Source organism: Ammodytes marinus, assembly GCF_949987685.1.
Source record: "Ammodytes marinus genome assembly, chromosome: 18".
NCBI lineage: Eukaryota > Metazoa > Chordata > Actinopteri > Uranoscopiformes > Ammodytidae > Ammodytes > Ammodytes marinus.
The window spans coordinates 21751431-21823519 of record NC_137222.1 but is presented as its reverse complement, the minus strand read 5'-3'; the positions used below and the strand labels follow the sequence as shown (position 1 = coordinate 21823519).

Here is a 72089-nt window from a genome sequence, read left to right as displayed (position 1 = left end):
CAGAGCGAAACGGAGACCTGCGGAGACCGTCTCGTTTAACAACGCTCGTTGGCCTTGGAATCGGCCTTCGAATCGGCCTTCACAGGCTATGGCCTTCATAGACCGCGAGACCGCGTCCTTCCATGGATGCGGTCTCTGTAATGGGATACAGCTGTATAGTAGGCTACTCCACATTAAAGTCCTGATATCGTTCATCTCTCCAATAAAAGGTCTAAAAAAAAGATAAATAGATAATAAATAATAGCATTATTTACGCTATCCAAAACAATATTTTGATTAAAGGTGTTAAAAAAAGAAGTGGATATCACATTTAACCCATGTTCACACAAACATAACGTTGGATATTTATGATCAAAGATTTCAAATAGGCTACTTAAAATAAATGCATTCAATCATGATTTTTGTGCACACGTTTCAAAGTATTTGGATCCTTATATAGCCTAGCTATTCAGAAATGATAGGCCGGTCCTAAATGGTTGTTTTTATTTGAGTAGCCTATTTTAGATAGGCCTGTTCAATTCAATCTCATGACTGTCAAGTTGTGTTTTATACGGAATAACAAATAGGCTACGGTATGAAAACTCAAACTAAGTCTAAGTCATCCCTATTTGATATTTAAAAAATAAATAACCAAATGTTACATCATCCCAACGTCATCATTGGTTTTATTTTGAATTTGCAAACCGGAAGTATTCACCGTATCATTCACAAACTTGACAGAGGTCTGCATACCCAGCCAGCCGGTTGTGAGCTATGGTAGTGAGTCGGTAGCTGAAGGAATCTGGTTGACACATTGCATTGGCCGAGTGACTGGGAATACTCGTGGACCCGGCGGCAGAGAGCACAAGTATCCAGCCTTCGTTTCAACAGGAATATAGACTTTTTTTCGACAGAGAGAAGAGGAAGTTACCATGATGGCAGTGATGGGCAGCGCTGGTCGCTTGATTCAATGTAAGTGTGACAGTGTAGCTATATTAGCTAGTTCAAAAAGCCGGTCACGTTCACCATTACGTTTCATAATTTGGCTCAGATTTACATTTCACAGAGTGAACTGTGCACCTCTGTTTATTCGGTGCAGTTTAAATAAATATCCCAGTGATAGAGGGCGTTGTGTGAACTCAACAACACGCTGACATTCTCACCGTTTCGTACACGAACATAAAGTTGGCGAGAATACAAGAGTATGTTCCTGTTAGGGCTTTTAACAACTTAACACTCGTTGTAATTTTAACGCAAAATATCGTGTACTATTAAGTTTTACAGCATTAGCATCATTTAATAGTTACTTTATCGACTCCGGTCGTGTTTCCTGACCATATTTGCCAAATAATTCATTGAAAATCCTTACATGTGCTGGAAGGTGACCGTCGAGTTTCTTTTATTTTGCCGACAAATGGCAGTGTTTCCGTAGCTAGCCGGTAACTTACTCCCGCTGGCTTGATACCATAGCCCAGCATGACCGTTGATTACTATACCCTATAAGTTTAAACGTTACATAATGGATTATCCCGTTCTTGACCCAGAGATATAACAGGTGCCCGTTGGCGGCTGGTGTTTCCACTGAGTTACAGAGAACTTAGGATACTACTGTTACACAATTCCAACGTTGTCAACTTGCATAATGGCAGCGGCCTCCTGGCGGCTTTTCAGGGCATTGCATCTTGTGTTATGAAAGTAAAGAAAATATATATTTTGTGTTATACCACATTTATTAGACTGTGTTTACGAGAATCAGAAGATGTTTTTTGTGTGTGTCCTCTGCAGCTTATACCATAGGTGTTATTCATTTCACAAGCTGTTTATGATCTCAGTTGCGCTTTTATTAAATGGTTCCTAGACACTCAGTGTGACCTCAAGTAAGGGGTCATTATAGAGCTAGGACTATTGTACTAGAACTATTTACTAGCCAAACATTGGTCAAAATTAAATAAGATTCTGGTGGAGATCCCAAAGATAACAAATGTATAAGGCTAAATTACACCTGGAATATTTGAAAGAGAAAAGTTTTATTAAAAAAAGTCAATGAAACACTCGGAATATGCTGCTGATGTACAAGACTGTCCCACAATGCAGTGCACAAAGGAAATGAAGTAGGCTATAGCTGCTCATGGCGGGAAAAAGTCAAGTCAATGTTGGATGGTGCATGACAGCTCCAGTAGCCTATAGACAGGCAGTTGATCATGAGGAGATATTCACTGATTTAGACTATAACTGATATTGAAGCCTTCTCCAGAATCACAGACTTCACCTTTTAATGTGTGGCTAAGAGAGTAAAAAATTTGAACCTGTTTGGTTCTATGATGAATACCGTATGAATGTGATGGAGGAAAACAATGTGTATGGACATTAAACTTCTCTGTCAGTGACAGATGCACTGTGTTAACCTGTTTTCTTCTCTGCTATAGTTGCCAGGAGCAGCATCAGTCTAAGTGTGAGGAGACAGTCAGCCGCCGCTGCTGCTTTAGCCCAGACTACCCCTCCAGAAACACAGGACAACAGGTGACACACACACACACACATACACACACACACACACACACACACACACACAGATATAATTGACACAGTTTCTGCCAGGGAAATTGCAGCTTCAGAGAACCCTTACGCAACAAGACAGCAGTTGGTCGTCAGCCATCGTTGAGCATCTGTGTCTGACAGTCTCCTGTTCCGTAGCCTTATAGTGTCCACTGGGCGGTTCAGTTCGGTTCGGTACGGCAATCAATTATTTGCTTGTTCACTGTGTTGCGTTGAGTCTATCGTGGGCTACACTGTGTCCCACTACTATGATGTCATGATAGTTTGACCAGCGGCTATTGCTGTCCGGCATATCCCGTCTACCAAGGTCTAGGGTTACCATTCCTTACCAAACCATGCCGTACCAAACCAAACTGTACTGCTCAGTGGAAACCAGGCATTTCTCTGGCCTTACCCTCCAATTGGCACTGAAAGAGCAACCTGACTCAAAAGTCAATTGAGTTTTAGGTCACTCTTTAACAAAGCCAAATCAGCATCTAATTCAGACAGAGGATAGCCAGCTGCTGAATCGTCAGTTGATGAGTAGGATGACAGAAGATGACACATTACCACCAAAATAAGACAAGATAAAGAGGAGCAAGCAGGTGGTTTTTTAACCTTACTGTGTTGTTTCAAATCAGGAGCATTCTGAAGATAAGGGTAGTGGTGTGAAGGTGGGGGGGTTGGACAGCAGTTGGTCTGCACAACAGAATGACACAATGATGTTCAGACAAGAATACAGTACAGCCTGTGTCTTCTCGTACAGTCGGCAATGTACGGCAATTTTTATACAAGCTCATTTTTCAATACATTTCCAAGTTCTAACAAAAGTCCATCAGCAGTTTCAACATCCTATTCCCAAGTCTTCAAATGCATTTTCATCTGGCAGTTATGTGGAACTGAAAACTTCAAACAGTTATATTCCTCCCTTGATATAGGACTGACAGTAGCCAATTGTCAAAATAGTATTAATTGGTGATGACACTTTTCTTTCAATGAATTTAAAAATCTTTTAAGTCCACACATAGCAGTGTTTATATAAAATGATCTGAAGACTGAACAGTATGTGGAGGACCCACGATAGAGCAGGTGGTGGACAGACTCCATTTTGTCCTGATGTAACCTTTTGCTTTTCCATTAAAATTGTTATGGTGGATCCTTTCAGGCCATCTGTTGGTGACTTGTTCTTTCTTTGTCTGACGGATCTTTCAATGTCAGGCTTTATTGGCTCTTATCTGTCCTTTTGAAGATGCCAACCAAACAATATTGTGAATGACGCGGCCTTCAGGGCGCACACACAGTGTAAGAAGAAGAAGCAGAAGCAGAAGCCACAGCTTTTCATCTTTTAATATTTACAATGATAATGACTGTTACTGTGGTGGTGATGTACTGTTACAAAGCATTGTAGCACCCACAACAACTTACAGACAAGCTAATATTAGCTAGTTCTGCCAAAATTAGCTTTACAAAGCTGACTTGACATGCTTACATTTGCTGCTTGAGGTAATAATGTTATAGACTGATATTATAAGCTAACATTAGCTGTTGAGGGAATATTCCTTTCACAAGATGACACAAAAAGTGGACGTTAGCTACTTGAAGTAACACTATTTTCGAAGACAATAAAAGCCAACATTAGTATACTAACAGGGTTTTCATAAACTGACATGACAAGCTAACATTTGCTGCTGGAGCTAGCAATAATTTAACCAGCTGACATGATAAGAAATGTAATCTTAGATTTCTGTATCATTTCTCTTTTATAGAAGTATTTTTACACTTTTTTCAACATGTGTTTTATACTTTTTTCATGAAGTATTCACTGATTTCAAAATAGGGTTGTTCAACCCTTATTAGGAAGGTGTAGGTCTAACTAAAACATACTGGCAATGGCAACAGTTTTTAACCTAGACCCACTGCTGGTATTTTGCCTCATAATAACATATATGCTAACGTAGTAGCTTGAGCTAATGATAATTTTGCAGGCTGACGGGACAAGTTAACTTTAGCTTCTTCCAGTCTGACCACATTTTTTAAGTAAAGCTTTAAACATCATGTCCTTTTAAAACTGGCTAACGGATGACTTAATCCATTAATAAACCATTGTTAATATATGTATATTGCGGGGAGTTGAGTTAATGATATGAATAGTTAATTATGAATATTGTGTGTCTGCAGGAAACCTAAGACAGGCATCTTGATGCTGAACATGGGAGGACCAGAGAAACTGGAAGATGTTCACGACTTCCTGCTGCGGCTCTTCTCCGACACAGACCTGATGAAACTCCCTGTACAGAGGTATGCAACGTGGAGACACACACACACACACACACACACATACACATACACATACACATACACACATTCATGGCTGAAGATGTGACGTGATGACATACAAACCAGAGGAAACCAATTTGGGAAGGTTGTTGGGTCACGCTGCTATTACATAATAACTGACAGTGAACGTACAAAGTGCTTCAAGTTACTTTTGTGAAGAAAAAAAAAACAAGTTCTACTTTAGTTATCTCTGATTTGATTAAAACATGTTGCTGAATTGTTCAGTGCTCCAGAAAAGAAGAGGAGGGAGAAATGCCTTTTCTTTTGTAATGTTTATGTGTTAATAATACATTTTTCTACTATTTTGAATGACCTTGAAACATCTGAACATGCCCACTGTAGCGTCACTTCACACCCCAACCTTGACTGAACTTAAGAATTGTGAGCCAGAACAAGGATTTCACTCATCTGTTTATCTACTCACCCATGTGCACAATCTACAGTTAAATAAAAAAATAATCAAGTATTTTGATATTGATGAAACTGGGGAAAGACGCACTCAGTGTTTTGTTATCAGCCTCTCAAAATGAAATCATCACGCTCGTGTTACATGTATTTATGAATGTACTGTAGTTAAAATTATGCCCTAACAAGTTATACAGTATGTAATGGTGTAGTGTGGTAACTCTTTTTTCAATGTGTCCTTTGCTCTGCAGTACGCTCGGGCCGCTCATCGCCAGGCGCCGCACGCCAAAGATCCAGGAGCAGTACAGCAGGATCGGAGGAGGCTCGCCCATCAAACACTGGACCACCATGCAGGGAGAGGGCATGATCAAGCTGCTGGACGAGATGAGTCCCGAGACAGGTGAGGTGTTCCTTCATGGCTAACATGACCGCATTCACACTAGCAGGGCCCAAGCACACTGGACTCCTAAAGTCTAGTTCATTTGGCCAGTGTGGGTGCTCCATTACTGTACCCAAGCATGGTACACTTTCTTGGCCCTGGTCCGGTTGTAAGAGGTGAGCTTCGGCACGGTACGGAATGCTCATGTACTGTAAGCACGCGCATATGCATAATAGACAGCGGTCATGTTGTCAGTGTATATGCAACTATTCCTGTAAAGGGACATTCAGCTGTGTGTGTGTGTGTGTTAAGTTTAGATAGTGAAACAGTGAAGGAGTGTCTGCACACACCTCCCTGATAACAACACAAACAGTTAGCAGCAGCGGCCTGCAATCCGATCCTAATCTAGTGTTACACAAACCCTTAATGCCTTCCCTTTATTCCCAGACTGTTTTCATTAGATTATTTACTAATCTAAAATGAATAAAGGCCAGATATGTGTTTTTATTCATTGCAAGTGTTACTCTCTCTCTCTCTCTGTCTGCAGCTCCCCACAAGTTCTACATTGGTTTCCGGTACGTTCATCCGCTGACGGAGGAATCCATCGAGGAGATGGAGAAAGACGGAGTGGAGAGAGCGGTGGCCTTCACACAGTATCCACAGTACAGCTGCTCTACCACAGGTGACAGACAGACAGACAGACAGACAGACAGACAGACAGACAGACAGACAGACAGACAGACAGGCAATGTAATAAATGAATACATAAAGAACACATGCACTGGATTCATTGCAAAAACAAAAGATAAAGAAGATGTTTGTGGCCGTTGTGGCAGTGTCACCACACCCAGAGTGTTGTCCACTCTGCTACCGTCTGATAAATACACACACACACACACACACACACACACACACACACACACATACATATGCAAATGTCTAAAGTTGGGAACAATAAATTAGCTTCTTCCCATAATGATTCCATCTCTAACAGTCCTGCACTAGACCTCAATGTGCTCAGTGGTGGCCAGAGGACTGTGGTTGTTGTGTAGTGTGGATCACACTGTTAACATGTATATGTACACACTGTTAACATGTATATGTGTTTGTGTAGTGTGGATCACACTGTTAACATGTATATGTGTTTGTTTGTTACTTAAACAGGCAGCAGTCTGAACGCAATCTACCGTTACTACAGCAACAGAGGCGACAAGCCCAAAATGAGCTGGAGCGTCATCGACCGGTGGCCCACACACCCTCTGCTGGTGGAGGTGAGAAACACACACACTCACACTCACACTCACACTCACACTCACACTCACACTCACACACACACACACACACACACACACACACACACACACACACACACACACACACACACACACACACACACACTCACACTCACACTCACACTCACACTCTCTCTCACACACACACACACACACAACATTGGCTAATAAATTGGCTAGGACAAGAATTCACCATAGCAACTAATGAGCTAAAAGGGGCCACGGTTGGCTATCATAGCAATGATCAAGCGTGACCGTATCACCTATAGACCTCAATGTGTTGTGTTCGTAGTGGGAAGCAGTGCTAAGTCAGGATGTTGTTTTGATCAGTTGAGTCAAAATGATAGATTGGGGCAGTACAAATCGGGAATTTAAACAAGTGTGTTTGTGTGTGTGTGTGTGTGTGTGTGTGCTCAGTGTTTTGCAGAGCACGTCAGTAACGAGCTGCTGAAGTTTCCAGAGGACAAGAGAGACGACGTGGTCATTCTGTTCTCTGCACACTCCCTCCCCATGGCTGTGAGTACCATGACGTGATGACACTAATGCTAACGGCTTCTCCTGCTCATAGAACTGTTGATACACTAATAGAGCTAAGTCAACCTCCACTTGCACCAGCCTTCTGCAAATGTTCAAATGAGTGTGGAGCACTTTCTTGGATTGCAGTCTGATGTGATGTGGTGTAATGCACCTTTACTGATACCGCTAATACTATAACTGCTACTTTTAGTAGTGTTAACAGTGACACTACTACTATTACTACTCGTACCACTTGTGGAACTGCTGACAATGACACTGACTACCCTTCACACACACAGCACATTCTGATTAAGGTTCATATCCTGGTTAAGACAATATTCCAAATAAGTTGTTTCCATGTGCAGCAGCCATGGGAATATTGTCAATCAGCATATTATGAAAAAGTATAGCTTGTTCTTTTCAGACAGTAACTACCGTCCCTCCAGGGGAAATGAACACTCCTTATGTCATTATGGCTTATTCCGACCATGACCCCGTTCTGATAAAGCTGAGCAGAAACAGCACTTACTTGGCGATGTCTTAATATTGGAATACTGCTGTGCATGTTAACATAGTCACTGTTATTGTGCGTATCAGAAAGATTTATCAATATCTTTTTTTTTTATCAATACTTAATATTGGTTCCTTTGGATTTTATTGCAGACCATTTTAATTTTGCTTTTGGTACCGCTATTACAACCACTAATTCTGACGATGAATTTATGGATTTTGCTGTTGCTTCTAATGAGCTAATCCTAGGCTAGCACTACCAATGCTATAAGAAATGCTAATACAATGTATAACTTTAGAGTGTAACTACTACCGCTACTTCTTCTGCTGCTTATTTGCATTACTTGTACTTGCTAAACTACCTCTGATCCAGATACTATAGCTAGAGTTAGTAGTGTTACTGACGGCCTCAATGCTGTGTGTCCATGTGCAGGTGGTAAACAGAGGGGACCCCTATCCTCAGGAGGTGGGAGCCACAGTTCAGAGGGTCATGGAGAAACTGGGACACTGTAACCCTTACAGACTAGTGTGGCAGTCCAGGGTGAGCACACACACACACACACACACACACATGCACGTACACAACACCAACTGTGGACTGTCATGTCAGTGTTATTAATAAACCAGTGCTTCCATCTAGTGGTTGTTTGCTGGAAGTGAACAGAACAGGAGTGAATCAGTCAACCAGCTACTGTATAACAACTGTAACAGTCAGTAGGGATGGCAGTGAACTAACATGAAAGTGTCACATTGTCATTGGATACATTATTATAATAGAAGGTTCTATCAATTGTAACCTGTTAAAGTACCAGTAGGAACAGGTGAGAATTTTGTGTTGCTATCTGCTGGTTAATACACCAATATTACATTGTAAATATGGATGTATTATATATAAGGCCATGCCCACACGTTCTATAGGAAAGGTATTTTTGTAAGCAGGTTTTTCCTTCATCATTTGCAAGAATATTTTTGTCCTCAAGAACATGCCAAACCCTGACGCTAGAGCCATGTTGGCCAATTAGAAGCCAACATAAAAACAATGTATATATAAGTTGCAGGGTGTGTGTGTGTGTCATGGGAGAATTGGAGCATGCAGCAGCGAACTCTGCAGCGCATCCCGGCACTTCTTGCCCTCAATATGACGGAGGAGTAACTGAACATTTATGTGTCAACATGTTAAAAAGTCCAGTCAACAAGCTGGAACCGGCAGGATTTTGGACACGTCCGCCATTGTTGGAGCTTCATGTAACCATAGTAACGTTTTAAATTAAATTGACGTTGCATGACAAAATCTGAGTTTTCCAAAAACCTTTCCATCTGAGCAGAGGTTTTAGAGCCAGGTTGCAATGTTTAAAAGCTATAGTTACGAAAATATGTGGATATGTCAAGTGTTATCCTTTATATTTATGTTATCCTTTTACAAAGGTACATTAAAATATATATATTCATATTCATATTGAACTTAATATTTACAAACTCACTCATCACCTTTTAACTATCGGTAATACAGCTGTTGTATTTATTATTATCTACCCCCCCCCCCCCCTCCCCCAGTACCATTTTTTTCTAACATGAACTCCTGTTAGTTAGTGCTGCTATTATAAAACATTAAATTGTTCTTGGTCGCCACAAGATGGAGCCACTCGTCTGTCCAATACTGCAGCTACATTACAGCCTCAAGCTCTTAGCCCTCTGATCACTGTGGCTGATAGCTCACACATAAACACATCACCTCAACTGTTCTGGCAGCCAATCAGCCGTTCACCATAGAGGAGGACTTGGAAGTACTGCTGGCTACCACACCGGTTTGTAAACGCTGCCATACTGAGAAATACAGAGTGAGTTCTGTGAAGCTGATAGGCTTTATCATCTTTGTGTCGACTCGTTTGGCGATGGCTTGAACGTAACATTTATTTCATATGAAAAAAGTTACGCACTGCAGCTTTAAAATCAAAGCCGTTATTATGGAGATGGAACAGTAGCAGATTGGGCTCTGTCATCAAAAGGTTGGACCAGGTGTATAGTATGAACTGATTTATTCTGTGGACAGCCGTCACTCCCCTCCAGCCCTGTCATTGACCTGTGGTGATGGCTGTGTTCGAAAAGCCCTACTAACGTCCTACTCATACTCATTTTGACATCAATTTGAGTAAGTTGTGGTTGTGTATGCGAGTTTGTGTAGGCGAAAAAATGCCCGGATGAGAACTGATTTGCAGATTGTGTGTATGGATCGAAGGACGTTTAAAAAAAAAAATCTTTATTGCTTCTGTATACTTCAGTGTAAACGGTCCGACCAACCTCGCATACACAATCGATCGTTAAGTAGACAGTATGGTGTATATACATGTTGAGTATGTAGGAGGGAGGACGTTGGTAGGGCTTTTTGAACACAGCTGATGTCTTTTTTTTTGGCTCTTCAGGTGGGGCCAATGTCGTGGCTCGGCCCCCAGACGGATGACGTCATCAAAGGCCTGTGTGAGCGGGGCAAGAAGAACATCCTGCTGGTGCCCATTGCCTTCACCTCCGACCACATAGAGACTCTGCATGAGCTGGACATAGAGTATGGACAGGTGCTGGGAGAGGAGGTAAGCAAGGCTATACTTCCCAGTTAGTTTTAGAATGCTAGAAATAAAGATTCAGGCTATCCCAATTGATGTGGTCAAATGCAGCATGCTTTATAGATACCCCGCATGCCCTACTACATCCGGGGGGGGGGGTGTGTGTGTGTGTGTGTGTGTGTGTGTGTGTGTGTGTGTGTGTGTGTGTGTGTGTGTGTGTGTGTGTGTGTGTGTGTGTGTGTGTGTGTGTGTGTGTGTGTGTGTGTGTGTGTGTGTGTGTGTGTGTGTGTGTGTGTGTGTGTGTGTGTGTGTGTGTGTGTGTGTGTGTGTGTGTGTGTTGCAGCCATGTGTCCTCTGTGTAAAGGCACCAGCGAGGTGACCACCAATCAATGCGACTGGTGCCACAAAGACACACACACACACACACAGCTGTTTACACTTCTATACTTGTGAGAACCCTGACACAATTCAAAGTTGTCCTCACTTCGCGTTTTTAAAATGTACAATTTTTTTCTGCAATGTCCTCCCACTTACGAAAGTCTTCCTCACTTTCCATACATGTCTTTACAATTCTAAAAACCTCCTCTTGTTTGCTAACACAGTGTGGTTGACTGTCCAGAAAATGCCCTAGAGCCTAGATCGTCATGATAATGTCCTCACTACAATGTGTTCCTACCTACCCTTAAGGGTTTAAAACTCCCTCACACAAAGATTAAAGTTTGAGAGCACAGACAGACAGACAGACAGACAGACACGGTCTAGACACCACTTCAATGTATCCACAGTCATTAGGAGTTTTCAACTGGAACAAGATGTCGTGTCAGTCCTCCACTGATGAAATAAAAACAACTTTTCCACATCACTATCTTGAATGTTGAACTTTTATTTAATGGTTATTTTCCCCAGAATGGTTGTAAACTGTCTCCGAGGGGCTTTTATCACCTAAACTGTTTGACAATCTCTCTCTCTCTCTCTCTCTGTCTGTCCTTTCTCTCCTCAGTGTGGGGTGGAGAACATCAGGAGAGCAGAGTCGTTGAACGGGAACCCTCTGTTTATGCAGGTACGCTTCATACACGCGCACGCACACACACACACACACACACACACACACACACACACACACACACACACACACACACACACACACACACACACACACACACACACACACACACACACACACACACACACACACACACACACACACACACAGTGTATCTTGATTGGGAACCAAATTATTGCAAATAGTTACTTTATGAACTTGACTTTCTGATTATTTCAAATCAAAACAGAGTGCAACAAGCCTGAGTTAACACAATGTTCTACTTCAAAAATATGGCTATAGCCTTAAACAGAAAATAAATGCTACAATAACAATGTAGTAAAATAAAGAAAAAAAAACATTGCTATGCTCCGGCTTAAATGAATGGTGGTTGAATGGTAGTTAATGTTAAAGATATAGCATGATACATGAAAAAATAAATATCAGTGTAAAGGCGAGATGGTCTAAGACACACAAAAGAAAAGCAGATGATGAAATATCTTGCTATAGGAAGGCAGGAAGGGCTCTAATAATAGAAGAGGAGACGGCAGCAGCAGAAGGTTCTGTCAAGTAAGTGAACTGCAGGCAGGAGATGGTGGTCAATACATGGACTCCTTCCTTCCTTCCTTATCCCATCCCACCTCCCTCCTTCCCTTCATCCTCAACCTTCCAACCTTTCTCACAACAGGCAGCTCCTCCAGCTTTATCAGCTCTGTGTGAGTGTGTGAGTGTGTAAGTGTGTGTGTGTGTGTGTGTGTGTGTGTGTGTGTGTGTGTGTGTGTGTGTGCAGGGTTTATTAAAGGAAGGGGGCAGATCAATGGGAACCTTTAGAGCTGACTACAGTAGAACTGAACCGCCCGGCTGGCTGGCTGGTCAAACCCGCCGCGCTCAAGAGACCCCTCGCCAGGTCTTTCTTTCTCTCTCTCTCTCTGTGTGTGTGTGTGTGTGTGTGTGTGTGTGTGTGTGTGTGTGTGTGTGTGTGTGTGTGTGTGTGTGTGTGTGTGTGTGTGTGTGTGTGTGTGTGTGTGTGTGTGTGTGTGTGTGTGTGTGTGTGTGTGTGTGTGTGTGTGTGTGTGTGTGTGTGTGTGTGTGTGTGTGTGTGTGTGTGTGTGTGTGAGAGAATCAATATCCCGAGGATGATTAGTTGGTAGTTACTGAAGGATGGCTTCCTGGGTGTAGTTTTAGTTTCTCACTGAGCTGCATCAGTCTGCTGCCGTCTGCAAGCACAAAGAGAAAAATACATTCATCCCAATCTCTACTGCAGAGTGTCTGGGCTTCGTTTCTCCATAAATCCTCATCTCTCTCTCCCTTCAATTACTACTATTGTATCCGGCAGATTATACATTTTTTCCTTTTTCTCCTCTCTAAAATATCTGGTTTTTATACACAGCCTAGGCTCTGTAAACCGGTAGGGTTAGGCTTACGCGTATATCGATAACGTTTTGTTTTTACATAGGCCTACCTACCTTAGACAGGTAGCGAATGGTGAGGAGATATTCACTGGTTTTGACAAAGTGATTTTTGGCAACAATAATTTTCCAGAATGGCTGACTCCACCTTTAAGCGAAGTGTCTCATGGTTGTAGATGAGCGTGCCTATGTTCCCACAGCCCGATGGTCCCACATTTCTAAGTAATCTAACTATATAATGGAGAAAAGTATGTCTGTGTGTGTCGGTATCACTCCTATTCTAACCTCTCCCTGTCTCTGTCTCTGTCCCCTCACCCTAACCCTAACCACCCAGCTGTGATGCCTGAACCTAATCGCCATTTTTTCAGGAACATAGGGCTGTAGGACCATCGAGCTGTGGGAACATAGGGCCTGATTTTTCAAAATATTCAGTGAAAAAAATCAAATGCTTTTTCTTTTCCTCATAAAACACTTAGAAAGCCAATTTTAGAATGTTGAAAGCTGCAGAGCTGTTAGTTTAACCTCCTTGGTTCTGTTGTTGCAGGCTCTGGCAGACCTGGTCCAGACCCACCTCAAGTCCAATCAGCCCTGCTCCCGCCAGCTCACCCTGCGCTGCCCGCTATGCACCAACCCCACCTGTGGAGAGACCAAGGCTTTCTTTGCCAGCCAGAAACTCTCGTAGACACACACACACACACACACACACACACACACACACACACACACACACACACACACACACACACACACACACACATACACACACACACCTACCTGCAGCAGAAGTGTCAGTAACACAGTCAATGTAATGCGCACAACAGACCACATGCTTTCTGCCAAATATATTTAGACGTTTGTCTGGATTTTGGATGAGGAGTTCAACCAATGGTAGCACTTAACTTTATAGAGGGAAAATGATGTATTTTGTAAATCACTCTTTAATAATTGGTGGAAAAGGTTATATTAGGCTATGGATACACAGGATTAACAATAACCTCAGTTTCCTGAATCTAGTTGATTTGGTAAACGCCTCCCAACCGGCCCAACACAAGGGTTAAAACATATTTGCAGATAGCATGTGGTGAAAGTTTGACCTGTGAAAGGACTGACACTCTCTACACTTCTTACATCACATCAAAGCTACAGGGGGGAAAAAGCCTTGCACTATTTTTTTGTTTTTTTCTGTTTGTATTTTTTTACATCACTGCTCCCTTGCTTACATTCCTTTCCCCTTAGCCCCTGCAAACCCCCATCAGAGACCCTGTTTCTCTTTTTTCTGGTGCTAAATGAAATACAGTCGGCTACGATGAAAGCGACGTTTTCACACACAAGGGATCTATAGTTGGTTAGCTGTTACTCCTCCCCCTGCCTGACCTGTCGACTCACGCTATTGGTCTGCCACCCAGTTAGTCCCGCCCATCCTGCTGCCATCCTTGCAATGTGAGTGGAGGAGGTTGGTGCTCCGCGCAACCGCAGCTGCCTGATTACCAGAAAGTTTAACAAAGGGGTAAAAAAGGGATTTAAAAGGAATTACACATGGACTTTAAGGATTCAAGACATTCTGCTGTACATCACAGGAACTTTAAAGTTATAAAAAATGTGTTTCCGCTTTTGTATCAATCCGGGGTCTATGACATTCTGGTGCTGTGTGGGGGTGCAGCTGTAGTCCAGCTAAGATAAAGAGCTGCAGTGTCCATGGACATCTCTGGGTGTCATAACATCATTTTCGGGGGAATTGCAAGCCATGAGTTTTTACTAGTCATTTGTTAACATAATTATTTCTCTTTGTTGCTTTTTTCCCTGCTTTAGGGCCTCAAACTGATAACCAATCAAAAACTCAACATTTAAAATGTGAACTGTTCACCCAAACAGGAGTTCATTTTGGGAGATTTGACCTTTTGTTCATTTTTTGTGGAAATTGGAATTTTCACCAGACCATTTTAGGGTGAAGCACATGGGTAAAATTGCTATTGGTTTTGAAATCCAGATCTTGACCCATTTTGGTCATTTTCCGTCACCATATCTGGACCATAGACCTGTATATGATCTAGAGACCCATGTAAGGACGGCTAACGCTAGCTAATGCTAGAAGAACAAAGCACCAGACACAACCGTTTCCACTTTCAATCCCCCTTTAATCCTGAAATAAATCACTGAAAAGTCATGTTGAGCATCTCAGTTAATTATGTGCAGATACTACTTTTTATTTCCAATGCTGATCAAATAACTTTAATTTATAAATAATAAATATATAAATCTTTTTATTTTGTAACATAATTCAAGCGGAGGCCTTCTCTGTTCCATAATGGTGAGCACACTGTGTACAGTTTCAGTTCAAGGGAGTGTATTTCATTGATCTAAAATCACATCCTTGCAGCTGTTATAAAAGCAGAAATGAATTCACTTTTGAGGGACTGCTTTTAAACAAACTACAGAGCCTAAGACTTCAGTACCGCTGGGACTGTCCTCCAATAGCAAGCAACAGAAGTGTGTGTGTGTTTTTTTTTTAAATGGCTTGTGCAGAGAAGTAGCTCAGATGTGTCACAAATGATATTGAGTCTAGCACTAGAGTTGACTTGTAATGCCAGCTTATTTAGACTTTTAGCTGCCTTCACTTTCAATGAAGGTTATTCTTTCTGGTTTGGTCAACCATACATTTGTAATGGGTAGTAACTCTTGAGCCTATTCCCCCACTCCTGTTGCTGTCCTGTTATGCCATGATGATAATGTGCCTTTATACACTGGCTAACTAGAAAATACTGGACATGTGCTTTATGTTAATTGAACGTGTGCTTAACCAAAGTGTGAATTTCGCATTTGCCTTGCTGTGACCTGGGCTATCCACAGCTCTCTCCCCATGTTTGAATCTAGTTAAAAAAAAATCAAAAAAAAGATACCATATGGCTGACATTTTAGCTTGCCACCTAATCCGCCAACAGCATGCTAGACCGAGAGCTAGCATGCTAAATGACACCATTGGCTACTAAGTGTACAACTCTTTTTTTAGGTACATTGAATGTACATTGATTGACAGCAAGAATGAGCTAAGCTAATTGAGCTAAGCTAATCTTGCTGTTGTGCTAAATCTTCAAAACTTCATAACGGTATCGGTTTAGACAAAAGTAGTGCGTCTTCACAGGTCACAGCAGGAAGACATGCTAAAGTATGTGGTGGGCGTCTTTTTCCTCCAACATCATGTTTTCTGATTTATTCTCAGTTACTATCTCTGTTACTATTGACACCAATGTCTGAGTAAGAATTTGACTCTGTGTGTGTACGTGTGCGTTAAGCTTATATATTTTTTTTGTCGTACTTTTTATTTTTGGATTTATTTATTCATTCAGTGTTCTGTTTTTTTTTTCTTTTCTTTTGTGTGTGTATTATTTCCAGTCCACACTAACCAATCCGTCTCTACTGTTTGAACTTGTTCTGATACAGTCTGTATATTTATGAGAGAGAGAGAGAGATGGTTTCAAAAGTGCTATAACACATAAAACGGCGAGTCTTCCTTACAAAAATGAATTACAATAAAAACAATACCTGGCAACTGGTGTATGTTTGGTTTGTTTACGTAAGGCCCTTGTGCATTTTGTCATTTGGGGATTTCTTAAAGTTTCAGTAAGTGATATGGTCCGTTTAGCTAACTTCCTGTCTGCAGTTAGTATTCCCCTCCCTCCTCCCTACATCACCACCATATGAACACACAGCCGTCTTCGTCAAATAGTGCCGCGATGGAGAGCAGCGAGTCATCGTTCGCGGCTCTCTTTATAGCTATCTGTCTCCTGATTGGATCAAATCGAACGGGATACTCGAAATATTATCTGGCAATTACTGCAAAGCTGAATGACCAGGAGACCTGTGTTATGAACTGCACATACTGTTTAAGTGATAGCTGTATGAATAGAGAGAGATTTAACACGTATAAAACGTACCAAAAAAATATCACTTCCTTCTTCTTTAAAGACAGCTTATGATTTGTATTGGAAATATTTGGCCACAGATCTAAAAGGATGAATAAATGGCAGTGTGGGGAACACCATCCATGGATGACGAACAAGATGGAGAAGATGGCTCCATCCAAAATCAAAAATGTCGGACCAAAAATCTCATAATGCGACTCTTGCTATGTGGATCCATGTACTAAAAACCAACCAATGCATATACAACACAGAAAGCAACCTTTAAATAAAAAGGTTACAACCTATGTTTAAATGTCAACCCTTTTGCCTGATAAGACCTTGATATTCGACATACACTATGTTCTATTACAATACCTCTTTCTTCCTGCATTGGTCGTGCACATACTGAGAAATACAGAGAGAGTTTTGTGGAGCTGATAGGCTTAATCAACTTTGTGTCAACTCATTTGGCGATGGCATGAATGTGACTGACACTTTAGCATTGAGTCATCAAATACATAAATGTACAGTAACCCCCATAAGCACCTGCTTTTTGTCCAATGGGCAGAATTGCTGTGGATACTACTGCTACTTCTTCTCCATTATTCCATCACCTATTCTCTTCCTTTTGTCCCATCATTTTCCCCTCCTCTTCCTCTTTACCTCCTCTTTCTCCTCACCCTTTTTCTCCATCTTATCTTCCCCAATCTGCTGTCCTGTGCCATTCCTCCTCTCTCTCTCTCTCTCTCTCTCTCTCTCTTGCTGTCCTCAGCCCCATTCTCTCCTCCTCTTCCAATCTTTTCCTCATCTTCCATGGACGCCCCTCTCTCCCCCTCTCCCCTATACTTCCCATTCATTCCTATCTCGTTCTCTCCCTCCCTCCCTCCATATTTTTTTCCCAGCATTCCCCCTGCGGTGTTGCAATCACCTCTGCTGCTGTTGATTAAGCTGAGAGAGATTGGCTGTCCGCGACCCAATAACCCCTGAGGGCTCCCGGGCCTGGGCACCCCCCCCCTCCACCCACACACACTGCATCTGAGCCAAGCTATACAATCTCTCCTTTCCTTTTATTTTTTCTCTTTTTTTCTCTCTCTTCCCTGCTGTCATCTTCTCTTTCCTGGTGTCCACCTCCCTGACCTCCTTTTTTCTCTCCTTTCATCTCTTCCCTTTCTCCACTTGTGTTCTTCCTCTCGTTCGCCCCTTGTTTTCTCTCAACCTCTCTCAATCTATCAATCAATCCATCAATCAAAATCTATCTCAGCCCAATTTCACACAGAAAAATTGCCTCCAACACGACCAAAATACACATTTCATAACCCGACATATTATAAACAGAGACTTCATATCAAATGTCATTATGAACAATAGATATGACATAGATAGTGCCATAGTATGAAATACATGTGTAAGTGCATGTAAAGCCAACCACTAATCATCACATGGGTTGTTCTCCCTGTACTTCATTGACAGTAAAATGTTACACAAAGTCAAATAGTCAGTGTGTAAACGGGGCAGATATCATCTCTAGGGGGGTTTGAGTCCAGCGGTCACTCCTGAGTATGTGGACTGGTAGGTGGAGAGGGGTCCTTTGAGCAAGGCACCATAGCTGCTAAGGACAGGCAGCCCACTCATTCTGATGTCTCTACATATATTGCGTGTGTATACTGTAGGTGTTGTTAGTGCATGTGTGTATTAAGCCTGTGTGTGTAAAAAGAAAAATGGACATTCTTGTTCTTTGGTAATTTTTCATTTTCATCTGTACCAGCGGTGGTGGAGCTTACCTGGAAATGCACACTGGGACAGTTCTTCTTGTCCTCCTCTTATTCCTCCTGTTTTGTCTCCTTCGCTTCTATCTCTCTTTTAAACTGCCAAAGTGTTCTTTAATTTTGAAATCTTTTCCATTTACTCTCTCTGTCTGGTGGCCCGTCAGCTCAGGGGTGTGTGTGTGTGTGTGTGTGTGTGTGTGTGTGTGTGTGTGTGTGTGTGTGTGTGTGTGTGTGCGCGTTGTGGTGACTGCAGGCTGCTAGTAATTGAAAAGCGGGGACGCCAGCGCCTGCAACCCCCGTGACCTCCTATTGAGAGAACGGCCATTGATTTCTACAGAGAAAGAGAGAGAGAGGGAGGAATAAAGCCAAAGTGAAATTAGAAAAAAAAATTGAGAGAATAGAGAGGAAGAAAAATGACAGAAAGAGAGGGAGAGCTAGATAATAAAATCACAGACAGGAAAGCGATAGAGGTAAAGTGGGGAAAGAAGAAAGGAGACAAAGGGAGGAATGGAGGAAGCAGACAAACGGAGAGGTGGAGAGGCACAAAAGAAATGACAAGTGAGGAATTACAAAAGAAGAGACAGAGTAAAGAGGTATGAAAAATTAGGAGAGAGACAGAGAATGATGAAGGGAAATAGTCAAACAACAGCTGAAAAGAGAAGGTGAAATCAAGTTCTAAATTGAGTGGATGATAGAGAGAAAGAGAGAGAGAGAGAGAAGAATGGAGTAGAGCTCAGGGATAGGGTGAAATGCTCCTATACATGCTGCTAACTCAGCAATAAAAACAGATGGGAGGGAGGTGAGAGAGGGGTGAGGGGGCAGGACAGGAGGGGGGAGCAATCAGGAAGTGTTTTGGGATGAGGCTACTTTAAAAATGGGGGTGATATTGTAAAAGACTAAGGCCAAATGTAATAAAAATAATAATAATAATAATAATAATAATAATAATAATAATAATAATAATAATAATAATAATAATACATACCTTTTTAATGTTTGCCTTTTGATGATACTTTTTTCATACTTTGAAAACGAAACACTCAAGTCTCGTCAGGTCGAAAATCAAGCTGTTCCACTTTTGCGCGCCCATTGTCGAATTTCTGTCGCCACACCTCTCTTCTCTCTCTCTCTCCATGCAAATATTTAGGAATTTGCCACCATACTGAAAAGGTTGCTTGTTTTTCACAGCGTTGCAGTTCCACAAATGAACTTTTTTTTCAGATTTTCCTCTATTTAGTTTGAATTTTATTTCACATATCCTGTAGTTTAGCAGAGTACAAAACATTTTTATGCTCATGTTTTGACTAGGTAATCAAATGAGTGTGTTTTGCTGTTGCCATGTTCCCCACATTGTGAAAGTGGCTGACATGCTGTTGAGTCTTTGAGTAGTGATGGGCAGAGGCAGTCAAGGTTGACTTCACACAGGCTGCTATCCTGTGGCGTCTCCAGCGTTTGGACAAATGTGACAGACGACAGCAGCATCAGCCTCCCAAATGACCACAGGCTTGAATCCACTCCTGTCAGATGCTGTCAACAACAAAAAAACTCAACATTATGAGCTTCACAAAGACAGGAGGAGTCTGTACTGGTTAAGCTTGTTTAGATCCCTGCAGTTTGTATGTGTGAGACTCAGAGGCCTCATGCCCATATTATTTGTAATATCTGTAATTATAAAAAAAAGTTGTGTGTAGAAGTGAGTCAAGTGTTATTTTCAATAACCGTAACAGAAAAAAATATCACAAAGGTTAGAAACAATTCATTTAAATATGTCAAATTGCATAGTTATAGTTTTTATTGTTCTATAGATCCCTAGTATTTTGGCCTTCATGACGCTCCTAGTTAAAATGATATTAGTTTACGCCAGCCAACATGTATATCCCCTAGAGGCTGTTCTGTCACTGCATGAATTCACGTGTTAATGAACCCTAAACATTTTTAAAAAGGGAGTCACAGGTTTTGCTTTTCCCACCCTTTGTCCTCCTTATCTTCCAATCTGACCCACAGGTAATAGAAAGACAATGTCACCAGATTAACGGCTGCAGAATGGACTGCTGCTGTTTCCCTGGCAACAGAGAAAAGGGAAGAGGAGACAGAGGAGGATGGGATGGGGATGGAGTGATTAAAAGGGGAGAATGGGGGGAGGAGGAGGAGGAGTTTAAAAAGGGAGAGAAGTGAGGAGATGGATGCTGGGATGATTACAGCCAGAAAGAGGAGAGTGACACGCGGATGGAAGAAAGAGACAGTGCAGGAGATAGAGTCATTACAGACAGACACACACAAAACAAAATGGATAGATGGATGGATGGATGGAGGGGGCAGACGTAACTTAGGAAATATTGGGACAGATGAAACTTTTCAGGATGTGTGTAGGGAAATTAGTTTGCAGGACGGAAAAAAATGCAGAGATTAAACAAAACATATTTTCCTGAAAAATATTTTTTTTTCATCCTCTATAAAGGCGAGACACTGCAGGCAAGGGTTTTTTTCAAGCAATGTTGGTCAATTTAGAGATTGTTGGCTATTATGCTTCCATAACATGTCTTCTTTCACACTAGTATTAATCAATCGTCCAAAATTTACATTAAGGTGTTTATTTGACTAAACCTTGTCTGTTTGCGTCGGTATATTTCTCCTATACAACCATCTTTAACGGCCATTATTTCAACATTAGTTTTTGCAATACTCTCAACTTCTTAAGCACTAACATCAACTAAACTTAATTATTATTATCATTCTTATCACTATTCTGAAGGTCATTACATATTGTTCATACATTGTTAATTGTCTGATTTATGATTCATTTTCTTAAAAAAACATGACAAAAATATATTTGTTTAAGACCTGTGCATAGTATTTTTTGATTTATAAAATAAAAAAAGACTGTATCCAAATCTGATCAGTAAAAGCGTTGGACTCTAACATGTTGTGAAAATAAAATAAAAAGAAAACCTCTGATATTATCAGGCATCTAGTTTTTTGGAAAGATGCATGAATTGCACATAATTAATTATATATTGCCAAATTTGCATATTTTTTTCAACATTTCAGAAAAAAATCTAATACAAAAAAACAAGTGTTTTAATGGCACTAATACACTGGCAAAGTTTTATGATGATATCCATAAGTTAAACATTTGACCCCTATTCACCTGCAGTGTTTCGGCTTTAAATCCCCAAATATGAAATCTAAGCACATGAACCCGACACTGTGTATCCCTTCAGCAGATTTTCCTTCGAGAAAGAATAACAGGAGGATAGGTTGTACATGGATAAGACCATTGTGATTTCTTTATTGATTTTTTTCTTCTTTTATACATAGAGTGGAACAACATTAATTCTTCAAATATCTCCTTCACGTTTTTGATCATCGTTTTATTCCACACCACAAGTTTTTCAGTCACTTCTCTTTTTCTGTCCCAACCAAATGTAGAAAATTCAACAACAAAAAAAAGAAATTAAAAGAAAAATGCATCATTTGATTTTTTTCGATTACCTTATGACAATCGTTGAAAGCAAGTGGCAAAAGAGAAAAAGAAACAAATAAACAAGGGGGAAAAAAGGGTCAGTGAACAGAAAAGGTATGACGCGTTGTTTTTTGGTAAAGGTGAGGTATTATGCGGGAGAGCACGTGATTGGATGGTTTGGGTCAAATGTTATGTATGGGTAACAGGAAACTGCTTAGCTCAGGAGGAGTAGCCTGTTGTGAAGCCTTCAGATTCCAACGCTAACTTATAAAGTGGACTGATTGTGATTTTGAGCAATAACTAACGTCAGGGATCTAGCACTTTGACCTTTGACCCCTCACTGTCGTTGCTGATGTCGAAATCAAATGCTTTTTGACTTGTTATTTAAAAAAAAACATCCTTTTAGCGAATAGGGGATTCCTCTAATTTAAAAGCATGTTTAGGCATGACTGCGGATTATCTAACTTACACATTTAGACATTAAGATACAATACTTTGTCTGCTTCAACTGTGATTGGGGCGTCCAAAAGCTTAATCCTTTAAAAATATCAGTTTGCAGCAGGTTTACAAAAGAAAACAACGTCATTTTCAAAATACATTCTAATTAGAAAAGAAAACAGGCCTAGATGTCATAAATGCCCTGACGGTTATGGAAGACAAGTAGGGCCAAAAGTACTTACTTTGGTTTTCCCTTAGCTAACAGACTTTAATACAAACACAAAACACTGAGGGGTTTATCTTGGTTCAAGCTTGTTCATATTTAAGATGAGCAAATATCTACAGTTTTATATTCCTGCCTCTTTGAAACACTGAAATAACTTAAGCATCGTTTTCATCCAGTGAATTAAAAGAGTGAAAATGTTGTTATCTTTTGGATGGACGATGAATGTTTTCTTTCGTCTTTACTGAACATTTTGTTCGTTGGCCCATTTGTTCTCTGTCTCTTTGTGTTTTTTGATTGCATACTGAATAAACCCAGAAAGTATAATTATCTATCCAATTCAGAAATATTCTTTTTTAAATCCCTCAACGCTTTTCGATTTGTGATTTTCAGGTTTGGCAACTGGTGTGTCTAGGAGTTGAACCTTGCTAAAGCATTGACAGCGCACCTGTATTCACTGCCACTTGTCTACCTCATATTTTATCATCCCAGGAACGGCTGGTGTCCAAATTAGCTAACAAATATACCCGTAAAGTCTAATGGAAAACCTCATGATCCCTTCTCAGTGTAGGCGCTAAGGCTTCACCATATGAAATTAGTTTCAATGGAGTTTTAAACGTTTTATATCAGCAGGTCAATGGTCACACTAACGCGAGATGCAATGCAAAGTTCTGTCTGTATGGCATACTGTACGGGGCAATGAAATGAGAGGATGATAATTATAAGGTTAATAATAAGAATCACAATGCATTACAAGGCTAGCTAATCGTAAATATACTCATGCATTAAATCTGGGCTATAGCACGGCTGAATGGATAATGTAACTGTGACGCTATAGCTTTATAACAGAAGTTTAAAAAAATGATGCAGAAAATTGAACTGAATCGTGGCTTGATTTAAAAGTGAAACCGATGGTATTAGTATGGGCGGAAACAAGTCAATTCTGGCATCGTTCCAAACAACGTTCCCAATCCCCCAAAAATATCCACATGAGGGGGACAGTGACCCCTATAAAAGTGAAAGAAAAAAAAAGAAAAAATTCGATTTTAAATTATAAATCCCTCAATCCTCGGCAGATGGGACAAAGACAAAAACAGTAATACATCAACAAGAAAAAGAGAGCATAGAAGAAGACAAGCATTTCTCATTTTTGGTTTAAGCGCACCTTTTTTTTTTAGCTATTACAAAAGAAATCACAACTTAAAAAATGTGTAAAGCTTTTTTCCGTTCGTTTAAAGTTACCCAAAAAGAAAAAGAGGAAGAAGAGCAAGTGAATAATTTATGACATACGCTATTATAACATCATCCTAACACTAGTGTCTATGAGGTATATCTGCAACAGTTTGGTAAAGAGAGCACGGTCTGCGCACAACCCTCGCTACACTTTGTCTCCGTGTTTTTCATCATTTAAAGCTTTACAACCATTTGAAGGAAGAGAAGAAAAGAAGAATGTGAAAGGGAACGAGCTGCATTTCCATCAACGCTGGGTTTAGATTTTGATTTCATTTTTATTGTTTGGTCTCTTTGGCCTTCCATATATTAGAAAAACCAAATACTCAAAACATTTTTACATTTGTTGACTCCTGCTAATCTGCTACTGAGAACAGTTTGAAACAAACATACGATCATTTTAAAATTACACTTTACAGTGTTTAGTACTTTTTTTCTGATATTTCCTAAGAAAACCCTAAATGAGTAAAGAGAAAGACAAGAGGTCGTATCGAAAGAGAAGATCTAAAAAGAACAGAAAGCCTTTGGTATTCACACGTTGATTGCATTGAGGGGGAACTCAGGCACTGGAGCTGAGCATGCCAGCGCTGAGGTATTTTTTTATTCACAGGAATAGAAAGTTTATAGCACAACTGAGAGGCGTAGACTTCGCTTTTGGTTCAAGCAAGGCACTCATTCCAAGGTTATCGTATACTTTACAACAAAAGCGCTCTCTACGTTTATTTTTTTTTCGGTTCAGGAAAGCTAGCAAAGATAGCATGAGTCGGAAAACTGGCTCAACCCTTAGCTCAACGCTAACCAGAACAAACCATGTAGCCTCTGTGTTGCCATTTGGCTTCCCTCGTTGATTATTAAGCCAAGTGCTTGTACGGAGGGAAGCTAAATAGCACAACTGGACGTGTACATGTGTGTGTGTACATATATAATACTTGCATATTGATACTGAAAAAATACTGTTTTGTTAAGTTTGTAATGCAACTCTTTGACACGTGGGCGTTTTGTAAATATGATGTGATTCTTTAGCCTTCATTTTCCACAAATCAAAATGCGGAAATTCCACAACATCTCAGATTTGCTTTCATGAGGTTTTGTTTTTTTGGTGTTCAGCATCGGCATTTTAGCAACTGCAGTACATTAGCATTTAGCTGTGCCGAAAACCAGGACCTCCGCAAGCTGTAGGAGTTCTAGTTGTGTCGAGATCTTGTGGGACTCAATAATAAATGGTTCCTCTTTCAATTTGACAGACTCTACAGATAATTCTAAGGACAATAACTGGTTCATTTGGCGTCCTATGCTCAAACAGAAAAGGGCTGAAGCAGCGCTGCGTCATTGTCGTTGCTACGCAGCACACAGTTGGTAACAATCAGCCATCTAATTCCCATTAGCAGGATAAGGTAAAGTAGAAAAGGGGGGAAATAGCTCATAGGCCGCTTGCTGTTCGTAAGGCAATCAGGATATAAGGGTATCTGAGCCATACCTCAACTTTCAGAGAATCTTTTTGAAGAACTGCCTGTTTTCCTGGGGTCAGGACTAAATATTTCCTCATTGAGGCTTCTTGAATCTGCAGCTTTTTGGGGATTTTTGCCTTTTAATTGTAATGGAGTACTTTAACATTGAAGTATTGCTGATTTTACTTGAGTAAGGGATATTAGTACTTCTTCCACCAAGCACATCGAAGTCTAAAGGCCTTATTATACTTCACACAAAGTGCTAGTAAGACAGTTTGAACGACATCTGAAACCCCATGGAATGGTGGGTATGATGACCCCGTATAAGTACAACAATTATACACACTTGTGTTGCCTTTTTTGTGCTACTTAGTTTGTTTCACTGAGGCCTTCAAATTGAAGTCTTTTTCATTAGCAGTGGAAGAGTCGGGGCAAAAAAGGCCAAAGCAGTTCCAATTTGGCCCATATTTGAAATATAAGTTTTACTAACAATTTAAATAAGTTTGGGGTTCTTCTTTTCAGTCTGTAGAATATATCTTTTGTTTGCCATTTATTTGAATTTAGCATTCCAATTTACTCTAACTGTAGAATTGTGTATTTCTGCCTGCACTCCCTGATAATTAGCATCCAACCCGCTACAACTGCATCATTCCCCTTCACACTTAATTCTCTTAATTGTCTGGACACGACAATGTGAGGACATTAGAGAGGGAGGGAAAAGAGAGAAAGAGGAAAAGAGAGAGGGAGTAGAAAGTAGAAAAAGAGGACAAAATGTGGCATCGTCCTTAAGAAGACAAAGAGCACAGAAGCCCAGAGCTGGGCGCAGACCGCACCGAATAGGACAAAAATCTTTGGTTTTCTTTGGTTTCATCAACACGATTAAAAGGACAAATGGAAAGTCAGTGAGGTAGCCTCTCTGGTTCTCACTATTGAAATAGAAAGTTTTTTTTTCCTTTTTACATACACAACAAAGTCAGTCTTGGAAGCAGCTAGCTTTAAGGGACTCCTCAGTTTTCCTTTCCTAACGAGTGAAACAAGTTTGTGCGTTTGCATTCACGCAGTCTCGCACTCCGATACTCTGGTAACACGCAACAAACCAAATGGTAGATTGAACATACCCCCGCTTACAAAGGGGAAATATGCATCCAAATCCTGACACACCCTGACAAAAACACTGGATTTTCTCAGGGAAAAAGAAAGTAGTAAATATGTAGTGTAACAACTCAAAGGGGTTGTAATCACAAAGTAAATATGTTCCTTCGTGCATTCATTAATCTAAAAAAAATGCAACAAATAATCTAATGGCCTGAAGAGAAAAGAAAAACCTGTATAATTGTATAAAGTAAACGTACCAATGAGACTTTTACCAGCGTACGAGCTGCGTGGATGCAAACACACATTGTATATTGGCCTCTCAAGGCTGCCAGTTATCTTTGGTGAGTCGGTTTATATCAACGTGTGGCCCTCACTTCACCTGACCAAGTGTCACTGGAACATCAGTCTGAAATTCATTGCTTGTTCAACAATGGTCAGCAGGATGCAAACAAATAAAAAAAACGAAGCAACCAATAAATTAGCCATAAAAATCACAAGGAGGAAAAGAAAAACAGATGCAGTGCTCATCATTTGGTAGACTATTATTTGTCATTAAGAGATTGTTTTCATTTTCGAAAAAAGAAAAATAGAAATCAGTACCAGGACAAAAAACTAGATTGGCTAAAGAGTGAGAGCAAGTGTTGACATTCAGAAGTATGCGAGTCTAATCGGACATTCCTACATTGTTCTGTCATTTAGTCTAAACATTCATAAAACAACATTTCATTTGCTTTTTAAAGTAAAGCTAACTAAGAATAAATTAACAGGCCTGGCATAAGCACTGCATCTTTGATGCAACTAACATTCTTAAATACTCATAAATATTCATCAAAAACAATTACACCTAATTAAATAACATTAAATTATTATTAAGTACAAAACTATTGTGTTCTAAAACACCTCATAAATAAATACAGCATTAAACAGAAAGTAAAGGAAACGTACAATGTAAACTTTGGCAAAGCTAATCGTCATCAAGGGTAAAAGGGTTCAGAGGGAGATTTGGCAACAAAATTTGTTCGCTTAAATTAATTCACAATTAAAAAGGAAAACATAAATTACTTTCAATTTAAAAAAAAATCACATATTGCAAAACCTAAGAAGGAACATAGTAGTAAAAGTAGACACATAAGTATTGGCAAATCATTCTTAAGTACTCAAAAACAAACAAGCAATGAAAACCTCTTTGGAACAGTTTTTTGGTTTCATACCCATTTTTTTTTCTTTTTCTCTTTTTGGTTTGGCAGGTTTAGCCTGTGTTACATCCAGACAGAACTGCAAGTGGGAATGGAAAATGGCCGCCGCCCCCTGAGCCCTAAACCACGCCCCTCCATTGGGCGTGGTCAGCAGGATTGGGAGGGTCAGGTGGGCGGAGGATTTCTTTGGACTAGAAGCTTTACATACAGAAAAAGAGAGAGAAAACTAAGGATAAAGCTATTTGACCGATATTTCAGCAGTTTCTCTCAGCGGATGGTATTTTTTGGTTTTGTTTAATTTATTGTCGTTGTATATATGGAGCAGCAGCGCAGGTCCTCCCCCCTAAAGAACAAGCTAACAAGGGTTCGTTAGCTACGGACAGTTATCGTGTCCAATCATCCCTCTGTGACGCTCGTCTTCCAGCATGGCAGTGTGGGCTATTACTAGCTAATGTGATGTGATGTAATGATAGATATTTATGTTTTTCCACCCAATCAAATGCTTGTATTCAGCCAAAAAAGCCAAAATTCAACTACACAGACTTTTGTTTCCTGGATTGTCTCCAGTCCATTTATTTCTTGGTCACATTTCTGATTTAGAATTTAACATGCGTAATTCTTTTGGTTGTTTTTCTATTTCAAATATCAAATATTAAATCTCACGCTTGGATATATCACACAATAAAAGTGACAAAGCCTGTTTTGTATTCCGTAGCCAATGAATCACTGCAGGATCAGCTGGTTTCAGCTTGGGTGGAAAAAGTAAAAATTTGGAGACCATGAGTAACACAATGCTACACAATCAAGTGACTGAATTTAAAAAATACGTGATCAAAGTAAGTCTTAAAGGGGTATGGAGGAAATAAAATGTGTCAGTGTGCTACTGTTTGTGTACAGCAAAAAATCTTTGGTATGCACTGTACGTTTCACATAGCAATAATACATTGTCACTCTCTCCGCAGTAGCTAGTGTGCCAGACAACAGCCAGCCGTACATGAAAAAGTGGCATGTTTGAGTCCAGACTGGGTGGAAGCAAAGATAGAAGCGTTTGAGTCGGTCAACAACCAGTTGGGGTTTTTGCTGCTTTCAGCTTGAATGTGTCGAGCTGTACAGAAGTTAAACAGGGACAAAAAATAAACCTTCCCTGTACTGTTGTCTGGCACCTTTTGTAACCGCTGCTGGAGATTGTCAGAGGTAGACTTTGTCCTGTAGAGCAGGTAATGATTTGTGAAGGGACACAAAAAAACACACAAACAGCAACAGCAGCCATCTTTCTTTTTTCTTTTTGAGAGTCAGAAGTTTGTGAAAACATGGCCGGGGCAAAGTGTATGGCTGTGAAGGATTTGTATTACTATGATGGCTGGATGTGTTTGATGCCATGCTGGAACGACCAAATTCCTAATACCAGATACAAACTGTACATTTGAGCTTTTAGCTTAGAAAGACACAATACTGTAGGCTACAGACCTGTATCAGTCGGGAAATTAGCTTGATAGGCTATAATAATACAATAGATAATACCGCATATGCTGAATAAAAATTGTTATCCAACATCCTGGCTAAGTTTGTAAAGTTTAATAAGGATATAATGATTAAGGAAATGCTACTAGCTTGATAAGCCTACATGCTAACTTTTTGTGTACAGATTTAGTAGAGTAACAATTACAGAAACTGATTTGAAAAAATAAATAAACAGCACACCACTCCCAGCATGGATGCACACCATGCTTTGGGTGTATGCTGGTTTGTGAAAGCAGAGCGTTTCTTTTTTTGGGGGGGAGGAGAACTGCTGCCGGAGTTAACGGTGAATCTTTGGTTTGTTAGCTGCTGAGGTTTCTGTTGTTCTTTTAACCATTTTTTTACTTTGAAAAACTGCATAGGCACACGTTAAAGACACTCTTCAACCGTGAGAGACACATTAATGTTCTGCCTTTTCTGGGGGGTCAGAGGGAAGAAAAACGGACGTCCTCCATTGGTTCCTTCCCTCCTTCCCGTGTGGTTTTACCCTTTTCAGTCCCCAACTTGCTTCCCCCTTAAAGATGGCCTGACGCAACATCAGTCAGAACAAAGCTACTTCTCCTCTTCCGTGGTGTCATCCGTCTTTCTATCCTTCGTTCTCCTCGTCGTCATCATCCTCCTTCCTCGACATTGTCGCCACCACTCTTTTTTTGTGTTTTTTTTTTGTTTTGTCTTTTTTTGGTAATAATTCTCTTCCATCTTCAGTTCGTTTTTTTTCCATTTTTTGGAACAGTTAGGTGCAGAAAAAGGTTTTCTTTGGTTTCGATTTGTCAATAAATAGAAAAAGTCTCAAGTGTCCATTTTGTTTTGTTTAAATCGTTCGTAAAGCCTTTGGCTCGCCTCTAACCAGGCTGGGACTCAGCCTGGGGGTTTCTAAGGAGCAGGGGCTGCTGACTGACGCCTTTCCTTTGGTTTGGTTCTTTTTTTTTGGTTTCGATAGCTTGAGTTAGAGATGATTGATGAGGTGATTGTGGATGAGAAAGGCTGTTAAAAGGTGGTGGTGGCGCTTGAGGTTTTTTGGGTGCGTTAGTATTTACATCAGGCTGTACAGTGTGACAATATCCAACTAAAATCAATGGCCATTGTGGGATTTGGTTGTGATGGATGCTTGGTGAAGTTTGTATGGACACAAAGATTGTCAGGGAACCAGACAGAGAAATCTTGCCTCCATGTCTGAGTCAATCTTTCTGTCTGCAATCTTTTAACCAAGCATCCGACTCTACAAAGCTGCAAACAAATATTTGCCTGAATATACAGTATTACTAACATAATAATTTGTTTGCAGCGTTGATACCGGTCTTCTGTCTTCCATCCCGCTGACCCTCTGGAAAAGACGAACCTGCCAGGCATCGTCTTAAGATTGTCCTCTTTAACTATTACAAAGGCCCTGATTCGCCTGGCCAGTTCGTCTTCCACGGGTTCACACGGATCACTGGTTCTACTGTTGTGTCTGTCACTAGAGTTTTTGGTTTGTTTTTTGGGGGGGTATATATATCTGTGATAGCTTGAGGTTTCCAAAAAGCATCTTAGTACTACAGCTTGATCTACACCAATGGGTTACATCTCCGAGCAGAGGCCTTAGGTGTCAAACTAGCTCTTTTGTGCTGCAGTTTTGTATCTGGAAGAGAGCTGTAGCTGTAAAGAAGGTGCATGTTTGAGTTTTTGCATTTCAAATCTCATGTTTACCTCTAATTCACCAAATTGTTTGCGCATACATTCTGCTGCAATTGATAACAATGTCAGCTATCGGCGACATACAGCACTAGCTTTGAGTTGTGTTAGTTATTATTTGTTCTGATTGAAAACAAAGGTTTTGCTAATGCTAAGATGCTTAGTGGAAACCACTGCCCTGATGGATGAGTTGGTATGATGGGTGGGTGAAGCCAGGGTAAAATGGAGCTTAGCTTTGGTTCAGCTGACAATGCTTTTCGGTCAGGGTTGGGGGTTCCGGGGAACGTTGGGGAATGATTCTTTCAAGTTGAGTATGTGTGTGTGTGTTGCTGTAAAGCAGGTGTATTTGCTTGTCTACGTGTGTGGGTGTGCATTCGTACATTGTAGTGTGTAACGACGGCTGCCGAATGGATTTCAACCACTGTTTAGAAAAAAATGGTATCCTGAGTTTTTCTAAGATGTGAAAACCACTCGGCTTGGCAGAGAGCCCCGGTTCTATTGCAAAGAAAATGTGCTTCAAGATTGTGCTCACATAAGTTGTATATTCACATATAATCCACTGACACTCTTGGGAAAGCTTGTGACTCTACATGTCGGCTCAAATAATGAGGAAAGCTGCATGTGCCTTGGTGAATGTTTGTGTGTTTGTCGGTTTGTTTGTGCTTGAGGTCAACTTTAGTTATACATTTCCATTTTAGAATGGACACGGAACATTTCGGAAGCCAACTCAACTTCAATTTTGGTCTTAGGGGGGGAAACAGACTTTGGTTTTAACTTTTAGTGTTGAAATCGGAGACTGCACAGCCAAATTACCACGGGACTGTTTTTCTTCCATTACCCGGGTACATTTATAAACTGACCAGTTTCTTGAGCAAAATCGTGAATCGTGAACCTACTGATTTAGATAAAAGAAAAATAATATATTTTCTTAACATATGGTCCCCTAGCTTTTCCTGTGATCATACTGAGCACACTCTGTCCAAGCTAGTAAATGGGCCCAATGCTGAGATCATATTGTCAAATTACTATTTCCAAGGTCAAGAATGAATGCCTCCTCATGTGTCTTTGGTTTGGTTAAAAAAATAGATTGAATGTACAGTCCAGCTTCACCCTTTGCTGCACAAACTAAACTAACTTTGGCTGTGCAATCTTCAAAAACCCTACTTCTGAATGTGAACGTCCTCAACTCAATTTCCACAGAGAACTGTGAGAAAAACTTCTAGCACATTCTGCAGTCATAAAGCTTTCATTGGTTATCTCGTTTGGTTTGGTTGGTTCCTAGCTTATATTGCATAATAGAAAACACCCATTGTCTTCTAGTCTTTGGTATTTTTGGGCTAGTGTGTCAGCCTATTTGTCCTAAAGGAGACATCAGCAGATGTTTTTCTGGTTGATGGATGAGTTTACCCCTTCAGCTTCTCTTTATGGATGTATGGATGGAATTTGGAAAAAGGCGGTTCAGCTACAAGCAAGTGGTCGCGCAGTGAGCAGCCCCTCTCTCTTTCGGGTTTGTCGCGCATCGACAAACGCAACAAACAAAAAAAAAACAGACCAACAAAAATGTAAAAAGTCTGGTTTCAACCTCGACCCGCGTCCCTTTTAACCCCGCCCTCCCCTTCAACTCCTCCCTCCCTGTGGCTCTCCTTCAGCTATCATCTATTTATCACGCTTTGGTACAAGTGCTGGACGCCGAGGAATGGCCGCCGGGGCTGCCTCCGTCGTCTGCCCATTTGTCCAGGCTCCGGCGGCGGGCGTTCATGAAGAAGTTGCTGACGGTGGTGAGCTCCAGGCCCAGCTGCTGGGAGATGGTCATCTGCATCTCCTTGGACGGCCGCTTGTTCTCCTTGAAGATGGCCAGCAGGGTGCGCCGCTGCAGGTCGGTGAAGACCAGCCGCGACTTCTTTGGCGTACTGTTGCGGTCCTTGGCCGTGTCCTGCTCCTTCCGTTTGCAAGCTGCGAGGGAAAAAGAGGAGGGTGAGGGTAGGGTCAGGGAGGAGAGCAGGATAGCAGAGGAGACATAGAAAGTATTAGTGTTTGTTTCTTGTGATGGTTGGACAACAGTTCAATATTGGAGGAGGATTCTAGACTGGTGAGATGATGGTGATCTCGCAAGCTTCACATTTGTTTCTCTCTCCCGCGGATCAAGTCTGGCCTTTTTGAAATCTCCGGGGGAAGGCAGCTCCCTGATTGGTTCACATAGTCGTCAATCTAGCCTCCTGAGACCAGCCGTCAACGAATGCAAGATCCATTCAGGGGGCTGCCTTCCACGGACGGATGGAAAGTGGAGAGACAGATAGCCTCCAGTCAGACCGGGGTCTGACTGGAGGCTATATTGACGACTACACAAACCAATCAGGGGCAGCCTTCCACGAACGAAGGAACGTTAGGTCGGAAAGCCGGTTCTAATTGGCCCGGCCATTTTTTTAATAAATCTTGGCAAGTATGCCCATTATGGTCTGCTGTAAGTACCCCAATGTTGCTTTTAATGTGCTGTTTTTGGTCTAATAATAGATTACATTGAATGACTTGTACACGATATTCAAAAGTATAAACAAGGCACACGAAAAGATAATTTAGCTTTAGGCCAGATTTGACTTCACATAGTTTTTTCCGCATTACATTGATGTCTGTTAGAATGTGGAATTATTTGGGAATTCTTGGACTTATTTAGGACCATGAGCTGGAGGAAAAACTAAACAAAACAAAACAGTATTAATAGTAATAAGAGTCGCTCTAATGACTTTGCTGTCGTACAGTATATCAGACAGTCACGAGGAGGGAGAGGAAGAGGTCTGGGTGTGATTTGATTAACTCTCCGAATTAAGTATGCAGGAGTCAGAGCCCGGCTGATCACTACCAATCAGGTTAAGGACTCAATTCAGTCACAAAACTATTATGTTTCTACTTTAACTACTGTATCTGTGCTGTAGACACACACACACACACACACACACACACACACACACACACACACACACACACACACGTGCACAAACAGCCCTCCTTCTGTCTCACAACGTTTAGCGGTTGATGACGGTTGTGAATAATGAAAGCGGACTCTTCTTGCTTCTCTTCTGCTGTCTGGTGCACTGTGACTTTTGGTGTGTCAGTGAAGTGAACATTGTCTAAGGTATATTCTCAAAACTTAGTAAACAAACTTTCCTCACAGGAAAATTGGATCTCTGAAACACTGTTAAAAGTGACAAAGCTTCCTGAGTTTTTACTGTTACTAAGTTAATGTTTCTCTGTTGTTGTTTACAGCAGCAGGGCCCACAGTTTTGTTTACGAAAATAATCTAGTCTTACGTTTGATTCCAGGAGTCGCTGAATAATTTGGTTTTGATTCATGGTTACATAATAGTTCAATACTAAAAATGACATGTATAGTAAATATGTATTGTAAACTAACTGCAGGCTTTGCAAATGTAAAAAAAAAAAAAGTCCCCCTCTGCTGAAACTACATATTGCACCTTTTAAGCACTCCTGATGGAAGCACACTTCTGATTTAAGTAACCCGTTTAAACCAGAGACACCATGTTTCCCCCAAATACATATTTGTAAACCTTGGGATGTGTATGTTATTTCCACAACTCAGTGTTCTACTAATGTGAAAATGTAATACCTAGCATAGTTGATTGTTGCTGGGTGCAATGACTTAAATGTAAATGCCCTGCTGTACTTGTGGACTCTGTTCTCCGGTTACATATACTGCAGGTGAAATGTGGTACAATGAGTTATTCCTCTTCCACACTGTCAATCTGTTGTAGTTGTTATACGGTCTGTCACTGACAGGTGGCACTATTGATCTATGCATATGAAGAATGCAGAGCCACTAACACACCGGGTTTAAAAAAATATGCCCAGATGAGAGAGAGAGACACACACACACACACACACACACACACACACACACACACACACACACACACACACACACAGACAGAGCGAAATATACACGTCTGCTTTGAATAATCACATATTCAAACACGACAAATTGTAAATAAAAGACAAACAAAATTAAACAATACTGGAATGATTACTTGTACTAATAATGAAATTAATAATTTAAATCATTTTCATGAAAGCCGCTTTAAATGGACATAACATCACTCATTTTAAATTAACTACTTTCATATCTGCAGCTTATTATTTGGCTTTTTCTTTTATCTCAACCCTAACCCATTGTTCCCAAATTCTCAAAAGTGCTGGATTGTTATCTTCATTATTTTAGCTGGATTTGGATTAAGGTGCTGCTCAAGGTATTATATATATATATATATATATATATATATATATATATATATATATATATATATATATATATATTTATATGTGTAGGCTCATATATAGACAGGACATATTACACGGTATATAGAAGAACATCAACAGATGTGTCACAGTTTTGTTCGTGTTAACTCAAAGTCTTTGGACATTAGACCCGACTATTTGCAGGGCGATCTTTGTGATAAAACATCTGACTGTCAGCTAAAATGTAAATGACTGTTGTTGACAGCCTTTTCCGTGGTCCATCTCTTTATGCTGCTACAACTGCTAACACTATTTGTTCTACTACCCTGGCTTCTTCTAATAACAGCTGTGGAGAGGGGTTTTTCCTTTAAGGTGATTTTTAAGACTTTTAATGGCTGATAAATATTGTCTGTTTTTGAAATTTCGTCTTGGTACAATATCCTGTCTTCCTAATATTAATAATATAAGAATAACATAATTTATATATTATAATCTAAACCACTAACATAATAATTATATAATAATAATGATATCAAATCTAAATGTGAATGCAAATAGAAGAAAAGAATGAATCAATAAAACAAAAATTTAATATATAAAAATATAATATGTCTTGAAGTGAATTTGTAACAATAATAATAATAGGCAAACTTTTATAACAGGGAGTTTCTTGCACACATACACATATAATGCATATTAACATTCATAACTGTGTATATATGAACAATATTCTTTCTGTCATGTATTTGTGCACCTTTGCACACCACTTGTGTTGATCATAGTAGCTCTGACAGAAGAGAGACTGCAGCTCTTTGTGTTCAATATAAAATCTATACAGATGCAACCCCTGCTTCCCTGGCATGGTTAACTATCGATGCCATTCATTCATTCTTAAGAATCAAAGCCGCCGTTATTTTGTCGTGAGGGGCCAGTGGTCGTTTTCAATTGGATTTACACATTTTCATTTTGCATTGTTAACACTGGCCAGGGCACCCGAGAATTCTCTTTGGTGGTCCTGATTCAAATGTACAGCTCTCTTCCTCCTGTTAGCTGCTTACTGGTGTACGATGACAAGCAGCTCAGCGGCAGCTCACCCCAGACAATGTTTTTTTTTTTTTAAGTGCAGACACATTTACGCGTAAAAAGGGAGCAATCAAAAAACTCCCACCCACACAAACGCAGACCTGCCTTCAATGGAGAAGAGCACGCCTGAGTGATCCAATCAGCCTCTCTCCCCCCCTGGTCCAGGTTACAGTAAGGATCAAACACGCAATTATATTATTCAAAAGGGGTTTACCGGTTTGAGGAAGGGGGGGCGGGAGTGAGGAGGGGGGAGGGGTGGCTTTTCTTTAAAGGTAAGGCTTGAATCAATAGGATCAATAAAGCAGGGTTCCTCTGTCTTTCATCAGCTCTACCCGTCTCTCTCTCTCTCTCTCTCTCTCTCTCTCTCTCTCTCTCTCTCTCTTGCAGACATCACATCAGTGTGTTGCTAAATGCGTCTCTAACTGCAAACCTGATCAGCAGAAAAATGTGCGGAACTGCTCATCTTGTGTTTCTATTTTTTTCCTGTGTGTGTGTGTGTGTGTGTGTGTGTGTGTGTGTGTGTGTGTGAATCAGCTGTCTGGTTGCTCTGTCACAGTAAACCTCCATATTCTATTGTGTTGATACCCTTTCATAGGAATTAACACTAAAATCATAGTCGTCAAAATTATTGTTTCATCTGAACACCCAATTTGACGTCACCGTATGATGCAAAATTCTCATTAATGCATCTCCAGCACAATATTTATCTTGATTTATTTTTTTATTTAAGTTATCATTATCGTGGCATAGCCATCTTTATTATGGCTGGGAATCAGACTGGAATACCCAGACAAAATGTGTCTGTCGCAGTGATCCAAAAATGGTAAAGAATTGAATGTTGGTCACACTTGTGTGCTCAGATTCTTCAGATGATTTCAATCATAATTTTGACAGTTTTATACTTTTTTGGAGAAAAAATAAAAATATATTTCTAATAACACAAAGTATGATTTTAATATTGGTTCGTGGGTATTGTATCAGTACTGTTGTCAAAAATGTCAAATCATACCCTGCCAAGATATTATTCAGCCATAGCCAAAAAAAACAACCATTAACAAAATCAAAACTCGAGTGCCAAGGCTGTGTTTTAATGCTGAATTTCTTTCCAGGGCACACACGGTATGGACAGGTAGCAGATCATGAGGAGATATTCACTGATTTTGACAAAAAGTGATTTTGACTACAAGTGTTCTCCAGAATTGCCAGATTCACCTTTAACTATTTTTTATTCTTTTATGACTATTTCAAAACCTTCATGAGCAACATTTATTTTTGTGCTCTTGATCCGGAACTATCGCAATCAAAATCAATACTATTGTAATAATACTAAACACTTATCCAACATATTCCTCACCACAGTCACATAACAATGATGTCACAATAACACTCCATGCATCACGTTCATTTTCACCATGGAAACTATGCTCAGTGAGATCACCATCATATTTATGATCAATATTACAGACAGTCATCTATTCATAATCATGTTCCTCGCTATCATTTCAATGTCATTACGTAAAGGCATCATCCAAGGCTTCATTCAAAATGTCCTAATCTGTCTGGTTCAAACACATCTTGGCAATGCCACTACCGGAAAGATTCCTGCCTTTATAAACACACAAGTATTCACCCTGGCTGACTATTCAATGCAACTGTTTTAAGACGAACAATAGGTACTATAGAATACATAACTAATTACATCTTCACCTCATCACTTGATAGTGTGAAAAGACTTGAGGCAGTAGTGGATGATGGTCATCTTTCGTAAAAGGGTTCTCAACTCTCACGCAATGAGAGTGAGACACACACATTTCAGTGGCGCATTTCGTGGCGCCGGCCGCTCACTTCACAGAATCCGGGGATGTAAAGTTTTTGAATGTGGGATGTTCGGTTTGGGAGTTATAGAGCAAAAAGCAAAAAAATCGCGGAGAAATTGTGGGAGCTGAAATGGAAAGTCCATTTTGCAGTTGCAATTTTGCTAATAATCTTTAACGGCTTAAATGGACGTGGCCAATGCTAAATTGTGCAGCATAATTCAGTGAATCTATGGATATACTGTAAAGGTTTTTGAATTTGGGATGTTTGGTTGGGGAGTTATGAGCAAAAAGAGAATGTCAGCCTCTCCACTGTAAAAAAGTGGACAGCGAGCATCAGTAATATCCAGTATCCATATTTGCTGAACTGAACTAAGAGTTTTACCCCCCCCCCCCCCCCCCCCCCAAACAACTACCCTAGGCCTACACCCATCTCACTAGTCTGGCATTTGGTATTAAACCAGTTATACTTTCATCATAAAATTACTACAATAGGCTATATTTTAACTAAAACAAAGAAATTATACTGAACTGAACTTCTGTTAAAAACCATTATTATGCTTTAAATTAATAAATAAACACAAAAAAAAAATGTTGCATGGGAAATCCGCTTCTGTCTCACTCTAAACTATTTACAAAAGTTGAGAACCCTGTTAGTAGGTAGCTTCTTGTCCTTGAGAGCCAACATAGCTTCTGTAAATTCTTCCAATGGGAGAGAGCTAAATGGAGCCGCTAAAATACTCATATATAACACACTGTGCCTATACAATGTCAGCCGACTTAATGTTAATGCTAGTTTAATTATCTAGCATAATGATGAAGTCTGCCAGCAACTATTGTTCTTTCATCAGGAAGAGCTGACCTGCGTCCCTCTGAAATCAAGGGCCCCTTCTTTCCAAACAACTGCTACAGTTATCACAATGAAAGGCTTGGCTGGCGTTCCTAAACTAAAAGCCAATTACAACTTCAAAGTTCACGTGAGCAGCATTTATCAGTCTGAAACTAATTAAAGTGACTCCAACATGACATGAATCCAGCCTTCTGCCATTCCAAAGACTATCACCGTGACATTTTGAAATTAATTACTAGAGTGGGACCAGGCTAAATTAGTGCTAAAATGATGCTCAGACACGCATACTAACACATCTGTTGTACACACCTATTGAGAAACACAAGACTTACAGTTTGAAACACAATCAGGTGTCTACACCCACTGCTGACCAAGGGGTCAAGTCTTCCAATATTACATTTTTTTTCTATTCACTTGAATAGGGTTGAGTCAAGTGCTGAGCCTCAAGAGCTACTGGTTACTCTCTCACAGCAAACACATCAATGCATTATGTGGATGTTTTAAGAGTCGAGTGTGTTTTTGAAGCAGCCATTTCAAGTGAATACATTGACATGGAGAGAACAGACAGACAGAGAGCTTATGTGGGAGAGCGGAGATGGAGAGTAGAAGATAAATGGCAGAAGAGAAAAAGAAGAAAAAGCAGAGATGTGACAACTCCAGACTTTTGTAAGGATACAATCTTTTGAAAAGTTCATATACCTTCTTGTTGGCGCTCTGAGCCCGTTTGTGACAGTCGCCAATTGATTTTCTATCAATCAGCTGATCAATGAATGGAGTAATTATTCAGAACTAGTTGTAATAAATCCTAAAGAAAACAAAGCCATCCAGAGTACTTCTTCATGTGTTGATGATTAATTGTGGCCATGGGCGACCACCTGCAGTAGATTTAAAACATGGTGTCCCTCAGGGCTCTATGCTAGGCCCAATTCTTTTCATCCTGAGGGCCCCTGGTTATTGGAAAACATAACATGTATTCCCATAGCTAGATAAATAATAACCAGCTATCAATATGTGTCCTATGCCTCTTATCAACAACTCTATTGTGATATTAACCTGTTCTTGACAACTTCTCTTGAATAAATCAAAATACGATTATTTATCTTATTGGAGTAAAGTCTGAAAAAGGGAAACTGCAGGTTGCCTAAATATAAAAGACACATTGAACATGTAAGGAATAATCAACGAGTAAGTGTACCTTCTACAGAGTCGTGCCTCACAACCGGATAACAACAATAAGTTGATTATCCAGTCTATAGCATGGTCAGGTGGTCGAGGTGATTAAACCTGAGCCCACCTACATGTGTGTCACACGGTTATAACACACACCTGCCAGCCAATCAGCAAATGTTTCTCAACTTTGCTTTTTTCTTGTTTTCACGCCATCATTTGTATCAATTCCATAAACAATTGTGACTATCAGAATTATTAGAGTTTATATTTCGATCATGCACTTTTACGTTTAGCATTTGTGTTAATAAAAAATAGGTTTATTAAAAGTAAAAGCAAAAGTTTGACAGAGAGGAAGTGAGTGAGCCAGTAAGCTTTGGTTTCATTTTACAGACAGACAGACAGACAGACAGACAGACAGACAGACAGACAGACAGACAGAGAGAGGAGAAAGAGGAGCTCAGCAGTCATTAGACACTGTTTCCCTTCTCGCCACAAAGATATATCACAGCCCGGCAGCTTCACCATGGCAGCCTCAGTCTCACAGTCAAATGTGCATGAACTGTCGCTGCCGTCGCTAATGGACACTATTTCCCACTAAATGCTATATGTAATGGAAAATGTGGAACTGCTCACAAATCTGATCCTCGATCAGCTATCACCAAGTCACACACTGAATAGGAAGTACCCATCCCTCACCTTATTCTAATCCAGCACTCAGTACAGGTTTCAGGATGCTAATAGCTAATTATGCACACTGAGCTAACAGGGAGGTTTCCTTCTTGCAATATTGAGCATTTCCGTCTTTTAGCATTTTCAGGCATAACTCTGTCTGTTTCTACTGTATGATAGCTAGACACAGAGACAACGGTTAAAGAGAGTCAACGTGGTGGTTATTGAGATGTCAAATCAGGTCCACATTCTGACCTAACATGTGTCCCTTAACGGAGAACAGCCCCTGATTGGTCCATGTAGTCGTCAATGAAGCCTTGTGAGACCAGCTACTGTATATCTCACAAGCTTCACACTCATCGGTCCATGTTGACGTCAACGATTACAAGAACCAATCAGGGGCTACCGTTCACTAACGGACAGAAAGTGGGAGGGTCCAGTCGGACTGGAGGCTAAATTGGTGACTAAATTAGCCAATCAGGACGGAAAAGCAGTCTGAAAGTGGGCTCTGATTGGCCCGGTCTTTATTTGACCAGCTCCTCCCCACGGAGATTGGAGGAAATCCAGACTGATCTGCGGGAGATTTTGAAGCACACAAGATCCGGCTGGTCTGGCCAGGCTAGAGTCTGAGGATGTTTGCAGCTGAATATGAAGCCACAGCCGGTGTCAGGACACTACATACACAGACAGACAGGCTGTCTCTTATTCTTTCTCTCTTCGGCTCAGGACTTTCTCCCCGTGTCATTTAGTATTTTCACTGTCTCCTCTATCCCTTTCCTCCCTCTCTCTCTCCTTTGTCTTTTTCTTCTTTTACAGCTCTCACCTGTCCCATCTCCCTTTAGCATCTAATGGTTTTGTCTTTCCTCCTCTCCATTATTATCTCTCATTGTCTTCCCTTTCTCTCCTTTCCTCCCTCTCTCTCTCTTTTCTTGTCTTCCTTCCTGTCTCCTTTCCTCCGTGTCTCCTCCATCTTTCCCCTTCCTCTCCATGTCTCAATGCTATTCCTTCTCTCTGTGTATTTTTTTTATTGCACCATTACCACTTAAGCCCTGGTATCCATTACACAGAGGGCATATAAGTGCAGGGTAAGTAGTAAAGTCGCCCTTCATACATACACTCCAGCGCTTGCGTGTGGCGCCACATTTCGACACTGTGACGAGCCGGCAGGGCTGAGCAATGTTTTGATGAAATCATAAATAAGCTGTGACGTCAGAGGCAGTGCATGTTATTTAGTCGGTTTTAAAGGGCTTTTGACCCAGACTCGCCGCTAGCACATTTCAATTTGCTCTGCAGCTTACTCTGGGCTCAAACCATTGGAGCTCATTATTAACTATGTCAGGAAGATTCAGAGTCACCAATCAAATGGTACTATCTTATAGTGACGGGCGCAACCAGATGACGACAATGCTGCATCGTCAAAGTCTTGATAGTAAACATTAAACAACAATGATGGCTGCAGATACACTGTTTGAAAAGGCTTTGGCCTCGACACTTTACGATTTTGACTCAGTTTTTTCTCTAAAAAAATGAAGACAGCACTTAAGTCTTTCAATAGCAAGAAAGATGTATTTGCTGTTTTGCTGATTGGATATGTCAAAAGTTTAATGACCAGTTAGCCCCGCTGGCTGCCAAACGGCATAATATTTTCCATTGCTCTGATTGGTCGTAGTCAGTTGGGAAGGTCTATTGTCCAGACCCTACATTGTTCTAGATGTGGGCCTGCATTTCCAGGCTAGTTAACAGTCAAAGATCAAATAGCCCAAGAATTGGTATCATTACTTCCTTTACATGAGGTCCCTCTGTTAGGTCGGACATGACGCATTGAGGCCTCAGCCATCGCCTCATGCCAACCGTTAAACGCTGTGCAATCAACACCGAAAAAACGCATTTAACACAAAAAAACAACAAATGAATCCGAAATTGAGCAAAAATACAGGACACACAGTACCACCACTCACACACAAGCCCACGTGCACACCACAAACACACATGCTTGAATCAGTGCACACTGAAGATACCATTCCAGCTAGTGACAAAGTGATGCAATAATCACCCATAGAGCACATTTTGATCCAGAGAGACTGCAATACATTTACAATTACGGGCTCACACTCACCACGGCTGTGTCGACCGACTGGTGTTGCTGGTCACTGCAAGTCTCTACTGCTTCTACCTCTGGCCTTTGTACGTTTTATTTCTGTAAAGGGTTAAACATTTTTTCAGAAGTTGCCATTGGTATTTTAAAGTGGTTGTGAGACTGTGTTAATTTTGCTACAGCCTTGGTTAGTTGTGTGTTACAACAACGCATAGCAATGATGCTGGTGAGCGATTCACAAGTGATAACTGCTATGAAAAGCACCAATGCAAATAAACTGAAGGTTCTTACTAGTAGACTCTAGCATGGCTGCCTGGCAAACACACACACACTTCATATCCCAGCACTTAAACTCACACGCACGCATGTACACAGACACAAAGCATTTAGCAATCAGCACACTGCTTTAAGAAGATTGTGTGTGTTTGTTTGTGTGTTTGTGTGTGTTTGTGTGTGTGTGTGTGTGTGTGTGTGTGTGTGTGTGTGTGTGTGTGTGTGTGTGTGTGTGTGTGTGTGTGTGTGTGCAAGTGCATGTTTAATGCACCACAATGTTTTCCTCCCTACGTTTTGAGAGGATAACCGGAAATGGAACAACAGACTGAAGACACTCTGTCTCTGTTTCTCTCTCGCTCTCTCCATCTCTCTCTCTCTCTCTCTCTCACACACACACACACACACACACACACACACACACACACACACACACACACACACACACACACACACTCACACTCACACTCACACACACACACACACACACACACACACACACACACACACACACACACACACACACACACACACACACACACACTGAATGAATTAAAGGATATTTTCCTTTTATAATACAGTATTGGAATGTATGTCTATCAGCTGAGGAACGCTTTATCTTCTTAACGATTAAGTGTTGTTCTTCTAACTTACCATTGAATTATTTGGCCTGTGAAATGTTACAACAGAGTAGCAAATGCCACTCACCTCCATTTCCACATCCTAAAGTTTCACCTTCACTTTATGTTTTCCTTCATAATTCAGCAAATGAGCATTGAAAAGCTTTAGCTAAGATGTTAACAGATTCTGTACATACAGTTTATTTAATGCATTCATGGTTCCATTACTATGGAATGGATTACAATGTAATAACTTACAGTTTTTGCCTAATGCTTACACACTAATAGTGGTTGCTAGGCCCAAAGCATCACAACCTCTAACTTTGGTGACCATGCCCTAAACACAAGCACCAACCCTACAAACACAATAAGTGCACTGTGTTTGAAATTCTCCAACACACTTCTTGCAAAACACTACACACTGTTTTTTACATAAGACACATTGTTCATAAATGAAATCTCCTGCAATCATTGGGAAAACACATCTATTTAAAATACAAAACACAACTAAAATTGGAAAAGCACACAGACTCACACACATGAAAAATAAAAAAGTAAAGCTAATTGAATACCAATCAGTGTGAGCTTTAGCATTACAAATACACTTCAGGTGAGCTCAGCTCCTTTGTGAGACAGTAAGAGTCAGGGGAAAAGGAAGAGAGAGCGGCAGGAGGATGATGACAAAGGAGACAACAGACGGAGACAGGGTCACTATAGTGGACCATGTTATAGATCATGGCCTAACCATATAGGAGCCTGGGCAGAGAGTCCAGCCCAACTGCACAGTAGCTCCATAATTACTGTAAGACATTTAGACTGGATATCAGGAATATTTTCGCTGTTGCTTCTCTGACATTGCATGTGATGTCGATGAGGCGATGTGGCCAGACGCAAACATGAGGCGGTATCCATAAAAGGATACATAATCCACCCTCCCCATTCCTTACAACACTAATCTTTTTTACTGTAATTGTTTCAGAGTTCATAGAGACACACTGAATTGCTTGTTGAGCTGCGATCCTACCTATTTGTTGTGTTTTTTTCTTTTTTTGGCCAAAACCATGAAATTGCAATACAAACTTTTTTTCAGAAGCTTTTCTATATTTTTTCATGTGTCTAAATGAAAATATAGTGGATCAATCTTTCCCAAAAATTCTGCAAGAGGTTGGCTACGGCATGCAAGGCGATATTTCCCCCGTTTCTTGGCAAGGGAGGACATTGCCTGTGACGTGGATGAGGTGATGTGGCCAGATGCCAACAGGAGACAGGATCCATAGCCTAAATGTCTTCCAATCATTCCCCTACAACACTATGTTTTGTAGAACACACAGTGTTTTACATAAGACACATTGGTCAAAAAGGAAATCACCTGCAATCCTTTGGAAAACACATCTATTTAAAATACAAAACACAACTAAAATTGGAAAAGCACACAGACTCACACACATGAAAAATAAAAAATAAAGCATGTCTGTACAGAAGTACTTACTATTCTCACATAGTGACTTGAAGTGGTCAATTCATTGATTATCAAAATGTCTGTAATTAACTTTATGTTGATTGGTTAATCACATAATCAATATGTGTCTGCACTCAGCTCTGCAGATAAAGGAATGTAATGAATGCACAACATATACGTATGGAGCACACTGAAGAATAAGTGTCATTATATCCACTGCAACAGCTTTAAATGCCTCAATCACAGTGTGTGTGTGTGTGTGTGTGTGTGTGTGTGTGTGTGTGTAGCCTGTTATGTCTTCTTCCTCATGGCCACAGAGCTCCATTGTTGTCTAGAAAATGTATTACAGTTTTTGTCTAATGCTTAAACACTAATAGTGGTTGCTAGGCCCAAAGCATCACAACCTCTAACTTTGGTGACCATGCCCTAAACACAAGCACCAACCCCACAAACACAAAATATGCTTTGCACTGTGTTTGAAATTCTCCAACACACTTCTTGCAAAACACTACACACTGTTTTTTACATAAGACACATTGTTCAAAAATGAAATCTCCTGCAATCATTGGGAAAACACATCTATGTGAAATACTAAACACATCCAAACTTGGAAAAGCACACAGACTCACACACATGAAATGTACAAAATAAAGCTAATTGAATACCAATCAGTGTGAGCTTTAGCATTACAAATAGACTTCAGGTGAGCTCAGCTTCTTTGTGAGACAGTAAGAGTCAGGGGAAGAGGACAAGAGAGAGCGGCAGGAGGACGAGGACAAAGAAGGCAACAGACGGAGGCAGGGTCACTAGTGGACCATGTTATAGATCATGGCCTATCAATGTAGGAGCCTGGGCAGAGAGTCCAGCCCAACTACACAATAGCTCCATAATTAGTTCATTTAGACTGGATATCAGGAATATTTTTCGCTGTTGCTTCTCAAAGGATGACATTGCATGTGATGTCGATGAGGCGATGTGGCAAGACACAAACGGGAGGCGGTATCCAAAGGGTTCATAATCCACCTGCCCCATTCCATACAACACTGGTTTTTTTTTCATTTTCTCGTAATTGTTTCAGAGTTTACAGTATAGTAGTGATACACTGAATTGCTTCTTGAACTGCATCCTACCTATTGTTTTTTTGTTGGCCAAAACCATGACATCGCAAAATACACTTTTCTTTCCAGAAGCTTTTTTATTTTTATTTTCATATGTCTAGATGAACTGTAGTGAATCAATCTTCCACAAAAAAAATCAGTGTGAGACTTCTAAAATCAAAAACCATCCAAAGTACTAATACAGCTGTGTTTTGCATAAAGCACATCTGTGTGTTGTTGCTGTTTGGAAAGAGTAATTCAAAGGTGCGTGTGTGTATTGTTTTGATGCTAAAAACAGTTTTGAAATGGGATTGTTATGTTTTGTTTCAAGAGTTTCATTTTGCCGTATAAGTTAGAAGTTTATCTCCATGTGCTTTGTCTCATTCGGCCTGTGTGTTAAGTTTTGACACAGTGGGCCAAAGTCTGCAACATGTGTGTAAGCAATCGGCAAAAACTGTAATGTATTAAAACACATCAATGGACCACCTTGATGCCCTGGGTGACATGTTCCTTTGTAGCCATGGACACCAAACATTGGTTTCCAAAAACCAAAATAACTGCTATTTAGTATGGTAGAAAAAAGATTTATAATGTCTCAATTCTTTTAGCCAGATTTAGAATGCTTGAAAATACCTGGATGCCCTACTACATCCGGTCGATGTTTTTAGTGTTAAAATCAGCATGCTATTTGGGCGATTGTGACCCACAATCCAGTGCGCACCGTAAGTGGCATCACATCAACGGAGCCTCCATATGAAAACAACCAGTGATAGATGGATATCAAAGCAAGAGGCAAGATCAAGGCGCAATGTTATGATGAAATAAATAAGTTAAAGTATGTCCCAACTGTGTGCCTACTGCATGCTAACTAGATTCTTGTTATGGTTAGCTCAGCTGTATCATATAACAGTATACACACTGTCCTGTATACTGGACAGTGTCTAAATACTCACAAAAAGACACAAAAGGTGTCAGAAAGTAGTCCCCATCAAATGAACAATGTGCTCCTGTTTGGGTAACATTTTCTTAACACAACATTGACCAGTCATTATAAGGAAACCCCTGAGCCTCTTACAACAACATCAACATCAACAACAACAAAAAAGGAAGTGTGTATGTGTGAACTGCTTTTAAAAGAGTCCCATCATCAGTAGGTGAATCAATGGGCTTGGGGCTAAGTGCCAAGGACAGGCTTCTGTTCACGCTAAGAAAAATAGAGAATTACATCATCCTAGTATCCACTCAGGGGGTCGAACCCTTTAATCACTGATGTTAACAACAGACTAGTTCATTATTCTGTCCACTATCAACCTCAGGGCCAGTATGAAAGGCTTTAAAGGGCTGTTACAAAGTATAAAATGAAGGCTTTTCTGTTTTCTGGTGATATTAAATTGAGTTCACCCTGCACACTATATACACCCACATACGTATATATTGACAAATGGATAGATCTGTCCCTATGACTGATTGTGCTGAAGAACAAAGAGGGAGGGAGAGAGGTGTATGAGCCAATCAATGCGTGCGGAGGGATGCTTTATCAGTGTATAATCTGTACGTCCACATGGTCTGTGGTGACATCACCGGACAAAGGTCTCTCTCTGACCACTTACATACACATACGCACACACACACATGCACTCGCGCACATACGCTCACGCGCAAGCACACACACACACTCGAACACACACACACACACACACACACACACACACACACACACACTCGAACACACACACACACACACACACACACACACACACACACACACACACACACACACACACACATTGGCACACTGTAATGTATCTCCAATTGTTTACCAGGAAAAAAGGGGTTGACCAATCACAGCCTCTGGTGGCTCAGTGATGTCACCGAGCTGATGAGGAAATGGCCTCAGAGGAGTTTGATGTCATCCACCCCCCACCCTCTCTCTCTCCACTGTCTCTCTCTCTCTCTCTCTCCACTGTCTCTCTCTCTCTCTCGTTTACCATTTTGTATCATTCAGCAATGTTTCTTTTTAGTTTTCCGTCACCTTTTGAGCAGTTTGAAAGGTTGCCAAACAAGCAGACAATGAGATACAACAACACTGAATTCACCGGTGATCAAATTAGAGCAAGGCATGCCATATGAAGCTACAGCTTTAAGTCGTGCTGTTCTCGCTCTAGATACAATTGTCATCTGACACTTTCAAAACTGCTTGATATATTTATATTTTTTCTCTCTCCACATTGATATACTGTATGTTGAATGAACGTATGAACTGGACTTGAATAAGGCCTTTATCGTTGCCTTGGAGCTGTGGTACATGACATTTCTGGCTTGTGAGCTAAAACAACAATTTAGTTCAGATGTTCCTTATATAATGCATCGTCCTTAACACTAGTTGCCACACAATATTAAACAGAAGAAGAAGAGGAGGAGGAGGAACAGCCAATCATGTTGCAGGACTAAAGGTGGGCTGTATGCTGAAATGTTTCAGGTTGTAGTGGATTAGGAATACAGGCGAAAAGAGCAACAGCAAAGTATGAGAATGTTAGATTTTTTTTACGGTCTGACAAAAAAAAACATGCACTGCAAACTGTGCCAAAGACATTTAGCAGCTCAAACGGGCAGCAACACAAACCTGTCTCACAGTCTGAAACAATATGAGCCGTTTGAACAGGCAGAGAGGAAGAAGGGACAGGCCCAAACTATCAGGTCAGCATTAGTTTAAACCACTATTCACTTTCCCTCAGCAGTAAACTAATCAGACTGTTTTGCCCATCCCAAAGTTGTGCAATATAACATAAATGTGGTAGGCCTAGAGTATAAAATGAAAATGCATTATGTTAAACCCCAAACACACAAATAAACACAGTCACTTTGTAGCAAGCCATTTTTCTCACAACATTGCCCATATGTTATATCGTTATACAAAAAAAAGACCCTATTGGACATTGCTTTAATAAATATGTTCTTATATTGACAATGGATCACATGACTGCTTGTATGTAAGAGGGTTGGCTCATTGTGGCGAAACCTGGAGAGGGATTGATGTTAACAGTGCCAACATCTCTGGAGAGACAGAGAGTTTAAAAGAATTTCATGTTGGAGAACAGTCACCAACCTTTAACCTGCCTAATATTGACAGTGAGGATAAGTCAGCAGAGGGGAAGCTGTGTTTGGACATCTCACACACACACACACACACACGCACGCACGCACACACACACACACACACACACACACACACACACACACACACACACACACACACACATACTGACAGACTAATAGATAACCGGCCCTCTCAGTACCTTTTTCTTATCAGTCATGTGTTTTTTTGGCAGCCTGTAGCCACCCACAGCCCTACAGCCCCACAGCTCCAACAGTGAACAAACACAGAGACAGAGAGATACTATGCTCTGATCAATAGATTGTATTGTAATCGGAGAATTGATCAAAAGGGAGGGTTTGGGGGGCAGCTATAAACAGACATCCTGGCAAACCGCTGTGTTTGTCTCCAAACGATCAGCGGTGTTCAAACGATACCAGTTGATCAGGTTTCGTGCTCTGAGAGATGACAGACAGACACGCAATAAACAAGAGTCAAATGTGTCAACATACTGTTATCCATATCTAGAAAATGTAGGAATAAAAAGGGTAAGACAAAGAAAATACCCCTTTTTCCTACCGTTTTTATTGTTCATCTTCTATATCAAACATTAAAGCTGTACTATGTAACTTTTCATTTTGGAGTGTAGTATATTGCGTCACCTCTGGTATAAATATAATTCACTTTTAAGTGTGTTTCCCTTCTTCTGATTTACTTAATTTTTGAAGGGGAGCATTACTTTCAGGAGTTTGTGGTATATGAATTGACAGCTCCTTTGTCATTAGCCGAATTTTTATCCAAAGATTGCTTTTGTTTTCATTTTTTGTTGCCAGTAATACATTTGCCGATTTCAGGTCACTTCACGGGTGCCTGCGTGATTCTGGAGCTAATGTAGACAGACAGCAGACACTCAAAATAGTGTCTAAAGAAGAAGTCACAAAGCAAATCGAAGTGTTGTGGACAAAAAGTCAGTGAAACATTTTTTTTAAAGAACTTTTTAAAATTGAAATACCTCTTTAACTTTGTGTGTGTGGCTTTTATCTGGCTTAAATTTTTGTTGACTGACTTTCTTTAAAAGTCTGTCCCCTGTAATTATTTATTTATATCCTTATCTTTTGTCATTATCTTATCTCTTATACTGTAGGGGAGAGTGGCCTAAGTTGTGCAACTTTTCACTCAAAGTGACTTTAAAGTAAGGCCTTGACAGTAAAGTCTCCAACTCAAATATGTACATATATTTCAGGGTGCTGTGCATCCCTGGCAATGAAAACTTTGGATCTGGAATAAACTGTAGAAGAAATATAGCTTTCGGAAAAAAAGTTGTCTTGTTGCACAACTTGCCCCCGGTGTGGTGTAAGTTGTGCGGTTGGAGAGAATACCATGGGGTGAATTGTGCCATTGATATATATCTCATAAACTGTAATGCAAGACAAATCCATTAGACAATCACTTATTTAAGGTTTATTTAAAGTAAATAAAGTAAATAGTTGACAAAGATTGAAGGACAATTTTCTTAAACAAGGCCTACCAGATCTAATGGTTTTACCTGCAAAGCTCACAATGACAAAGTCACCATAATCATCTTTCTGGCCATCTGAACTCTCATCAGTGGTGTCGTTAAGTAGAATTGAGATGCCACTCTCTTCTGAGCTACTGTAGACAATCACTTTCTTTTGGTGACCAGCGTATACAGCCATGCCACTGGCACAACTCTCAGAAATGTACTTTGCACTAGTTGCTCCGTGCTTGTAGAACCAACTGCCACCTGACAAATGTGATTCCCCCTACATTTTTGCCTTTAAATCAAGGCTGAAAACCCATATGTACACCCTGGTGTTTCCTCCCCATTAACTATCTTACCTCTGCACTACTATCTGTGTTTATGTGGATGTATGGGCTTTACGTCTTTTATTTTGGTTATTGTTATTTTACCTTCATTGTTTATCTACTGAATGCACTATGTACAGCACTTTGGACAGTGCAAACTGTCATAAATGTGCTTTTATAAATACATTTTACTTACTTACTTACTTACTTACTTACTTATAACTCACCCAGGCCCTTTGGCACAAATCACCCCATCCCCAGAATTTTGGATAATAGGCATGATGCAGCAATTTAGGGCTGACATCGTGCTAACTGTATAGACTCAAAGTGTAGCATACCAAAGCACTAAAACATGTGTCAAATGTTTTCAAACTTGTCTATAATTGTTCAGACACAATAATCAAAAAACTTTGATCATGGAAATTTTACTTTGAAAGGCAAAACAGTTTTTTGAGCTTAAATGTGCTTATATCTTATTCCTTGTGTCTCCCTTCTTTACAGGATGAGTCAAATGGATGGCTCTTCTTAAATATGTGGTCACATTTCCAATTTCTTCCACGGTTTTCTAGAAACAAGGGGTGGCACAACTTCCAAAATGCACAACTTAGGCCACTCTCCCCTATATATATATGTTTTTTTTTCAACATGTTTCTGCCTGCTCTGTTGTGCTAAAGCTGTCTTTGTGAAGAGCGTAATAATCTACAATTGGATCCCATCGGTTCAATATGAAACATAATCCAATAACAGACCGTTTTCATCTTAATCAATCCAGTTATGTGGCACAATCAAATAGAGGAGGATTCCCTTCCCCTAACCTGCCTGTCTGATACACATCAATATGGCTGCTATTTAATGCTTCTACTGTCCAATCTGGAGGAGTTGAGCAAGGGGAGGGAAAAATAAGAACACTTTGACCCACCACATGTGCCTTGTATTCTGGGTAATTATTTGGTCTGAATTTAATCAGTGCAAACAGTACAAGAAGTGATAAGACCCAAAGTCAACAAAGGGAATACAAACAGCATAGGTTAGATACAAAAGAAAGCCCATGTAATTATTATATAAATATATATATACTGTATATGAATACTTCATCCAAATATGAAGAAAATAATTCCAGGTGAAACCGTATATAGGTCCGATGGCTGTGGGTGTGTTATACCAATAAGCTGACTGGCACCATGGCCCTGAGAGCTCAATGTACTGGCACTGAGGACAACACGTGCAAACAGACACAACACAAGGAAAGCAACCCATCACTTTACAGACTCAACAGCACATGTGCAGCATTTATAAAGGCCAGGTTTAGCTATCTATAACTTTATTTATCTATAACTTATAGATATTATCATGAAACTTTGCCAGTTGATTACTTGACATTGGCAAGTCTTTTGAATTACAGTTTATTCAGAAATGTTTGAATAAATATGGAAATTTGACTAACTACGTAATTATGACATCACATTTGCATCTCTTTAAAACCTAGAATTGTTGATGCTGGATAAAGCCAGAGTTAAAATCTTTATTTGGTTTTAACAACAAATGAGTGTTCAAAGTTTAAACACAGCAGATTTTGAATATGAAATTTGGACATAAATCTCACAATTGAACAAAGCTTTAAAAAAATATATGTTTTTGCCTGCAGCGTCTAGCCTTGAGAAGAGACACTGCAAAGAATTAAAAGAGGAATTAAATGCGCTGCGAATACAGACAACAGATGGTAGCATACAACCAGACGGCCTCCCCTAGAAATATTTTTATAAAAGGACAGTTATAGAAACTTCAGAAATTGCCATAGTCCAAAATCAATCTTCTTCTCCGATGAATGGCTTAAATTATGGGTTAGTTTACATCATTTACTGATTACCTTTCAATGTATAAGTTATTCCTATGTGCATATGATATTGCATATTGAAGCATTGGTGTTATAATCTTATGGATAATGCCATTTATATTTGATCTATTATTATCTTTATCAGAAGGCGTTCAGTAACAGCTTCTCTCTCTCTCTCTGTTGTATATTTCCATCTCTCTCTCTCTCTCTCTATCTCTCGCCCTCTCTCTGTCCCTGTCTCTCTCTGTTGTATAATGCTAGCTCTCTCCCCCCCTCCCTCCCCCGTATCTTCCAGGAACTAGTCTGGATCAGGTTGCTTGCGGATCAATGGGGATCTGGGTCCGTACCGTTTACGTTATCGTTGCCAGTATTAATGCTCTTTTAATCTGCTCGGGATTACAGCCATCGATCCACATCGTCCGTCCGCACACACACACACACACACACACACACACACACACACACACACACACACACACACATGCACCCACTTCAGAAAAAAACCCACATACACACACACACATTCCAGAAAAACTCATGCGTGCGTGCACACACACACACACACACACACACACACACACACACACACACACACACACACACACACACTTACATTTCAGAGGAAAACCCACTGACTCCCAGACAGTGGGAGAAACCAAAAAAAACTAAAAAACTGAAAACAACAACATGAGCAGAGACAGCAGCAGGAAGGACAACAAACACAATGTGCTTCCACTTCCTTGTTTGTGTTGGCTGTGTGTGTGTGTGTGTGTGTGTGTGTGTGTGTGTGTGTGTGTGTATGTGTATGTGTGTGTGTGTGTGTGTGTGTGAGCGTCCCTCTATCGATCGCTTATAGATCCACATCAGCACATTTACATAGAGAGAACTGTCAGCTGCAGCAGCACACAGTCTGAACCACTGATTCACTGAAAATACCCCAAATCCAAATGATGTTTGGTACATCATTTGTGTAAGATTATTGTTAAAACTTATTAATATTATCATATTAATATTTTTTTTTCTTTTTATATTATTGTCTGTCTTGTCCATAACAACAACAGCATAATATGCTACAAGTACAAATAATATGTAGACTCGTAAACATTACTTATTTATCTATAAGGGATTTTAAAAAAAAAAATTCCCTTCTTCACTCCTGAGCCAGAGACACCATACTCAAAACACTTTGTTCTAAGGATTGGCTTACACTGTTTGTCCCTGCAGTGAAGACAGACTTCAGATATTTTGCCCCATTTCTCTGGAATAATGTTGTACTGAGCAATGTAAAACTGGATGCACTGATACCAATGTGTCCATTCACTGTTCACTGTTTAACATAGTCGTATGTCTATTTATCACTGTCATTTTATAATACACTTTTGGTTTTTCTACTGTTGTTTTTATTGGGTTTTAAATTTAATTATTTACTTCCATATGTTTGTACACAATACTTTTGAATTGTTCCATATACACATACTGTATATATGTTATTATTATAATTATTATTAATTGTCTTTAATACAAAATTATATATTGTCAATTAAATAAATTCTTAATTAGTTAACTTTTTGAACTGTTCAATAGTTATATCAAATCTTTCTGTTGGCATATTCTATTGATAGTTGCTATCTAATACTATTCATAAATATGTTTCTGTTTTCAAATCAAATGTATATTCAACTTTAATACACATTAATGTATAACAATTCATTCCTGATTGATGAATCATATTTCATATTGCATTATTTTAACTATAAATTTATACTAATAGTAATCACCATAATTAAAACCATTATCTCAAAAATCCTAATCCTAATTCAAATGCATTTCTTGTTTGTCCTTTTTCCTTACAGGCTTTTTGCTCCGACACACAAGGTCAAAGCCAGTCCTTGTGTTTATATTGCAGCTTGCTTTTCTTTCCTCCACACTGTTTGTCTTTGAGCGTAGAGCGTGCCCGCTGGCTGACGGCTCTGTCCCGCCTGTCGCCGTTCATTACGCCTGTGGACAGAGTTATTTCAGCCCGCGCGACGACACCAATACTAATGAACCAAAGCCCAGGAACGAGGGAACAAATAGATAGAAAAAGAGTGAGAGAAAGAGAATTCACAACAAAAAAAAGAGAGAGAGAAAAAAAAACCCTGCAGCAACGGAGAAGAATTAATGGGATTGGGTATAGGTTGGGGTTGGCTCAGTCTATTCAAACAGCCTCGTATAAACGTCAATGAATGAATCCCCCGATAATGGTGGAGACATGTTGTAAATAAATCATCAGCGTATATAGGCTAGCTCTATACAGGTCCCTTTTTAAAAAAAACAGCGGTCCAAACAAGGCCTCACATCCCAGTGCTTTTCTCATCCACCTTTGTTCTAGGCTCCATGCTCTGACCCTCAGTTGCTGACGTGTCTCCAATATTGATTGGACTAGAGAGACTCTGACACTGTGAGCTAAATACAGTATACACTGAATCACTGAACCAGGCTGAAGACATTTTCACTGTTTACCGGATGAGCCCCTCTAAGCTCTGGCATCATTAAATCAAGAGGGTTTGATACATTCATGTTAATTTAAAATATTTTGAAATAGATAATAAAACAAGAACAACTTGGTTTTCAGATATGAAAAAGACACAATCAACTAACATCGACCATTACTCAGCTAATCAATAGGCAGCTAATTACCGATCATAAAACACAGCATCCTACAGACGAGTGACACATTAAAGGCGTACTAGGTTATCGCTAGGTAAACGCTTGGCGAACGTTTGTTTATGTTGATACTAAACGCGTTTTTTATTTAAATCTGCGATGTTCCGGCCGCTGTTAGCGTAAACATGTCCAGCTGCATGACAGACAGGTAGCGGATGATGTGTAGATAATAGCTGATTTTGACAAAAAAGTGTTATAGATTCAATCGCTAATATGCCTTTAAAAGAAAATCATGAATAAATGAGTGGAGACACATAACAAATGCAGATGCTTCCACACAGTTGACTCCATGGTACAGTTGACTTCCCATCATGCTCTGCGGCATGTTTAAAAAATTATGAGCAGGTCAAGCTGATTTTATATAAATATCGTATCACTGAATGGTTTGATGAGTATGAAAATGATATGAATCCTTATGTTATGGCCATCTCAGTCACCAGATCTCAATTTAAAAACCCCATTTCAAATAATGCCACACCAATGTCTTTCAAAGAGTACATCCCCAGGGCCATAACAGAGGCTCTTCTGATACAAAGTAAAAGTATGCCAGCCCCAAAGGGACATAAATCTAACGACATCACTATGACATCATAATGTTATGTGAAAGGCGAGAGAGATTGAAAATGAACTGCTTCTCTTGGAGGAGAAAGACAACAGGACTGATAGCAAATGTAGGTCTTTCATTTTTTTTTATTCCAGTTTTGCAATACCGCAGTGGAGAGATATTACCACCAATGCACTAATGCTTTCAAAACACAATGGGTAAATCGTGTGTGTGCGCGAGTGTGTGTGTGTGTGTGTGTGTGTGTGTGTGTGTGTGTGTGTGTGTGTGTGTGTGTGTGTGTGTGTGTGTGTGTGTGTGTGTGCAGGAGCGTGAGTGTAGTATTGTGTAGCAGTGTTCCAGTGATTGTGCGCTGTGTATGCTCTGAGCGCTTGGGCCCTGGATGAGCTCAGAGTGCAGGTGTCACGTTTGATTTGACCGCGGTAATAAAGCGGCGACAGCCCCATTTTCTTCTCCCCTGACACCCCTCCGAGCCGCTCAGTTAGCCTGGGCACAACACTTCTATACCGCTTCTAACACCACTGGAGGGGGTGCGTGGCGGGGGGGCAGGGGGAGCATAATTGCTGTGGACAGTCTTAACAAAAAATCACTATGCTATTTCTCTGATTGTCTTATTTGGGAGTTATCCGGTGATGGTTGTAGAGGGTCTGCACACGCACACACACACACACACACACACACACACACACACACACACACACACACACACACACACACACACACACACACACACACACACACACACACACACACACACACACACACACACACACACACACACACACACACACACAAGGCTGGTGTTTGGAGCTCAAAGATTTGATAAAGAAGTCCGTTATTTTTTTTAAACTTCCAATCCTGAGCTCCAACCGACGTTGACTTCCCACACTGGCACACAAACGCACATTACAAGTCTCCTCAGCAGAATCCATTATCACATCAGCCTGAGAATATGCAGGAGGTCAGAGCAGAAAAGCTTGAAAATGGACACAAACTGTATTCCCATTTCCCACAAACTGAAACTGCAAGGACACACACACACACACACACACACACACACACACACACACACACACACACACACACACAGTATCTTCTGGTAATCTGTGTCATAAAGCTGGGTCCGGCTCATAAATAATGCACAGTGTCTGCTCGCATGCAGGATGCGTAAAATGGAAAATATTTAGGTTGAGTCGTTTAGATTTTCAGCACAGTTTGACTCTTAAGTGGACATAAAAGGTTGGGTCTAAAGTCCCCTGTATGATTATCAATGCTTACAGTATTTCTGATGGTCATCAAACCCCATGAAAAGACCAAAAAACAAAAAGCAATGAACTAATAAGTATGTGTGTATGTGTATATACAGTATCTTCCTCCTCTGTTTGTTGTCCAAAACACTATTCAAAACGCTTCATTAGCATTGAAAGGCTTTTTGAGCAGCCCAGAGTGCATGGTCCCTCGCTGGCACTGTAGGCTTTTAATATGAAACTTCTTGCTGTAAACGTTGTGTTTCGCTGACAGTAACTAAACAGCTATCGCAAAAAAAAGAAAAGAAAAAGAAAAACGGCTAAGCACAATTGATTTGAATTCATTTGTAAAAGGCAACAGCATTGGTGTTAAAAAAGAGAGACAGTGAAGGCAGGCAGCAGTCTGGGCCAGTATAGGACAAGACTGTAATGGTTTTACTGATGGAATTAGTGCCGTGGAAATGCACTCAATTAAGCATGTTAGACCATTAGAGTACAGGTAATCCCACTTTGTATACAGAGGCCCATAAACAATTCCATTCTAACGCTGATTTGAGCATTGTTGTGTTTTCATCCATAATTCACTTGGGGGGAGTCAAAAAGCAAGGCAGCGTCCTTCCAACCAAACAATGGACTCTCTCTCCCTCTCTCTCCCTCTATCCCTCCCTCCCTCTCTCTCTCTATCCCTCCATTTTGCCTGGTTAACCCTGGCTGCGAGGTGAAGAAGAAGTGAAGTGAGCAGACCGAGGCGGGTCACGCCGAGATTCCCATCAATAATTCATCAGAGCCGCTGCTGCCTCTGCCTCTTGTGTTCAATTCCCCCGGCGATCACATAATACCTCCCCCCAAAAGAGAAACAGGGAGAGAGAGACAGAGAGAGAGAAGCAGGTCCAAGGGAGGAGAGAGATAAAAGAAAACAGATACAAAATGAGGTAGAAGGAGAGGAGAGTGGAGTGGAGATGGAAAAGCTTACAGAGAGACATTTAAAACAATATATTTTCTAAGATTTGTTTTCTTTATTGCTTTGAGATGCGCATTATGCATATTCTTTTGTCTTTAAAAAAAAATTTATCTTAATTTTTACTCTCTTTAAAACCTGCTCTGACAGTAATGTACTTAGATTACATGGATCAAATTATATGTGGACACCAAAACATTTCCCTTTGTTCCTGACAAAGAGTCAATTTGGTCTTAAAATGTTGATCTAGTACATGTGTGTGTGTGTGTGTGCTAGTAGACATTTTGAAAATGAGTATTTAATACTGTTTCATAAACAGAAATCATAACATTACATAGCATTACATTTAGCTGACGCTTTTATCCAAAGTGACTTCCAATAAGTGCTTTCATTCAACAATATAGGTACAAACTCAGAACAGCAAAGATCACATACAAGTACTTTAGCTTTTAACAAGCCAAACAACGGAGTGCCACATTAAGTGCTTAGTGTAGGTCCAACATGTAAGTGCAAAAATGACTGGCCAGGGTGCAGCCGTAAGAGATGTGTAATACATCAAATCACCCAAGCATTGCACCCATGTGTGATACACGTTATTCCAAAACCAAAGGCATTCATCTGCTGCTTTAGTAACTTTCACCATCCTCCAAAGACATAAGAGTTTGGGACCTGGCTGGAGGGGTTGCTTTATATTGCCCACACTAGCCAGTAGTGACTGTCTCTAAGGGTACTCAACTTAAGAGAAATATTTTTTGTTTTCTTGCTTTTCTAACTATTTCTCATGGATGTAGCTAGACCTCTACCTTCTCACACTGCACCACATTACATTCTTCCTGCATCAAATTTACACCTCCATACTGTATACTGTTTTATAAAAGCAATCTTCAACAATGAACACTAGATCTGCGTTGAGCCCATATTCCCTACTCTCCTTGGTTTGCCCATATAGCCAAGTTGGTCCATCCAGAAAGCAAGTAAAAACAACATGAACATGCAAGCATCTTGGACCAAACTTCAACATAAAACGAACAAATTAATGTTTCCCCAACCCCACAAACTAAGACCAAAAAGAGCTCATCTGACAGTATTGTGTTCGATAGTTTCATTGTGTGAGTAAATCATACATTTGGTTGTAGCCCTCAGTACAGTCAGACAAGAAACCTCCATTGAAACACTATCATTGTTGGTGGTCCTAACTGTAACCACTATAAGTTGCTAAAGGTTGTATTCCGGCCACCATTATACTATGAAGAAGCACCTCAAAGGCCAGTCGCGAGCCCTGGGCCTTAAAACGATTCAGTTTAATTGAACTCTATGCAGACGACACCATGCTACTCGTGTCACATGCAGTGATCTCAGAAAATGAATCAAACCCAAATGCCTTGACTCTATGATCGGTTGGATGTCCTGAAAATGTTCTCAGATGAAATGAAGATATAAAGTGTCCCCTAGAAATGCTCAAAAGATCCGACAGCAGCCTTTGGGAGCTTTTGCATGTTACATCAAGCGTTTTAGGGTGTCACTGTTTACTTTCATTGAAGAAGAGTTGATGAGCATTATATAACAGGTCCACATTTTCTTAATTATTTCCCAAAAAATGTCCTGAGTAAACCTAAAGCTTACGTGTTCAACTGTCTTGTTTTGCACAAGAAACCTCCATAATGCAATGTAATATCCTTAAGTAAAGGGAAAAAAAGATACATCTGTGTTTCAACATTTTTTGCTTTAAAAAATTACGAAAACTCTTGGCTGTTATCACAATGGACGGTTCTCAATTTTCTACCGAATGTCTTATCAACTGACCAACTAATGGCTGATTGAACAAGGACGACATTCAGAGTGATGCGGTGAGAGAGAGAAAAGGATTCAGAGATAGATTAAATGGGGGAGGAAGCTAACCGAAAGAGAGACGCTAAACGAACCAGGGAAGTGATGCGGGATGGTATAACTCTTATTATTGTGAATGTTTTCATTTTTTTGAACGTTAAGAACATAAATGTAACAGCAAAGGAGAAACCCCAACCATCAACCCCAGGCTCTCTCATTTCTTCCCTCCCTCCCTTCTCTGTCCTCCCTGGTCTTTAGGGGTCAGGGGAATATTTGCTCCGTCTATTGTCTCAGTGATGCAGCTTTGACCTTTGACCTCGGCTCTATTGGTTTCTTGTAGCGTTGTGGATAAAAGGAATTGCTGCTCCCTCTGTTTTTTAAACAGCAGTTTTAAAGTTACAGCGCAGGGAAAGAGCCAATAGTCATATTTGGTACATATAATGCCTGGTAATTTAGATGATAAATCAAAAGAAATTAAATGACAAAGACATTGAAATTAGGAACTTCACAACAAGAGGTACTGTATGTATGCGCTTTTCTGACCTAAATACATGGAAAAAATATTGACCCACTGAACCAAAGGACACCATTTACTGCCCTAGACTCAAACTAGAAAAATAGAAGAAAAGAAAATTGGGTTCTCGAAAATCTGTCCGAAACGGAATGACATTTTGCGTCTTGTTAGCTAACAAGCCAGTCAGTTGCCCAGTATTGCTGCTCAGCTATGCTAAAAAAATTGTTCCAAACCTGTACCAAATGTGTTGTCTGTGTCATGCATACAACTGCTGAATTGATCTCAAAATTGGTCCAAACTCCAAAAGAGAATTGATTCCTATTCACAACAAGCAACCTTTGACTTCAGCCTGCTATCGGCAGCAGAGAAACTAGGCTAAACACATCCTCACAACACACACACACTCATATGCCAGACTCTTCCCTTATTTAGTTACACAATTGTGTTCAAATGTTAACACAATTGACTCTTGACCGGGTGACTAGCTTAGTTAAAAGATGCATAATGTAAATAAGAAATATTTGAATTCTTCAGTTTATATTAAAAAAGGAATTGACAGAGTATCATTTTGGTATAAGCAAAACTAAAACGATTGGCGCTACTATCTAAAAAATGTTATATATACATTCTACTAAATAACCAATCCCAATGAAGATTTCAGGTTTGATCGGTGGTTGTTGGAGCCAGTGAGTGTTTTTTTCAGATAAAGGTTTGTAGCTGTCTGGTGTGTGTCTGCACACAGACAATTTACAACACACAAAGAAGCACTGAACACACCAATGCTTGTGCTCAACCCTCCATGCACCGTCACTATATTGTTAAAACCAGCCCGAAAAATCAAAGAGACCCTTATAAACCAACAGTCAAATCAAGCATCCATGTTAGCATGTACACACATTTTTTCTTTCTTTCTTTTTTTAAATACGGGGGTCGGAGCTGAACCAAATCTACTGACTGAATCTGGGCTAATTAAACACACATTTCCAATCAATATTTACGGATCAGCTGTCCGTACACTGGGCCGTTCTCCATTGATTACCACACCACCTATTTGCAAAGTCTATTCAGCCAAGACAGTTCAGCCACTTGAAACCATGTTACATCGTAAATAAGTTCCTCGTCACATTTTAAACACTAACCACAGTAATGATCAGAAGAAACATGTAAACGGATACTCTGCAGATATCATGACCAAACATTGTAATATGAGGCAGCGACTGTATATCAGGATGGGTCAAATGAAACCATGGCAGAGGTATGATTTGACTGTGTATAATATGATCTCCATAAAGTCACCATCAAAACACCACAAACACATTGAGATCATAAAGATAGAATGTAGGTATAATAATATAGTAAATAAAGTGGGTTTATAAAAAGTAATTATGACGATCCGGTTTGAATTTCGTTTTTTTTTTGTAATGTTTTAGGAACAATGCAGGAACTTATATTGAATAAGAAATAGCTAATTAAATAAAAAAAAATGTATTCCAAAAAATTGTTTTTTTGACGATAATGATAAGAAATAAAAGAGAGAGTTTTTTTAAAATGTAATTAGAAATTGAATATCACTGATAGTTTTACAGAATAGAATCAGACATCATGAGTTCATTAAGTGTATACTTGTTGAAATATTAGTTAGCTGGTTGATTTTGAAAAGGCGAAAATATATCGTTGCCAGTAGAAAATAAACTAGTAGAAATCAACGTCATACAACTATAAAAATGTGGAATATACTGTATCTACTATTTGTGAACATTACGCAAGCTGTTGTAAGACTAAATGTCCCTTTTAGGGATCATTCAAGTATTTTTTACGAAATGGATTTAAAGTATGACAGTGTGATAGAATTATTACAGTTGAGATAAGGTATAAATAAATAACTCTTCATTTAGAAATGTTTTAGGAATAACAGCAACCTCCTTTTTATATTTTTTTCATCATTTATAGATTTTTCATTTTGGATAAGTGTCTTTTATTTTATTAAAGAAGACACACACATACCTGTATATACTGTATCATAAAAGCAAAAGATTGAGAGATGTGTCCCGGTGTTAAAAGAATCAATTTATTTTGCACTTTACCGAGGATAATTCACTGAGTTTCAGCACAGCTTTCTAGGGAGTCCTTGAATCATATATAAATTCATATCATATCAATAAAATAACTTGATAAGCTTCACATTTTATTCTGAAAGCGTTATGGTTGGATATGTCCTAGTGATACTAGTGATACCAGTAGAAATATATGTAGTATGATAGTAACTTATTGTACAAGTAAAAAAACATAATACAAATACTCAACTATAGTAAATGTATTTAACTGTAATATAAGGTATGGCTCCATACCAAATCATTATCATTTACAATAAAACCAATATAGTCCAATTTACCATGTATATCCGAAATAGAATTCTTCATGCATTTGGAAAAACAGCCCTTGTTTTAAGTTTCATGGTAATAAGGATTATTCATATATTTATATGTGGGTTTTAGAAATGTTTTGTTTTTCAGCCCAGGAAATAGACATGTCCAGACTAATATAAAGAAGCTGTAAATCTAGACAATAACTATCTATGTGGTTTTATCTCTGTTTAGCTCCATTGACTTGATTTAGTTCTACCATACATCTACAGTATATGTTTTCATCTTGAGTTACTAACAACCAGAATCAAATAATTTCCATTCTAAAAAAAACATACAGTATACAATATTGTGACGTTCTAATAAATGAGGCCTTACCCCACTTTACAGACTGGAGATTTTCAGTCCAGAATTAGGAATATTGAGAGCTTTGGACGTTAAACCTGTTATCGAGGAGCCAAGATGTTAAACAGTGGAATACGTTTTTTTTTTGCAGAACCGGGGGGTGAAATTACGCAAAGCAAACGTACCTATAGTGAAGCAAAGTCTTACTGTTTTACATATGATGTGAAGAACATTATAGACAAATATCCCAGGCTGGCCACCATGATAACATATACAGCATATGGATAAAAAAAAATGGTTTTGGAACTTTATGAGATGGCGCTAATAACATTACTGCGATAATAATAACTATATTCCAAAAGCTCAACACACTTTGACTCCTGTCTGTACAATAAGATGCGCGACATCCTTCACTTTCTACTTCAAAATATGACTTATTCCTCAAAATGAATACAAGCCATACATTTCTCTGTCCCTTTAAGACCCCCCTATGCACATATGATCCCTTCTTCCTTCTATAATTTGACTGTTTTGTTTTAATGACCTGTGTCAATGAATGGTACTGACTTTCTTTAGGTTTATTTCATGTATTCATGGCTTAAGAACATTGGATGTAGGCAGCTTGTATCAAGAAAACTGATAGTGTTACAATATGAAATTGAATTAATCTTGTGTTATGTCTATACTGATTTACACCAACTCAATGCTGCTTTAAGAATTTGAAATATGAAAATCCTAATAAGACGCAAATTATTTTCACACTTATTAATTTAAACTCTAGCAAGAGTCAAGGTAAATGTGAAGGCTCTAGTTATCTTTTACAGACTTTATAATAGATGAAATGTTGTCAATTCTCTCTATAATCTCACCACGGACAAACTAAACCCCCATGGCAACATCAAGCACTGATTATGTTACAATATTCCTCAAAAATATATATAATATTTGTCTCTCCCATTTCCCGAGCCACCTGATCCTTTCCATTCTGCCTTGGTCCCCCTCAAAGCATGCAGCCAATACAGGCCTGTTGTGGGGGCAGGATCTAGGTTCCTCACTAGAGGGGGCACCAGACCCACTCATAGCCAACACACACACACACCAAGCTCCATGTTATACTGTCACAGGCTGTCTGATCGCTTCTAGCTCCTCACAATCAAACACAAATCCTCCTTTTCCAAGCCTCTCTCTCCCTCTCGCTCTCTCTCACACACACACACACACACACACACACACACACACACACACACACACACACACACACACCTCTCCTTGCCATACAATAAGCCTGCAACAGTCTAATGACAGTAACAACAGCAGCTGAGTAATAGAATGCCTGTAAATAGAATGAAAGCATATCACCTTTTAATAACATTGGGAATAAACATGTTCAACTGTCATTTACTTGGGCCTTCATAACTTTAACTTTTAGGCCTACACTAGCTATATATTTAGGCCTATCATTTATCTGAATTTATTTTCCTTATGTAAAGATTTGATTATTGGAAGAAATAGTCTTTTTTCACCTTCTCACTTGTTCTTTCCTATTATTTTGTTTTTCTCAGTGGTCTATTTTACTGTTAGAGCGGGTAAAGCTTCGAGCAGAAATAGGCCTATCTATCTAAGTGATATTTAGTCCAGCAGGTGCAGTGTTTCTCCCCGTTAACACGCGGGCACGTGGGGATAAAATATGGGTTAGTGCACTGCACACTGCGCAGAGAGAGAGAGAGAGAGAGAGATAGAGGGAGATAGAGGGAGACTGTTGGAGGGAAATCCCGTGACCTTGTCATTTCGTATCGATCCCCTCCTTTTTTTGTTATTGATCAATAATGGTAATCATAACACGAGTGATTCTAAACACATTTTCATTCGTCAACAGTGGAGTGCTCTGTGCGCGCGCCAAGTAGGACGCACCAAAACAAAGCCAGCAGAATAGAAAATATAGCATATAGGCCTATTATTTTTAAATATAACAATAATAAAGTCAAAACAGCATCAGCGACATTGCATAAATCATTTTGTTGGATTTTTTCACAAGAGGAACATTTCAATTTCATCTGGTTCAGACCTTGTCCAGAGCTTTCCCGGATCATTAACCAAGCATGTTAAACTCCTGGCCGAACTCAAACTCGATCATCAGTTCTTTTTCACACACACAAGCAGTTGAAAGGAAAAAGCCAATCAGGTCCCACTCACCCTCTGCATAAGTCTTTCCAGTTTCTACCATCAGGCCGCCGCTATAAAGTCCCCCTAGCCAAGAAAAACACTTATAAAAAACTCCTTCATTCCCACACACCCACATAAACACTAAATGCCACTTTGCACACACATATATTGTCATTTTATCCTGCATAAATGATTTCATTAGGGTATTTTAATCTGTTTTTAGAAACACATGGTGAATTGTCCCATGTCTGTTTTGCACTGTTGTAGCCTATGCAGTGCATTGTCTTTCACGACAGCAGACAATATAGTTTTCTCAATCCTATGGTTCGGACACACAGAAACAAACACCCCAAAAACACCACCAGCACTTGCTCTTTTCTTACCTGCCAGTCTGAGCGCCGACATCCTCTGAAACTCGGGCTCCTGCAGCCACTTCCACATCCTCCTGAAGGTCTCCCGGCCCGACTTAAGTTTACTCCAGGGCTTGGGGTTCCTCAGCAGGTCCGACAGCGTGCCCTGGGAGCGGCACAGCACCCTCTGGGCGAAGATGGCCTGAGGGATGCTGTACCTCTTCAGCTCGGCGGTGATCCGCTGCGCTATCTCCTTGGTGTTGATCTCCTCGAGCTGCTGCTGCTGCTGCTGCTGCTGCTGGCCCGAGCCGCCGTTCACCACCCCCAGCTGCGTCCCGATAGAGGAGGAGGAGGAGGGCGGTCTATCCCGGTTGGAAGAAGCCAACAAGGGCCCGTGGTGGGACGGAGACTGGAGGTGGGGGTGCGCTTGGGGGTGGTGGGGGTGGTGGCCCGCTGAGGACACGGCCGGGTGGCCCGGGTGGTGCATGCCGTTCAGGTGCGACATCATGCCGGCCGTGGAGCCACCGAGGCCTCGGTGCTGGCTGTGTTGGTGGAGGTCCCCGCCTCTGGCCAGCATGGAGGCGGTGTGGTGCGCGTCGAAGTTCAGCTGCATCTTGTCATGGCCTCCGTGCGTCGTCGTGGTGCCATAATTGTGGAGACTCTGCTGGGTGTTGTGTATGGAGCCCAGGCCGTTGCCCAGCACTGGAGACAGGCTCTGACCCATCCCGGACATGTGGTGGTCCTTGTGGTAGGGGCTGTACAGGTTGTTCATGCCCGGTAAACCCCGCTCGTCCCGCATCAGGGTGAAGCTCCCGCTCACGTTGCCGGAGAGCCGCTGGTGGTGGTGATGGTGGTGATGGTGGAACTTGTCCGACACGGTGGAGATGGGCGGGAGCGGCTGCAGCGGGGTCAACGTGGTGTAGGTGCCGGTCATCCCCATCCCCATGCCCATGCCGCCGGGAGAGGAGCCATCGCACGGCACGCTCATGGCGTGGTGGAGCGGTAAGGACAGCTCCGGCCGGTAGGAAACCTCCCCGGAGGCGGCGGCAGCAGCGGCGGCCAGGTCCTGGTGTATCCGCAGGGTGGCCGCCGCTGCCGCCGCCGCCGCCGCGCTCCCGCGAACACCGCCGCCGCCGTGGTGGTGGTGGTGGTGCGGGCTGTGGTGTCCGCTCATCAGCTCCGCCTCATGGGGGGCCACCGACACCCCGCCATGCAGGCTGCCGATGCCGTCCATTGTCATGTCCGTGTTCATGGTGGCGAAAGCGTCCAGATCCTTGGCCAGGCATCTATAAGCGTTAGTGTAGGCAGTCTTCATTCATCTGTCCTCTCAGTCCATTGGGTCGAGCGGAATTTATCTCTCCTTCTTCGTTCTTGTTCTGATACTCCCTTTCTCTCTCTCCCCTGATGCGATGCTCCGTCCGGGATGGGTCAGTTATAGCCGTATTATCCCCCCACTTTCCTTCACTCTCTCCGGTTATTGTGTCCCCGTCCTAGTAAGGCCTCTCCAGCAGGTCTCCAGCGTTGTTGTGTATTCTCCCCAGTGTGCGCACATCAAAAAAATGTGTGTTTTTTATTTTCCTTTTTTTTTTTTATCTCGATCGTACGGGCCTGTGCGGTGGCTCCCCCATAATATCCAGCCCTCTCCTCCTCCTGCGTTGCTCTGCTCCACAGACGGGAGCTGTCCACGGTCCCCTTGCCGACCGCTCAACCCAACATGCTGTTCGGGGGGGGGGGAGAGAGGGGGAGAGGCGGGTAGGGCAGAATGGGCGTCACCGGGATGAGTGAAGGTGAGACAGACCAATGGGAAAGGCTAGTGCAGGTCTGGAGGGCGTGGTGAACGAGCAGTCTGGCCAATCGGCGCCTTTGGTGAACGCAGCGGTGTGATGAGTGTGGTGCTGCTGTGGGTGGGAAAAGACTGGACAATTGTTTAGTCAGTGTTCCTACGAAATGATGCTAATGTAACTACAGTCAGTGACTTGTCTTGACGGTTTGAATGTGTGAGAAATAGGCCTCATGATTATTTTCCCCTTGTTTAATATTCTCATTGCATTAAAAGTGAAATCTAAAGTGAGAAAATGATAAAAGATAGCCTAGGCTATGTAGCCTTTTGTGCGTGGAAACAAATATTAGGTTAGAATTGTCCTTATCTCACTTTGTCTTAATGTCAGCTTGAATATATATTTAGATATGACATTTCTCTAATATGGAATATGGATATACATTTTGTTCATTCAGTGATTCTTGAGAACCGGGATACAAGGCTGTCTTGCATATGTAACTGCTGTTATGTTTAAAACTAAAAATATTTAAAATTGTAGATGTTATTAGGGATTAAGAATAGAATGTCTGGAGCACAATTATCCCCTTAAATTCAATTTTATCATTAGTATGTCAAATATATGACACTTATTATCTTCTCACGACGTCCAAAACAGTGTGTCCACAGAGAAGGTTTCAATCTTTCATATGCAATAAAACCTATTAAAAATGTACTGTAATGATTAAAAAGAGCTTTTTAATCAAAAGCAACGCTAAATAATCTCTCATATCAATAAAAACAGTTTTTCTACAAAATATTCATGTTTTATAAGGTTTCTAAGTGGTGGGACCACTTTAGGTCAACACCGTCAGACATTTCATTAAAATGTAATAAAATCAGGCGAAATAAGGGGCAGCTCTCACTTTGAAGGACCTGTTGTCAAATGCTACCTCTGCAGAGTACATTAGAGTCAAACAGGCTCTGATAAGTGTTGTAGTTTCAGAATATCTTACATTCCGAATCTTGAAAGTCCTGTCACAACCATGATATGTCAACACCGACTTACAATTTCTGAAGAAGTTATTTGAAATGTTTTGATAATTTTATTTTCCTGAAGTATACTAGCACCTTACATAAACAGAAAAACCAAATAGCTACTAGATAAATTCCATTTGTTATGTTTAAGAAACGTTAAATATGTCAACACCATCAGACAGGAAATCTGACGGAGTTGACATCTGACGGTGGTGATAGGCCAATGACGGTAAATAAAAAAAAAGCTGGGAGGTTGTGTCAAAGCTTAGCTCAGTAGCTTAGTATATGTTGGATACATACATGTAATTTAATTTGCCGAAACATAGGGTTTGTATTTTTTCAACATTGCACCCTGTTTTGTACCACTTCTCAAGAATCACTGTATTATTAATGGACGTGGAAATGCCAATGATATATATATATATATTATATATATAGAGTTGAAGGCATACAGCAATGTCTGCATGGAGAGTACTTTGAGATTCTGCATTCAAATTCACTGTACTGTATGTGAGACACACATTTTGCATTCAGTCAGTGAATGTAATAAAGCGAGCATGCTGGTTTGTCTCCTCTACTACCACTACTGTAGCTGCTGCTGCAAAGGAGCAATTTGCCCACAGGCACCATTCAAATGTGATCTGATCTCAGCTCTCATCTCATTATAATTGGAGAGATAAAGGAAGGTGACAAGAAATAACAAATAAACACATGATAGAAGAAGAACTGACCTGATAGACAACAAACACTCCCCCCCCCCAACACTGAGGAACAATGTCCCTTAACTTAAAACCTGACTTCAGGCTGGAGCGTCAGCCATTATGGAGCACACTTGTTGTCAACATCGCTTTCTGTCAAAATCAGTTAATATCTTGTGCGCTGAAAGAAGGCTCTGTAACCTGGTATGTAAACAAAGGGGGCCCACTGTAGCTAGACACATGTGCAGAGGCTAAGCTGTGTATTACAGTTTTTGCCGAATGCTTACACACATGTTGCAGACTTTGGCCCACTGTCTCAAAACTTAACACACAGGCCGAATAGGACAAAGCACATGGAGGTAAACTTCTCACTTATACGGCAAAATGAAATTCTTGAAACAAAATCGAACAATCCCATTTCAAAACTGTTTTTAGCATCAAAACAATACACACATGCACTTTTGAATTACTCTTTCCTAGCAGCAACAACACACAGATGTGCTTTATGCAAAACACAGCTGTATTCAGTACTTTGGATGGTTTTTGACTTTACAAGTTTCATACAGATTTTTTTTGTGAAAGATTGATTCACTACAGTTGATCTAGACACATGAAAACCAAATGTAAACTCTTCACATTTTTTATTTTATTTTGCCATTTCAGGTTTTTGCTAAAGTAAAAAAAAAACACAAAGACACACAAGAAATGGTACAATTAGAATGTTCTACAAAACATAGTGTTGTAGGGGAATGATTGGAAGATATTTATGCTATGGATCCTGTTTCCTGTTCGCATCTGGCCACATCACCTCATTCACGGCACAGGCAATGTCCTCCCTTGCCAAGAAACGGGGGAAATATCGCCTTGCGTGCCATCCACTATATTTTCAATTAGACACATGGAAAAATATAGAAAAGCTTCTGAAAAAAAGTTTATATTGCAATTTCATGGTTTTGGCCAACAAAAGAAAAAAAACACAACGAATAGGTAGGATCGCAGTTCAACAAGCAATTCAAGAAGTGCTTTTCCAATTTTAGTTGTGTTTTGTATTTGAAATAGATCTGTTTTCCCAATGATTGCAGGAGATTTAATTTTTGAACAATGTGTCTTATGTGAAAAACAGTGTGTAGTGTTTTGCAAGAAGTGTGTTGGAGAATTTCAAACACAGTGCAAAGCACTAATTGTGTTTATAGGGTTGGTGCTTGTGTTTAGGGCATGGTCACCAAAGTTAGAGGTTGTGATGCTTTGGGCATAGCAACCACTTTTAGTGTGTAAGCATTAGGTAAAAACTGTAATACTAGATCCCTTTTTTTCAGCACACAGTATGGACAGGTAGTGGATAGTGAGGAGATATTCACTGATTTTGGCAAAAAGTGATTTTGACAACAAACGTTCTTCAGAATCGCTGAGTCCATCTCAAACAACAATAGACTACATCATGTAATCATGACAACATGAAATAATCATTTGATAATCAATTACATCATTTGATATGCATTTATATCATTGTATATGACATGACGGGGTAAAGTGTGACATGACCATCGGACACAATACAAATAATATTACATGACATGACATATTGTAACTGATCATCATATTGTGATCTGACAAACATAACACCATATAACATCAAGTAATGAGCATCAATAACTGGTGTGTTGTGTAGATTTCAGACAGAGGTTTTACAGCTGTGCAGCTCACAGTGTTGAGTGCAGACTGCTGCAGTGTGTAAATGATGTGCCTGTGTGTGCGTGTGTGCGTGTGTGTGTGTGTGTGTGTGTGTGTGTGTGTGTGTGTGTGTGTGTGTGTGTGTGTGTGTGTCAGGACGTTATCGACGGACTCCGGTCGGAGCGATGAGCGTGGGAGCTGCACTGAAAGAGCATTATGGCCTGTAGCCGTTCACTTTACAATTCATTACCCTTCCAAGGACAAACGACTGCTAAATAACTCTGTCTGCCCCTCTCTCTTTCTCTCTCTCCCTCTCTCTCTCTCTCTCCCTCTCTCTCTCTCTCTCTCCCTCACTCTCATCCATCATCATAAAACAAGTAAAGACAGCAGCAAAAACAATCAGACACTTAATTTATTTCAAAGGACCAATATTTCTACCCAATAATACAAAAATCAACACACATACAGTAGTAGTGATATCAGGATTAATTGTAATGATAAAGTAAAATATTCTCTACCTCTACCATACAACACTACAACTAGATGTTCTACACTTATGACCATATTCAATTCATTAATTGCCAGTATGCTATGCGCTCAGAAGATACATACAGTAGCCTTGTTATTCCTTGTTGTATTTCTGTCTTTCTTTCTTTTTGTGGTTGGTCTGTTTATTTTTCCAGCCCTGTCAGTGTAATCAGACTAGCCATTGCCATTGTGTTTGACTTCATTCATTTCAGCTGACATCATGTTCGCATTGGGTGATTTGTGTCTGGTAATGGGAGCTATTTGGGGTAAACATGCAGTAGGCCTACAGTACATTTTACAATCACATCCACTCTCAATGTTCTGC

The 72089-nt window shown here is 40.3% G+C and overlaps 2 protein-coding genes across 2 annotated transcripts; one reads left to right on the top strand and one right to left on the bottom strand.

The window, feature by feature from the left end:
- The first annotated feature begins 765 nt into the window (after positions 1-765).
- On the top strand, positions 766-16500 carry fech (ferrochelatase). Its single transcript, XM_080046765.1, has 11 exons — positions 766-951; positions 2406-2499; positions 4693-4812; positions 5508-5656; positions 6183-6317; positions 6800-6906; positions 7345-7443; positions 8387-8494; positions 10374-10538; positions 11512-11571; positions 13507-16500. The coding sequence occupies exons 1-11, from the start codon at positions 912-914 to the stop codon at positions 13642-13644; spliced, it is 1215 nt and encodes a 404-aa protein (XP_079902891.1). The 5' UTR covers positions 766-911; the 3' UTR covers positions 13645-16500.
- Positions 16501-32572: 16072 nt separating this feature from the next.
- Positions 32573-67388, bottom strand: onecut2 (one cut homeobox 2; the record flags this gene model as incomplete). Its single annotated transcript, XM_080046279.1, has 2 exons — positions 32573-32862; positions 66107-67388. 2 exons carry the CDS (start codon positions 67386-67388, stop codon positions 32573-32575), a joined length of 1572 nt encoding a protein of 523 aa, XP_079902405.1.
- Positions 67389-72089: the final 4701 nt, after the last annotated feature.

Coding starts and splice junctions, on each gene's coding strand:
- fech (XM_080046765.1), top strand. CDS start 912: ATGATGGCAGTGATGGGCAGCGCTGGTCGCTTGATTCAAT. Junction 6,907..7,344: donor CACACCCTCTGCTGGTGGAG/GTGAGAAACACA, acceptor GTGTGTGCTCAG/TGTTTTGCAGAGCACGTCAG. Junction 7,444..8,386: donor CACACTCCCTCCCCATGGCT/GTGAGTACCATG, acceptor GTCCATGTGCAG/GTGGTAAACAGAGGGGACCC.